A 72,089-nucleotide genomic window follows, 5' to 3' on the forward strand; every position below is an offset into this window, starting at 1 on the left:
ACATTACAAGCCGAATTCGATAGTGTCTTCCCCGAGGACTTACCCAATGAGTTACCCCCTATGTGACAAATCCAACACGCCATTGATTTCGTTCCCGGATCCTCCTTGCCAAATCTTCCCCACTACCGTATGGATCCCATGCAGTACAAGGAACTCCAACGCCAAGTCCAAGAACTCTTGGACAAAGGATTCATTCAGGAGAGCCTCAGCCCATGCGCCGTCCCAACACTACTAGCTCCCAAAAAGGATGGGAGTTGCCGCATGTGCATTGATAGTAGAGCCATCAATAAGATTACCGTCAAGTATAGATTTCCTATTCCTCGTATCGACGACATGTTTGATATGATGGCAGGTTCCCAAATTTTCTCCAAAATTGATCTTAAAAGTGGTTATCACCAGGTTCGTATCCGCCCTGGAGATGAGTGGAAAACCGCCTTTAAAATCAAGGATGGACTGTATGAGTGGAAGGTCATGCCTTTTGGTTTATCAAACGCACCTAGCACATTCCAGCGATTGATGAATCATATTCTTAGGCCATTCATAGGAAAAAATTTCGTAGTTTATTTTGACGATATTCTTATCTACAGTAAATCCTGAATCGACCATATCCATCACTTACGTTCAGTGTGTGAGGTCCTGAAAAATGAACAGTTATATGCACACCCCAAAAAGTGTTCATTTCTTGTCGATCATGTCTCCTTCCTAGGTTTCATTTTATCAGCACGAGGAGTTTCTGTCAATCCGGGCAAAATAAACGCTATTACACAATGCCCTACGCCCAAAAATGTCCACGATGTTCGTAGCTTTCACGGATTAGCAACTTTCTATAGACGATTCATATCCAACTTTAGTACCGTCATGGCGCCCCTGACTGAGTGTCTTAAAGGAAATCATTTTGAATGGACAACAGCTGTGCAAAATTCCTTTGATGAGATCAAACTTAGAATGACTCAAGCCCCTATTCTCCGTTTACCTGATTTCGATAAAGTATTTGAGGTTGCCTGTGATGCGTCGGGATTAGGAATTGGTGGAGTCCTGAGTCAGGAGAATCACCCCATAACTTTCTTTAGTGAGAAGTTGAATGACGCTAAACTTAAATATTCCACCTATGACAAAGAGTTCTACGCTATTGTCCAATCCTTACGTCATTGGCATCATTACTTGCTCTCTAAGGAATTTGTCCTCTATTCCGATCATGAAGCTTTGAAGTATCTCCATTCTTAGCAGAAATTAAATGCTAGACATGTTAAGTGGGTTGAGTTCATCCAATCCTATACCTTCGTCCTCAAACACAAGAGAGGTGTCGAAAATAGGGTCGCCGATGCTTTGAGTAGACGAGTCCATTTACTGAATGTTATGAAGGTCAAGGTTATTGGTTTTGAATAGATGAAGGACCTATATCCTGATTGCCCAGACTTTGCTCCCATTCTACAGACTTTAGGCAATCATCCGAATCCTAAATACAAAGATTATATTTTAGAAAATGGATTCTTATTTTATGAACGACACTATGCATTCCCCAATCCTCTCTTAGGGATTTCCTTGTATGGGAGACGCATGCCGGAGGCCTTAGTGGTCATTTTGGACGGGATAAAACCATAGCTATGGTCGAGCATCAGTTCTTTTGGCCCTCCCTAAACCGAGACATAGCAAATATAGTTTCCCAATGTCGTGTATGTGCTCTCGCTAAGCAGGTCAAACAGAACATTGGCCTTTACACCCCACTACCGGTCCCTCAGAAACCTTGGGAGGATGTGAGCATCGACTTTGTGTTAGGGCTTCCGAGGACGAACAAACGCCATGATTCCATCATGGTGGTTGTGGATCGTTTCTCGAAGATGGCTCATTTCATCCCTTGCTTTAAAACTTCTGATGCGTCTCATGTCGCTCAATTATTTTTCAGTGAAATAGTGTGTCTCCATGGACTTCCAAAAAGCATAGTGTCGGACAGAGATGCCCGATTTTTTTTTTTTTGCAGCAAAAACACAGTGCCGGGTACGGCCAACCCTAGGGTTGTGCCCGTAGACCGATCCATCCGTGCCCTGGACGCCACCCAGGAGGTTTTTATTTATTAAGTGAAGTGTTTTTCAATGTTTTTAGGCATGGAGCGAGTATATATATCCCAATTACACTCGGAACCCACTCTTCCACGCCCATAGTTTAGGAAAAGAAAAGATACATAACTAATACCTTGTAGGCGCTCGGGGAAGTGTGGTCATCATCGTCCCTCTAGAGCCGCCCGGCGGTATCGATGTAGGTCGGGAGATATCCTTGCCTTCATGTCATCAAGCGGGGGCTGAAGTGCGTGGGGGGCGCTAGTCGGGGCGGGTGCAATCCGCTCCTCAAACTCCACCGTTCCACGCGATTCTCCAATCCCCCAGGCCTGCCTTCGCGTGGGTTCGCCATGTGCGGAGGGTTGGTAGGCCGAGACGATCGACTCGGTAACATCCCCGAGTTATAGAAGGAAGCGCCTACCAAGAGAGAAAGACGGCCGAGGGGGTCCGTGTGTGTACCGCGTGATTGGTGAGGGCGTCAGCGGTCTGGTTGCCCTCTTGTAGCTGATGGCGAAAGTACTTGATTCGATGATGACACCGCATTCACTAGCTACTTTTGGAAGACCCTTTGGCATCTTTTGGGGACAAAGCTCAAGTTTTCCACAGCTTTTCACCCCCAAACTGATGGACAGACCGAGGTCGTGAATAGGAGCCTCGGCAACCTATTATGATCGTTGGTGGGAGACAACCTCAAGTCTTGGGATTCTGTCATTCCGCGTGCCGAATTTGCTTACAACGCGTCAGTTAACCGTACTACCGATATGAGTCCATTTGAGATTGTGCATGGTCATCTTCCTCGTACCCCTACCGATCTTATACCTATGTTACCACATACTAGAGTCTCAGATGACGGTCATGAATTTGCGCAACATATTAGAAGTCTGCATGAGGAAATCCATACACGTATTATAAATAGTAATGCCTCATATAAACAGTCCGCAGATTTGCACCGTCGTTTTCGTGAATTTAAAGAAGGTGAAATGGTGATGGTGCGGATTAGGCCGGAAAGATTTTCCTCCAAACGGGCTACTAAGCTTCATGCTCGTAGTGCCGGGCCGTTTCTGATCCTCAAACGAGTTGGAGAAAATGCCTATGTCGTTGACATATCTCGGATTTAGTCGTGTTTAAAGCCCCACCTCCTTCGTCTAATAGCCACGTTCTACCCTTGAACTTTCTGGTGAGCGAGTTTGACTTGTCCACTCCCCCATCGCTACCCTCTGACGGGCATGAAATCATCGAGGAAATATTGGACGAAGTAATCACCTTCACCAAAGGTGGAATGGTGCGGAAGTTTCTTGTTCGTTGGCAAGGCAAGGCATCGATGGACGACACGTGGATCACGGAGGAAGACCTGGCTCGCCTGCGCCCCGACCTGGTGAACCCACTAGAGCTTTCAGACGTCTACTCAGCGGAGTCGAGTTCTCCACACCTCGGGGGAATTGATGGCGAGGATGCCATCATCTCATCGACAAACGCGTCACCACGGTTAACTCACCACGCGTCAGTTAACCGGAGTCAACCTTCTCGTCAATTTCTCTTTCCTCCAAGGCCTATATAAAGGCCATTGTTTTCAAGAAACTTTCAGGCAGTCATTAATTTAAGAATTGAGTTTTGTTAACTCTTCATGGAGGACTGCCCAGCCTCCCCTATCCTTCTTAACCCTAGCCGTCGTCGCCGCCGCCGCAGCCTCGCGACGTCGGCCTCACATCTCTCTCTCTCTCTCTCTCTCTCTCTCTCTCTCTCTCTCTCTCTCTCTCTCTCTCTCTCTCTCTCTCCCTCTCTCCCTCTCCCTCTCTTGCCCGCCAACCTTGGCCGCCCAAGCAGCCCCGTCAAGGCCGCTCAGGCAGCCCCGACCAGGCCGCCAGGCAGCCCCAACCAGGCCGCTTGGGAAGCCCCAACCAGGACGCCCAGGCCACCCAGCCAGAGCCGCCCAGGCCGCCCAGCCAGAGCCGCCCAGCCAGAGCCGCCCAGGCAGCCCCGACCAGGCTGCCCAGGCAGCCCCGACCAGGCCGCCTAGGCAGCCCCGACCAGGCCGCCCAGGCAGCCCCGACTAGGCCGCCCAGGCCGCCCAACCAGAGCCGCCCAGGCCGCCCAGCCAGAGCCGCCCAAGCAACCCCGACCAGACCACCCAGGCAGCCCCGACCAGGCCGCCCAGGCTTCCTAGCCAGAGCCGCCCAGGCTTCCCAGCCAGAGCCGCCCAGGCCGCCTAGCCAGAGCCGCCAAGGCAGCCCCGACCAGGCCGCCCAGGCAGCCTCGACCAGGCCGCCCTAGGCAACCCTCACTAGGGCTGCCCAAGAGCGCCCAAGACTGCCCAAACCGGGCCGCCCGAGGCCGCGCACGCGAAGCTCGCGCGGGTGTTCGCCCACGCTTTACTCTGCGCCCACGACAACTGCCACTCAACAAGGGCCGTTCAACGCCCGGAACGTCCAGCCTCGTCCTCGTCCAGTGGGCCGCTCACGATCAGAATTGTCCGCGACCTCTTCACGCACTACGGTGCTGAGGTACGCCCGACTCTTTGGTGTCGAAGTGTTCCTCGTTCAGTGTTTTCTCGAGAAGTTTCCACCGCCGTCAGAAATAGATTTGGTTTGGATTTTCACATTCTTCACCCTCTTTCTCGAGTGTTTCCTCGCGACACGACTTCGGGTATTGATTTTGGTGCTTAGGCATCGTCGCGGTGGGGGAAGACAGTACTCCCGCCCTCGAAAGGGTCGGAGCTGCACCACCAGATTTTCATCGGTTTTTAAACCCGAATCCGACCGTGAATTTCTGTGGATTGTTTTATCCCTCACACACCCATCCTACCCTTAGCCGGTATATCTTGTCGTCCCGCCCTTCCTCGCCTACCCCGTAGTCGTCCTACGTCACTTTCTCTCCCTCTCGCTACCCGGGGTTTCTCTTTCCATCGCTCTTTATTATTTCTCTCCCTCTCCCTTTGTACCTCGGTCTCTTCATCTCCCTCTCTTCTTGGTCTCTTTACCGCTCTCTCTCTCTCTCTACCCGGGGGTCTCTCTTTCTCTCCCTCTCTCTCCCCCGAGGTCTGTCTCTCTCTCTCTCTCCCTCTCTCTACCCCGGGTCTCTCTTTCTACCCCGGGGTCTCTCTCTTTCTCCCCTTCGATCTCCCTCTGTCCCTCCGTCCCTCCCCTTATTTCCGACAGGCCTCAAGCCCTCAACCCTTCTCTCTCTCTCTCTCTCTCTCTCTCTCTCTCTCTCTCTCTCTCTCTCTCTCTCTCTCTCTCTCTCTCGCTACCCGGGGTTTCTCGTTCGATCGCTCTTTTTTTCGCTCTCCCTCTCCCTCTCTTTCTCGGTCTCTTCATCTCCCTCTCTTCTTCGTCTCTTTACCGCTCTTTCTCTCTCTCTACACCGGGGTCTCTCATTTTTCTCCCTCGCTCTCCCCCGAGGTCTGTCTCTCTCTCTCTACCCGGGATCTCTCTTTCTCTCCCGCTCTCTACCCCGGGGTCTCTCTCTCCCTTTCTCCCTTTCGGTCTCCCTCTCTTCCTCTGTCCCTTCATCTCCATCTCTTCTTGGTCTCTTTACGGCTCTCTCTCTCTACCCCGGGGTCTCTCTTTCTCTCCCTCGCTCTACCCCGAGGTCTGTCTCTCTCTCTCTCTACCATGGGGTCCCTCTTTCTCTCCCTCTCTCTACCTCGGGTCTCTGTTTCTACCCCGGGGTCTCTCTCTCTCCCTTTCTCCCTTTCGGTCTCCCTCTCTTCCTCTGTCCCATCCCTTACTTCCGACAGAGCTCAACCCTTCTCGCGCCTGTGTTTCTTTTGTAATGTCATTTTGTCTCTGTCCCTTCCTCTTCTCTCTCAATCTCACGTTCTTTCTCTCTCCCTTTTAATCTCGTTTGCCCTCTTTTGGTCGCAATTCTTCTCTGGAGAGAGAGAGAGAACAAAGGAGAAAGAGGGAGAGAGAGAGAGAACGAAGGAGAAAGAGGTTGCAGGCCATGACTGTGTTCCAGGAGGCCATGGCTTTTTGGGGCATTTCGTGGAACAGTCTGCGTGCAGAGGCGGCGACGCCGGCCAAAGAAAAGGTGGAGATGGGGGCGTTGCAAGTGACCGAGTCATGGGTCCAAGCCGCCGAGAAGGCCAGCCGGGCCGAGCCCAGATCGCCGTTCCGGGAATTTAACCTGGTCAGCGCGCAGAGTACGAAGCTGTTGGCTCTAGACGAGGGGGTGGGGCAGACCAAGACACCGGTGGTGGACGAGGGGGTGACGGCACTGGTGGTTGCGCCAAAAGGTTTGAGCCTTGACGTCGTGGCGCCGGGGGTGGGGGAGCAGCGCTAGAGCCGGTCGGCGACCACGTGGAATGCATCCAGTCGGATTCAAACATTCGAACCGATTCAATTCGAATGACGCATTCGAATCGGATCAAATTCGAACATTCGATCCGAACAGCAGGTTATGTCGAGCAATCTGATCCAAACCTGTTGCGCAGATCGGGTGCAGATCAAATATGAAATTGACTGAGCGGTGTCCGATCGCTCGAATGCTCGATCCGATCGAACATTCGAATGACCTGATCCGAACCGATAGCAGTCGGGTTTGGATCAAATCTGAAATTTGATAGATCGGTGTACGATCAAATCTGAAATCGGATTCGATCGTTCGAATGCCCGACCCGATCGAACATTTGAACGACCTGTCCAAATCCCCGATCCCGAAAAAAGAGAAATAGAGAGAGAGAGAGAGAGATCGAGAGAGAGCGTCAGAGAGAGAGGGAGAGAGTGAGCCAGGGTGAAACGTACCGTCGTTGCTCCCTCGGTCGCTTCCTCGCCTCCCCTCCGAGTGGCCGCTGTGTGCGCCAGAAATGTCCAGAGAGAAAGAGAGATGGCAGTCCGCCGTCAGGCAAGGGTAATATATGTATATATAGGGTACCAGTCTAGAGTAGATCCGTTGTGGTTTGAATAGATCCAATGGGGACAGAATAGATCCGTCGTGGTTGAAATAGATCCGTCGCGGTTAGAATAGATCCGTTGGGGTTGTTTGGTTAACCAGGGTTGGGGTTTAGGGGTGTTGGGATTTCAATTCTAACCGTTTAGGTGTCCCCATTTTGAACCATCCTTGGTCTCAATCCCATTGAAACCTATTTTTGAATTACATGTTCCATTTGCCTTGAGACCATCGATTTCTTTCTGGCGGAGGGGAGCTTCGATCAGACTAACGCCGGCATACAACAGTATTCGATGAAAGCTGGGAAGGATTCGGCAAGTTGCTTATTTTGTTTTTTCGAAAGGTATGTTTACTGACGGAATCTAGAATCATCTTCTAGTGCCATCGCTTCTATTCTTGAAGTAGAAGCATGATGTGGGTCGTTTTCTTTTTATCTGAAATAAAAGAGGGAAGACCGCCCGAACTCGGTGGTCAACCCAAGCATGATGTGGGTCTTGATATTATCTCTAATTTCTAAGTAGAATAACGAATTAAAGCTTGTCACTGGAGATGAACTTGAGGTTAACATATTCTGGTGATGCTCATCCTTCGTGGCAATCTGTTGGACATGTGGTAAGAATTCGCCAAGTTGATCCTTGTGTGTGCCCACATACTTAATTGTGTTTAATGTCTGTACTCTGTATTTAGCTTAAGTTGCCTGCTCATGAGAAGGTCGCCCTGGAGCTGCGAGTAAATCAGGTAAGGCTTAATTCACTTCTCAATCATCAATGATTTTGCTAGGGGATTGTTACACAACATGTGGGCCGCACATGATGTGCATCTTTTATGTCTATTCTACCTGTTGTTAAATTGACAGTTGTAATCGATCATGCATATAAAATGTGCAAAAAGTGTGCTATATCTTTTTTCTTTCTTGTTTCACTCTGTCACGTCAACTTCACGGATTTTTTCATCTTTTTTCTGTCGAGTTTGGTTTCAGGGCGTTCGTATCGAATTGAACCATGGTTTCTGTGTAAATTTTATGTGGAAGAGTACAAGTTTTATAGGATGCCCTAAAACCAAGTGTTACAAAGACATGTTCTGTTGATGAGCCAAGTGTTAGCAGGTGAGTGTTGAATGTGCATATATTCTGAATGACGCAGTGGCAGAATGTACATTTGTTCCACCTTTAATTGATCTTACTTCCTCCGAAGTTATCTTCTGTTCAAAACTTTTGATAGATTCTCCACTCGTAGAGCATTCCATATTTTTGTAGAACTTTAATATCATTCTATGCGTGCTTTTTTCAGGCACATTTACCATCATCTATTAATTCGTGCAGTTGAATCACACTTAGTGTTTAACTCATTGCCTTGTTGGTTTGATGCCCCAGGCCTTCCAGAGCTCAATGCAGCACTGGTTGGTTCAACCTAGCTTCTGTAAAATCTCACAAAATTTTGATTTTCACAGGTAGGCTCTTAAAGTGCTCCTTTCTCAAGGACCACCCATGAACTTCCTCAGAATTTATGCAATCAGGAAATAGACATTTTGGTGTGAGGCACATGTGTTCCATGTGTATAAGATTTCATCTTTATGTAACTTTGATACACTTCGTATCAATGACAAAACATATCCAAGGATTATCAATGTCCAAATATGAAATGTAGATCATGACAACGCAGTAGATGGAATTATGGAAAGACTGGAGATGATCTCGACAGCTCCCTCTTGGTGAGCACCTTCTTGATTGTGGTGGTCCTCCTCTGTGGGCCAGACTCCTCCCCCTAGGTCGTATGGCAGGGCAGCGAGATCGCAGCTCCTTCCCTGGACAGCTGTAACAACTTCTTGCACAAGAAAAATAATGTCCTGTCCCAGCTGGGTGTACCCCTTTATTTATAGATCTCGTTGGGGTCACTTATGCTGGTCAACTGTCCGTTGACCAGATCTGAACTTCCTTCTTCATTATGTCTTCAAATAGCGTCTATTAAACTTATATTAGGGTTGCGCAGTAATGGGACCATATGAGAACATTTTTCTTTACCAGATTTGTTTTTACTGGTATTCAAACCAGACCAGTCACCTCGATTAGTTAAGGCATTATTTACCAAATCCTGAATCATGTCTTTTGGCAGCTGGAAACTCTGCCTCTGCAGAGCATGGCATTTGGTGCCGTGTGCTTGGACATGGTTTGCTGGTCCCCCTCCCGACATTTGTCTTTGTTTCGCTTTCTGTTCATTTCGTGGGAACAGGCTTGTGCTGTCAAACGTGCTATTCAAAAACCTGTTAGCCTTATACAAGGGCTTCCTGACATAAGAAAAACCGTCAGGTCTGCAACAATCGTTTGTCATATGGCAAAGCAAGGCCAAGGTCAGGTTGCACTATTTCACTTGACTTTAATATGTTCCTTATTCAAATCATGCAACTTATTTTGCTTGTGTTTTATTTCTATGTGCTTGTTTATGCTTCTTGCAATTTAGCTCTTGATCAACTATCATAGATAATTAGTTTTCCTAAAATTCCTTTCTTTGATATTCAATGATTCTGGTTATTTTGTCCTTCCATTGATGATGGGCCCTCCTGGAGATAGAGAGTTTGTACAGAATCGATGTGTTCCTAAATCACTTATAAAGGTGCATATTGAGTTGGAAGATGCCTTGTTGAGACTTAACAAGAATCAAGCAAGAAAGAGAGAAGAAGACCTAGATAAGAAGGTAAAATGACCTTAGCCTCAATAATTTCCGAATATGGAAACCTTTGCTCCTTCAACTGATGCATGAAACGTCTTTACAGGGGGTATTTTTAACCCCGTACGTCTATTCCAGAATCTATTTTTTTTGGGATAAAGCTTTCGTTGACTGGGTCTTCTATTGATGTAGTCTCTGTTAGAGTTTTACACTCCTCATTTTAGTCATGACTCCCTGATTCATTCATGATTAGTAGGTTTTCAGTGAGCCATTTTAAGATGTTTCATCGTTCCCAAACAACTCTGTTTCTGTTCCTCTTTGAATTCTAGGTTTCTTCACAAATACTGCATTACCTTGAGTTGCATTAGCTTGTTGCTGCCTTGTCTCCAGCAATTCTTCTAATGGTCATGCCCTAGAGGTTTGCAATTCAAGATTTGTTCAAGGTTGTTAGACTACGATACACTGTGTGTATCACTCTCCTCGACCAATCCTGTTCTCCTCGTCTCGAGAACTTTCTTTGTAGTCAAATTACAATGGATATGATACATCCCGAATGCGATTGTATCAGAGTCATGACACTCATACCCTTCTTCCCTTGCGACTAACCCAGAAAACTACATTTAACTGCTCTTAGGGTAAAATTGTCAACCGGGCAATGTATATGATAACAAGCTGTACATCCAAACATTCTAGGCTTTAATTGTGTCCTTAATTTAATTCTAAGAAAGTATTGGTAGATGATTTCTACCAGACTCTCATAATTAGTATCTTAGTCGACTGATCAAATGAGCTGTAGTCAGTATGGCCTCTTCCCCTGAATTCTCGGTTTCGAATAAAGGAACAACAAGTCTTTATCAACATCCGTGAAACAATTATAGATAACAAGTTTAGAGGCGGAGAGTCAGAGAGAGGAGGATAGAGAGAGAGAGAGAGAAAAGGAGACGGATATACATATATTCTCTCTCAATCCTCCTGCCAATATCTGTCTCTCTTTTCTTCTCTCTCTTGCATACCTATCGTTGCATTTCTCTTCACCTATATAATTCATATTTTGTAATTCTCTCCCCTGTAGTTCTTTTTCTCACTTTCTTTGTATATATGGCTATCTATTACTGTCCATCTGTCTCTCTTTTCTTCTCTCTCGTGCATATCTCTATCTGCTTTTATCTTTCTGTATTTAACACTTTTTCGGCTTTTCCCCTCTGCATTTTTCGCTCTTTCTGTCTCTTCCTCTCTCTTTCACTCTCTCTCTTTCTCTGTCTCTTTCTCCCTCGCTCTGTTTCTCACTCTCTCTCTCCCCCCCTATCTCCCTCTCTCTTCTCTCTTTCTTTTCTCACTCTCTCTTCCTCTCTCTTCTCTCTTTCTTTTCTCACTCTCTCTTCCTCTCTCTTCTCTCTTTCTTTTATCTCTCCCTCTCTCTATCTCTCTTTCTCTCCCTCTCCCTCTCTCTCTATTCCTCTCTCGTTGGATACGAGTCTCTGTCTCCGTGCATATCGTTCTCTTTTTGTTTCTAGATATACACATCTTATTATCCCTCTATCTTCTCTCTTTCTTATTCCCTCTCTGGATCTCTCTCACTGCCTATCTCTGCTTCTCACCATCTCTCTATTTCCTTTTTGGTCTCGCTATATCTCTCTCTTGATATCTCTTGCCAAAACAATCTCTTTTCCTGTATCTCTCTCATTGTGTTTCTCTCCTTGTTTTCCTATCTTTCTTCCCCTATCCAACCACCTCCCTAAATCTTCTTTTCCCTCTCCATTTGTCTCGCATCATCTCTCTCTTTCTCTATTACTCTCTGTCTCTCTATCTCTCACTCCCACCCTCCCTTTGTTGCTTGCTCTACCTCTATTACTCTCTCTGCCTATTTCTCTCTTTGCATCCCTCACTCCTTCTCTATACATTTATCTCTCTATCACTACATCTCTATCTTTCTTTCTCTCTCTTTCTGCTTATATATCTCTCTCTGCACTTCTCTTTCTTTTTCTCCTCTTTGTCAGTTTCTCTCCATCTCACTCTCTGTCTCTTTCTCCCTTTTGTCTCCTCGGTGTCTCTCTCTGTGTCTTTCTTTCAATTTGCATTGTTGTGTCTCCTCCAGATCTCTTCCGGCATCTCTCTTTTCCTGCTTATCTCTCTCTCATCTCTCTACAACTCCTACTTTTCTGCATATCTCGGTGTCTTTGTGTTTTTATGACTCTCTTTTTTTTGTGTTCCTTGACCTCTCTCTGTCACGGCTATTTTGTAACCACTCATTTAACCTGGCATCGTACTAGAGACTCCGAGAATCTATATATATTTGTGCGTGACACACTGTCTCTTGCCCTTTCCTGCTGAAGCCAATAGCTACATAGGGAAGGGCAAATCAGCACCGGGAGCGACGACCTCGGCCGTGCGCTGGTATGTTCTTTTTTTTCTGGCTGACGCTCTCCTACTCTCTCTCTCCATATGTCAGACTCTTGCAGTTGATATAACGATTGTCGTACTAGAGACTCCGGCAATCTATATATGTTTTTGCCTAACACTGTCTTTCGCCCTTTCCCGTTACTGATGACGGCCAGCTGGAAGCAACGGCAATGGCCATTCATTGGTACGCTTTTTCTTCTTCAATCTCTGTTGCTCTTTATCTCTCTGTCAGTCTCTTTCAGTTTCTCAGACACAGCCGTTTTCTGTTTTCTCTCTTCTTTGTCACTCTATCCCTTTGACAAACTCTCTCCTGGCTCTCCCATTCTCACCCTCCACTTTTTACCCTGGATCTCTGCTTTTCAGTTTTGGTCTCGCTCTCTTTCTGCTTATATATCTCTCTCTGCATATTTTTTCTACGCTTCTCTTTCTTTTTTCCTCTTTGTAAGTTTCTCTCCATCTCACACTGTCTCTTTCTCCCTTTTTGTCTCCTCGGTGTCTCTCTCTGTACCATCTTACTTTCAATCTGCATTGTTGCATCTCCTGCAGATCTCTTCTGGCATCTCTCTTTTCCTGCATGTTTCTCTCTCATCTCTCTGCAACTCCTTTTCTGCATATCTCGGTGTCTTTCTGTGTCTCTACGACTCTCTCTCCCTCTCTGCATCTTTTGGTTGTTTGAGACGTCCGAATCGACGGTTTTTAAAGTTCCAGTACAAAAACCGCCCTGACCAAGAGTGTGGACGAAAGACACGGGAAAAATTTGTCCTGCGACAATGGGATAGGCTGATTTTTGTCCTATGGGGCAAAAAACCGTCCATTTGGAGCTCTTGGACGATGGACAGATGAATAGTAGACAAAAAAGGCTATGCTTAAACTAATTGCGTGAAATTAATTCCCATGATTGTATTAATTGCAGGAAATGATTTTTTACAGATAATTTGGGTAAAATCCGTTTTTTATATCTCATTTACCCTTTGATTAAATTCCCATAAATGTAGTTAAATTATGGCGTCATTGTTCACTTTCTTTCTGTCTGAGCTTGTTCCTCTGTCCACCTTCATTCTGGAGGTGCAAGGAGTATTCTGGGAGTGTCCTGGATCTGAAAGCCAGTTGGTAGGCAGCTGGAGAAACAACCTTGGGCCCTTTAGGTGTGACAAAAAGGTTACGTGCTTCTTCTCATCCTATCTCCTCCTAGTATTTTCCTAGGCTTTTTTTGGTTTTCCTTGAGCAGATAGCCAACGTCTCAAGCTTTCCAACGCCTACTCATATGTGTCAAACCGATATCTGGAACTCCAGATATCGTTGTTTTGGTCCACCGCACACGAGAGGACCTCCGCGCGCGCGACCAGCGGCGGAGCGCTGAAGCCCAGCGTACAAACAGCACGTCCGCCCGCACATTCAGTGGCGGAAGCGTCCTAATTTATGCCCTATCTCTCTCTCTCCCCTTCTCCTTTTCTCACATAATTTGTCGGGAATCGTTCCCGAACTGAATTACCTCAGTTCGGTAACGACTCGGGCGACTCTCTTCATCCGGTTCAACGACTTTGAACCGGATAAGGGGATTACATACCAAATTAAATTCAGAATTTTTTAACTCTCCCTAGAGACAATAAAAAAATTCTGAAAAAATTCTCAAAAATTACTCTCGGTCTAAACTTTCTACGGAAATTTTTTTGAACTTGGTAAAAATCATATCCATCTTTATTGATTGAACATGAACCTGCTTAATCACTAAAAGCATTACAAAAGAGGTTTATACACATCTTGAACTTGAAATTCTAATTGAAATTCATCCTAACTAGTTACCTAGCTCCCCGAGGGATTGACCCTTACTAAATACTACTAGTAAGGAAATAAAATTATTGATTGGTACCTAACTATCCTTACAAACGACTTAATATCTACTTTTAACCCTTAGTTTGGGCCAATCAGTTATCTTGGTCCGGGGAGAGTTATTTTTCGTATCCATTCAACCCTACCTTTGTGTTGGAAGTGGTCAATCCGACTGAGGAGACCCGCAACGTCGGTGTTTCTCGTTGATTTATCGGGCCCTTGGAAGTCAAATCGTACGTGGAACATACGGATCACTTCCAGGGTGTTTGTCTTACTTCAGTTGCCATCATGTGCTTCTCGTTCTTACGAATTGCATCAGATCGTCATCCATTGACTCGTTCTATTTGGTAAGTTACTTTACCCTATGTTGCAATGCAAGCCGTCGATCCCCACCCGGACATGTTACATCAGGTGGTGATGACGACGTATCCACAATAGTGGCCTTGACTTTGGATGACGGTAATGGCGCTTCCAGTATCAATGCGTTGATGTTGTGGCCACCAGACAGAGATAGAGATAAATATCGCGAGGTAAAGAAAGAGATAATGATAGAGATACAGACAAAGATAGAGATAGAGATAGAGATAGACATAGAGATAGAGATAGAGACAGAGATAGAGATATAGATAAACACATAGATATATATGGAGATAGACATAAAGATAGAGATAGAGCTAGAATGGATATAGAGATAGAGGTAGAGATTGGGATAGAGATCAAGATAGAGATACATATAAGATATAGCTAGAGATACAGCTACAGATAAAGATAGAGATAGATATAGAGACAGGGATAGATGTAGAGATCAAAATAATAATATACATAATAATAAAGATAAAGATCATGTTAGAGATAGAGATAGAGACAATGATTGAGATCTAGATAGAGATAGGAATTAAAATTGAGATAGAGACAGAGATAGAAAGAGAGATAGAGACAGAGGTAAGGATCAAGAGAGCAATTGATAATCCCTAATTTTGGTGTTTTAAGTAATGATTTTTAGGACTTTATCTAGTTCATCAATATGTGAGGTTGAGAGATTATTCAACAATTAATTTACCTCACTAACCTAGGGTGAGTAAGGATCGAACCACAAGGAGCAGGTTTATTCAATTTAATTTGAATTCAATCTTCTCTGTTTTATTTTAAAAATTATTTCAAGATTTAATAGATTTCAATTACTAATTTTGGTTTAATGGGTTTATCTTTTAAGATCTTAAATTTAAATTTTAATTTCAAATATCAGACAGATCTAGACTAAGTCTCAGATCTGTCCGTTATTTGAGCAGGCTATGTGCGGTGGCTACCCATGGTTGTGAACAGCTTGTGCGGAGGTGGTTAGCCGTCATGCAATGCGTGCGTGGCGGTGTTTAGCCGTTGTGCGCAGTGCGCACGACAGCGCACTACTGCACAACTGTGTGCGGTAGTGGCTGCAGCTGTGGCTGCACACAGCTTGTGGGGCCGCTGTGTGTTGTGTGTGCGATGGCGCACAACTGTGCACAGCGTATGCAGCGGCTGTGCGCTGTGTGTGCGATGGCGCACGACTGCGCACAGCGTGTGCAGCAGTGGTTGTGGCTACGGCTATGGCTGAGCACAGCTTGTGCAGCGGCTATGCGTTGTGCTTGCAATGGCGCACAACTAATATATATATATATATATATATAAAATAAATCGACTACTTAAATGCAGAATGAGAGGAAGCAAACTAGCCATCTCGAACCTATAAAACACTACTGTAAACCTTACAATGATAAATATTCTGATGTAAGATAACATATGGATATGAATTTTGGACACCAATCTGAAAGCCAACATTTGACTGTCTCTGATCAGATTATTTATTCTCATAAGATCTAGATTAGTCATTTTTAGGTTCAAGATGATCAGTTTCCTTTCTTTCTTTCTGTATTTAACTAAACGATTTATTCTAATGAGGAAATTTCATTGTGTCTACATATAATGATTATATAGTAGAGTATCTGTCATTGGCATGCCCATATACTGTTTTTGTTACTTAACCTTCAGTTTTGAAAGATACATTATTTCTTGCTGACGTAAGGCCAGTAAAATGATTTCATTTCTCAGACAACTAGAAAAGTTCATGGTCTAGTCATTATAAAATTCCCTTAAATCTGATACCACAACCTACTATGGCCATCATTTTCACTGAAATGCTCATCTTCACATGGAGACAAAGTACACTAGACTTGGGTTCCCTTGTGAACCCTCCATGTGATATATTATGATTTATAATCAATTTGGCTCTTTATCTCCATTTCTTCACCAAAAGTCACATTTTAATTTGTTCCAAGATAAAGATAAAAGATAATAGGAAACTATTAGGGTAAAAGTCACACTGTAATAATGCAAGCATCCGGATGAGTTGAAGAGACGTTCTTCAATGGTAGCATGTCAAAAATAAAACTATATTTTGAAGTATTCCACTGTAAATGAGGACCACACAGTCTCTCTATATGACTGGATTTTAGTTTATCATAGCTAAACATCAGTTATATACTTGGCATTATAAGCCAGCTATTGTGTACTCCTATGATCCACTGCAAGCTGTCACAAGGGGAAAAGACTCTTCATCTCTACTTGCAGATAATTATTGAGTTTTTGCACTTGGTGGAAAACTCAACAGCACAAATATTTTCAGACTCATTCACAATGTTGGTTCCAGTGAACATCCAAAGGCAAACAAAAAGCTATTTGTATTAGATGATAACCAATAACCTTGTATAAATCCAAAATAAGCAAATCAATCTTACTTTTCCAATTAAGATTAATAGATTTTGGAATTTCATCCCCTGAACAAAGAGACATGAAGGTCGGGCAATAGGAGCCCGTTGTCCCAGGGCTAAGAGAATAACATCGTAAAGTCTCAGCTGTCATCACAGTAAAGAATGTATTGATCGAATAGTCAGGGATGGAAGTAAGATCATCACCAGGATTCACCACTAAGTAACCAGCCGCATAAAAGACATGAATTTCATCTAACCATAACAGTCTCTTTATCGGCAACAATGAAAGGCCTACATTTCTGTATAGATTTGGCTTTAAGTGCGTTTATCTCATATAATATACAACACTTTTTATACTTAAGTGATTTAACATCTGGTAGATTAGCATTTCTAATATCAGAATACATAACTTTGATAATATCTGCAACCATTTCTGTTTATATCATCAATCTGCCTGATAAAGGGAGATGATTATAAATTTGCATAAAACAATCCCTTATAAAGGAGATTCTATGTGGCACCTTCATTGACATAGAATCTCCTTGAACTGGTCTGGCTGAAGATGTGGTGGTGCCCCCAGATGTTGCTGTGTCCTCTTAAGTGTCACCACCGCTCTAGCCGCCCTGAGACGTTGTACCAGTAATGATTTGGCATCTCCTGCTGAATTATCCCTCTTCTGTGCACTGATTTACAGCTGATTTTTCACGTCTGGCATTGATGTTTTATCCACGAGGTGTTACGCTGGTGCTCAAGTGGCGCTTCTCTAGCACTAATGTGGTGCTTCTTTGTTGCTCAAGTGGTGTTCCTGAACTTAATGACAGGGTCAATGATATTGTCAACGATATCGTCAATGCTTCATTCAATGTCATAATCAATGCTGCCATCCAGCCACAGTCCATGCCCATTTCCTTATCACTGCCCAATCCAGTGCATCCACAGTTAAAAGTACACTCCAGCTGCAGCAATTTGTGGCGAATCAGTGGTCCACACTGCAGTTAAAAATCTTCAATGTGACTGCTTCAGAAGTGCTTGTTGTTGTGTTGCCACCTTAAGGTCTTTATTGTGACTACCCCAAGATGTGTGCCGCTGCAATGAGGTGTTTAATGCGGCCATCTTAGTTCGGTTCCACTGACTTGAAGTCAGGAGCAAGACCAACTTGATATAAACATGCCACATTTGTCGCTGCAATGGCATTTCAAACATCAGAATGCCACAGCGATGGGTGACGTGACGAATTTCCAGGATGACGACAATGTGACCAAGGGATCTGGACTAATGAAGTGACATCTCAGTGATGGTGATAACAACTTTTTAAAGTGTAAGTTAAACTCTCTTTTATTTCCCTTCCCATGCAGCATCGAGGGAAGGGCAGCTCTGGCGGCGGTGGGAAGGACAGGGGTGGCCTTTGAGAGAGAAAGAAAGAGGGAGAGAGATAAATCACGGGGATTTGTTGAGAGAGAGAGAGAGAATTTGTCTCTCACGACCAATTGCACGAACTTAGGTCTCAAAAAACCTAACTTAAACCCATATGTCACAGTCAGTGACGCTGTCCAGATGATGATGATGATGTGACATGACATGACAGCTTCATTGCTGATATGACATGATGGATTTGGTGGCGATGACATACTGTGACAGTTTTTCTAAAATTCAGGGATGTGTGATGGGATGAAGGACGGACATGACTAATTGCCCATCACACTTCGTCCCATCACGTGCCCTCATGTTTAGGAGTTGCCAAACTCTAGTGCCCCCACCCAGGTATGGTGGGGGCATTATTCAGTTTCTTGTGGCCCAAGTCGACATTCAGAGGTCGAAGTGGAGCGGCAGAGGATCAGCTGCCGATCCGTGAGGGAGGAGCTTTGCCTGAGGAGAGGAGGAGCCGCTTTGGATCGTGAAGGAGCTTCTACATCTGGGGAAGTCGTCAAGATCCATTTTCATCTTTTTCAAAATTTGCAGCTACATTTCATATTCTTGGACAATTCTTGCGAATTCGATATTCAATTGGTTCCAATTGTAATACGATACCAAGGGAGTATCACACACCCACTCCACTGTGGTGTACTAAGGTCTCGCTGTGGCACGGATGCTCTACGAGAGGGCATCTGCAGTCCTTCCATAGTGCACACACCCTCTATCGATGGTTTGTGCAGTAAAAAACTGAATTTCTGGGTCTGCCACCATCTTCTTCTTTTGTTCCTCTCTTCTCCTTCCTGTTTCAACCAACTTTCTCTAATACCATGTTGGATTTTGGAATGCTGAAAGAGAGGTGGAGGCAGGGTGATAGGGAGGATCCTCTGCCCTGGAAGCTAAGAGAATAACAGTAAAAGTTATCAGGCTTCATAACATCAGATCTGCTCCAAATCAGCTGATAGATGATAATAGATTTGCAAAAAACAATCTCTTAAGGTCAACATAAGCATTCTCACAGAGCAATTTAACAATAAGTCATCAATAATTCACATGCCACTTGTACTTCATAAAAATATCAAAAGGCTACGACTGAAACTTATGTTGTGCATCATGACGTCGAAGAATAAAAGAAAATTCCCAACTGCTGTAGTAATTCTATTTAAGTAGTTTATAAACACATTATGTGTTGAACATATCCAAATGCTTGCTCGAGTGCCATCATAAAAGAAATATATATATATATATTTGCCTTCTGCCGTGGTTAACTTTTCATGTTTTCATACCACAGAGGTTCTATCTTCACTTGCTGCCAAGAACGTAATCAAAATGAAAGACTGGATCAAAGATAGAGCCAACAAGTATGCATTTGATTTACGGTGAATATAGTTGAATATCAGACGGAAACACAATTGAGAGCATGTAAAATAAGGACTATCTCCAACAGTAGATCACACAGAGATGAAGAAAACTAATGTTCTCTCCAATCCGAATTATATATTTATAAATATGCCACAAGTAAATCCATGGCGACGAGGATCCAATAACTGCAGGGTTTGCTCATTTTTACGAGTCTCCCAGAAATCTTCAGCTCTCAGGGGAGGTATTTCCGAAGGTGAGCATGTACCAGGACAATATAGCCACAAAAAGGATAAGAAAAGGGAGGAGATAGTCTACAAAAGTGAAAGAATCTGGAGGCTGATTCCCCCTACCTCTTGAATCTTCTTTTCTCCTCTCGGCTGCCACTTTTTCTTTCAGAGCTGCTCGAAAATCAGCATCATAGCCTTCTACGTTTCCAATCAAGTATCTGTTCATCATACTTTTGGCGGATGAGCTATGGCCAACATCCTCAAAAGACTGCGTCGCATCTCCAGTTCCTTAAACAGCCAATTTCAGAGGTTACAGATAAGGGGGAAAAAATGATTTTCACAAAACAATAATCTGGACATTTTGAAGATAATGGGAGTAGCAAGACTGTCCCAAACGATTATTTTGAAGATAAAGAGGAGATTTTTTCAATAAAATAATTTATTATTTTTCTCATTCATTGATGCAAACTTTATTCACACATTTTCACGAAATCCAAGGAAACATAATTTTCACAAAACACTAGTGTAGACACTCTGTAGATAATGGGTGTAGCCAGTCCCGAAAGCTATTTCAGAAGAGAAAATAAATTGGGTTTATAAATCAAAACGCCAAAATATTTTTAATGTTTTCTCTTTTTCTTTCATCGATTGCAAGCTATATACAGCCATTTTCAGAGCTTAGGGATAAGAGAAAAATTCAAAGAAACATGGCTTTCACGATAAAATCATGTGGCCATCCTGCAGATATTGAGTATAGGAAGCCCTTGAAAGTATTGAGGAGAGGCTTATAATTCGGCAAAATTATTTTTTAAATGTTTACCCTTTTTCCTTCATAGATTATCGACTTTTTACAGCAATTTTCAGTGCGCACAGATAACAAAACACAGATAAGGAAACATGGTTTTCACACAATAATAATGACAACATTCTGCAGCGAATGGGAGTAGAAACTCCCAGAAAGTAATTCCAAATACTTTGTAATACGTATTTGGTTATGTAATTCATAAGGCAATTATTTTCTAATTGCCTAAAGTTACTCTTTTTTCTTTCCGTCCAAACCAATACTGCATTTCCCTTCATTGATTCCAATTTTTTAAGCCCGTTTCTTGCATCTGTGATCTTGTCCCACGGTTTCTATCCTTCTGTCCAACCCAATACTGCATTTCGCATTGATTTCTTCCTCTCAAACAGGATATTACGAGTTTCTACGAAGCCTCAGTTGAAACAAGATTTCCTAGCAGTAAATCAGGATGTCCTCACAAACAAACGTTCTTGAATATTAACCATGCTGGGAAAGGAACAGAGTATAAATATGAATTCTTACCAAAGAACTAAGAAAAATAGAAGTATCAGCGGTAATCGACGTGATCACGCGACATGGATGAAACACAGAAGAAAGGGATCAGGGAACTGAGATAAATAAAGCTGACTTCTGAGCAAAAGAATCGCAAAATTTTTAAGTTTCCGCCGTGATCAACATAAACCGTGGGACAAACTTAGATGGATAAATTCCTTTCAAAAGAAAATTCGGATAGCTTAATATGAATTCATAGCAAAGACTTAAAAAAATAGAAGCCTCAGGAGTAATCGACATGATCACGCTACATGATTGAAACCCAGAAACGAGTGATCAAGGAACTGACATAGATAAATCTGAATTCCGAGCAAAAGACCATCAAAATTTTGAAGTTTCCACAGTAATCAACAATACACTTAGATGAATAAATTCCCTTAAAAAGACTTAGATTAATATGAATTCTTAGCAAAGACATATAAAAGATTGAAGTTCAGCAGTAATTGACATTATCACCCGACACGGATGAAAATCAGAAGAGAGTGAGATATATAGATCTGAATTCTTAGCGAGACCAATAAAAAATTAGAAGTTTCAGCAGTGATCGGCACGATCAAAGAAGAACCGACAAGAAAAAAGGGGAAAAAAAATCAAACATGGTAGTATGCACGAGATCTACGGCATACGATTCCAATTTCTTAATAGTTCTCTCGAGTAAACTTTTGCAAGCGCCGATTCAAAACTGAAACGCAAATGTACTTCAACAACAAAGAACTCAAGACAACTTCTCTACCTGAGGCGTATAAGAGGACTTCTTCGCCTCCGGGATGATCTTCAAGGAACCCAGTCACGTCGTAGACCTGTTTCAAATCGTCAGAGAGACAGATGAACAAACAAAATGAAGAATTCATCTCCTTCGAATGCGACAGAGAGATTGAAAAAAGAAGAACGAGAGAGTGAAGGAAAGAAGACCTTGCCATCTACAACCAGCCAGCAATCCTTCTTCGAGGAATGCAAGGCGATCTCCGACGCAGAGAAGTTCTTCAGCTCCGCCATGGAATTGGAGAAAATGGGTGGGTCAGATTGAGGAAGATCAGCGATTTTTTATCTCTCCAGAGATCAATTTATTGACCGAAAGATGCAAAACCATGTTCGTATTTTTTAGTTTCTCTTCCCGAAAATTAGAAAAAAAGATTTTTACTATGAGATTGAGGAAGATCTGTGATTTTGTCTCTGCAGAGATCAATTTATTGACCGAAAAATGCAAACCCATGTTCGCGTTTTTTCGTTTCTCTTCCCAAAACTTAGAAAAAAAAAAGATTTTTACTCTCAGACTGAGGAAGATCTGTGTTTTCGGCTTTGCAAGATTAATTTTCTGTCCGAAAAATGCAAACCCATGTTCATATTTTTAGTTTCTGTCCGAAAAAATAAAAATAAAAATAAAAAAGAATCTTGAGTATCAGACAGAAAATCAGTGATTTCATCTTTGCTTAGATAAATTTATTTGTCCCAAACAGCCTTTATAAATTGATTATGTAGACATAAGATGTTTGAACATGGGTTAATATCACGTGACAGTCCAAACTACGTCAAAACTCTGGGATCTAACCTTAGCTTTTTTTTTGGTACGGTATATCCCAAACTCACTATGTCGTCTGCGATATATCCTGGTGATGACGTGGAGTCCATCGTGGCTGCCAGGTGGATCGTCGACCAGTTTTTGACCTGGCAGAACCCACCTGGCAGCCACGCTGGACTCCACGTCATCACCGGGATATGTCGACCTGCCAAGGGTTTTCCGGTAAGAGAGAGAGGGGCATTCTAGAGAGAGAGAGAGAGAGGCGGGCTAGAGAGAGAGTACGGGCTAGAGAGAGGCGCCCGCCTCGCCGCCCTCCGGCTCCTCCCTCCACGCCTTCTCGATCCGCCGTTCGACCCCTCCCGGCCTCTTCCTTACCAACTCCCTGATCGACCTCTACGCCAAGTGTGGCGCGATCGACAAGGCCCGGGCGCTGTTCGACTGCTGTCCGACCCGCGACGCTGCCACGTGGACGGCTCTGATCTTCGGCTGCGCCATCAACGGCCGCGCCGGCGAGGCGCTGGCGCTGTTCGGGGAGATGACGTGGCCGAATCTGGTCACCTTCCTGGCGGCGCTGATGGCCTGCAGCCACGCCGGGCGCGTGGACGAGGCGCTGCGGCTGCTGCAGAGGATGCGGTCGGAGCACCGCCTCGAGCCGGGCGCGGCGCACTACGGCTGCATGGTCGACGCGCTCTGCCGCGCCGGCGACGCGCCGGCGGCAGCGGAGGTGGCCGCCGGCTCGCGCCGACTGCCGTCCTGTGGAGGATGCTGATGAGGGGGGAGGTTGGCGGCGCTCGGGCGGCGCGGCGGCAGTTACGGGATCTCGGGGCGGAGGCGGCGGAGATGACGCGGCGATGGGGAATGTGTATGCCGCCGCGGGGATGTGGGAGGAGAAGGAGGAGGCGAGGTCGGGGATCCAACTGCGGGATCATGGCCGGAGCGCGATCGAGATCAACAGCCGGATGTATGAGTTCGCCGCCGGGGATCGCCATCGGCATCGCCGGCGGAAGGAGCTTCTGGAGATTCTCCATCGCATTTCTCTGATCTCTTCCTCTTCGTTGTAGATTTGTGATTGGGACGACGATCATCACTGCCACATTGCTCGGATCAATCCTCCTCTTTGTTGTAGATTAGTGATGAGGACGACGATCTTCGCTAACGCATTCCTCGGATCAATCTTCCTCTTCGTTGTAGATTTGCGATGAGGACGACGATCTTCGCAGCATTATTGCTCAGATCAATCTTCCACTTTGTTGTAAATTTGCGATGAGGACAACGATCTTCGCTGACGCATTGCTCGAATCAATCTTCCACTTCGGTGTTAATTTGCGATGAGCACGACGATCTTCGCTGCTGCATTTCTGAGATCACTTTTCTTCTTCGGTGTTAAATTGCGATGAGCACGATGATATTCGCGGCCGCATTTCTCAGATCACTCTTCCAATTCGGAGTAGATTTGCGATGAGGAGGATGATGATTTCTTGGATCACTCTTCCACTTCGGAGTAGATTTGAGATGAAGACGACGATCGGTGCGGCCGCATTGCTCAGGTCTCTTCGTTTTCGTTGTATATTCGTGATGAGGATGACGACCTTCGCTGCAGCATTGCTCAGGTCTCTTCGGCTTCATCGTAGATTTCTGAGGAGAACGACGATCTCTACCTCAGAGTAACTCAGAAATCTTCTGCTCCGTTGTAGATTGGCGAGAAGAACATCACTCTTTGCCACCGGAGCTAAGATCTCTTCCACCTCGTTACAGAAATACAAGAAGAACGACGATCTTCGCAGCCAGCTTTCTCAGATTTCTTCCTCTTCCTTCTAGATTTTACGAGAAGAACAGCAATCTTCGGAGACGAGATTTCTCCAATTGCTTCGACTTCGTTGCAGATTTACGAGGATAATGACGATTTTCGGAGACGAGATTTCTACGATCTCTTCGACTTCGTTGCAGATTTACGAGGAGAACGACGATTTTTGGAGACGAGATCTCTACGATCTCTTCGACTTTGTTGCAGATTTACGAGGAGAACGACGATCTTCGCAGATGAGACTTCCATGTTCTTTCAAGGAATTTCTTTTTGGTACTTCTTCCACGAACTTATACCAAGACGCCGATCTCTGGAACGTCGTCTCGTGTTGCATTCTGGCAAGAATGCATTCTTAGAATGAGAAACGTACCCCGGGAGACGTTCTTTCCCGGACTGCATTCTCGCTCTCTTTCTCTCTCCCCCCCCCACTCTTCGTTCATAAATTTCCCGCACTCTCCCGCGCGGGTTTGGTCGGGTCTCCCTTTCTCTCTCTAAAAAATGCCTCTCTCTCTCTAGAACACCTCTCTTTATCTCCCTAGAACCTCTCTCCTTCTCTCTCTCTCTCTAGATCGCCTCTCTCTCTCTAGAATGCCCCTCTCTCTCTCTTACCGGAAAACCCTTGGCAGGTCGACATATTTCGGTGATGACATGGAGTCCAGCATGGCTGCCAGGTGGGTTCCGCCAGGTCAAAAACTGGTCGACCATCCACCTGGTAGCCACAATGGACTCCACGTCATCACCAGGATATATCGCAGACGACTTAGTGAGTTTGGGATATACCGTACCAAAAAAAGCTAAGGTTAGATCTCAGACTTTCAACCTGGTTTGGACTGTCACGTGATATTAACCCTTTGAACATAGGTTAATAGAGTGGGAAAATCATTTATTGATCTCATTATAATTATGAATATCACATAAGACTGATCACATATGAATATAAGGGTTAATATCACGGTACAGCCCAAACCAGGTTGAAAGTCTGCGATCTAACCTTAGCTTTTTTTTTGGTATGGTATATCCCAAACTCACTAAGTCGTCTGCGATATATCCTGGTGATGACATGGAGTCCATCGTGGCTGCCAGGTGGATCGTCGACCAGTTTTTGACTGCGTAACCCACCGCAGCCACGCTGACTCACGTCATCACCGGGATATGTCGACCTGCCAAGGGTTTTCCGATAAGAGAGAGAGAGAGAGAGGCTTTCTAGAGAGAGAGAAGGAGAGAGAGGTTTTAGAGAGAGAAAGAGAGGTGTTCTAGAGAGAGAGGCATTTTGTACAGAGAGAAAGGGAGAGAGACCCGACTGAAGTCTGGCAGAATGCCTCTCTCTCTAGAACACCTCTCTTTCTAGAGAGAGAGAGAGGTCGGGTCTCTCTAGAGCGCCTCTCTCTCCCTTTCTCTCTCTATAAAATGCCTCTCTCTCTAGAACACCTCTCTTTCTAGAGAGAGAGAGAGGTCGGGTCTCTCTAGAGCGCCTCTCTCTCCCTTTCTCTCTCTAAAAAATGCCTCTCTCTCTCTAGAACACCTCTCTTTATCTCTCTAGAACCTCTCTCCTTCTCTCTCTCTCTAGATCGCCTCTCTCTCTCTAGAATGCCCCTCTCTCTCTCTCTTACCGGAAAACCCTTGGCAGGTCGACATATTTCGGTGATGACATGGAGTCCAGCATGGCTGCCAGGTGGGTTCCGCCAGGTCAAAAACTGGTCGACCATCCACCTGGCAACCACAATGGACTCCACGTCATCACCAGGATATATCGCAGACGACTTAGTGAGTTTGGGATATACCGTACCAAAAAAAAAGCTAAGGTTAGATCGCAGACTTTCGACTTGGTTTGGGTTGTACCGTGATATTAACCCTTAATATAATTATTTTCCTCACGTGAGAGGAAAATAACTTACTTCATAAAATCATATAGGGTTAATAGCACGAAATGTTCCAAACTTTTTCAAAAATCTGAGATATATCCCAAACTATTTTTTTGTCACGGTATATCCCAAACTCTCTAAGTGGACTCCGACATATCCCGGTTATGACGTGGAATCCACCGTGGCTGCCAGGTGGATTTCTGGCCAGATTTTAACCTGGGCAGAATCCACCTGGCAGCCACGGTGGATTCCACGTCATAACCGGGAGAGAGAGAGAGAGAGAGAAAATATTCTAGAGAGACCCGACCAAATCGAATCGCCCGAGAGAGAGAGGAGGCACAGAACAGAGACATAGACAAAGAGAGAAGGGAAGGTGGAGAGAGAGGAAGAGAGTGAGAGGTGGGGGGGGGGGAGAGAGGAAGGGCGTCAGATTTTACGCGTTGTTTGCGGTGAAATTCTTGGCGGTTTCTTCTTCGATGTGGGAGTTCCACGATCTAGGGTTCGTTATGTTCGTCAGGGGCTTCCTTTTGTGTTTGTCTTTGTTAGACCTAATAGCCGGCTTTGCTCAGTGAGAAACAGTCTGTATTGAATGTTGGATCTTGTTTATTAGAGAGGCTTGCTCGTCTAGGGCATCTGATTATGTCGTAGTGGATTCCTTTTGGCTTGGACTTGGTTAGATCTAAATTTTTCTTTTTCTCTCCCAACTCTCTTTCTCTCTTTCCCTCTAAATCTTCTTATTCTGCACCTCGATTTTGTTTTATTCTATTTCTTTTTGTTTTAATTCTTTAAAATGTAATTCTGTTTTTCTTCTTTTACATTCTAATTGAGACTTAGATTATGAGAGGAGGGGAGAGACAAAGAGAAAGCGAGGGCCGAAGACAGAGACACAGAGAGAACGATAGAGGAAGAAAGACAGAGAGTGAGAGTGGAAGAGAGAGAAATAGAAAGAAGGAGAGGGGAAGAGAGACAAAGATAGAGCGAGAGGGGAAGACAGAGACAGAGAGAGAGCGAGAGAAGAAGAAAGACAGAGAGTGAGAGTGGAAGAGAGAGACAGAGAAAGAAGGATAGGGGAAGAGAGACAAAGAGAGAGCGAGAGGGGAAGATAGAGACAGGGAGAGAACGAGAGTGGAAGAAAGACAGAGCGTGAGAGTGGAAGAGAGAGACAGAGAAAGAAGGAGAGGGGAAGAGAGACAAAGAGAGAGCGAGATGGGAAGACAGAGATAGAGAGAGAGCGAGAGAGGAAGAAAGAGAGAGAGTGAGAGTGGAAGAGAGAGACAAAGAGAATGAGAGGGGAAGAGAGACAAAGAGAGAGCGAGAGGGGAAGATAGAGACAGAGAGAGAGCGAGAGAGGAAGAAAGACAGAGCGTGAGAGTGGAATAGAGAGACATAGAAAGGAGAGGGGAAGAGAGACAAAGAGAGAGCGAGAGGGGAAGACAGAGACCTTCTCCAATATCTTCACTACCCTAGCCAAGGATTTACTGCATCATCTTCCTTGACTCAATCTCCTGTGCCGGATGATCCTGTCTTGAACACTCAACCATCTCCGTCAGCTTCTACTTACACCTAACCCATGACTTGTTTAAATCGCGTGGTTAGATACTCGTAAGTTGTAGTCAAAACTCAACCGTCCATCCACGAGATGTCTTTGGTGTCTCAGGTCAGTTGATGACTTATACTACTGCGACATAATCAACCTAATTTACGTTTCGGTATAACTTCATTTAGAAATTCTTTGGATCAATTCAATGAACTCTTTCTCCAAAGAACACTCCCTATTTGTCCTTAGTGTCGCCACATTACAAGCCACATGATCATCTATACTTATCGTATAAGTCATTTACTACTATTTTATCTAGATTATTTGTTGTCCATCTCGATTATCCATCAAATAAGAATATTTAGAATACCTTTTTAAAGACTAGCAATCATTGTATTATGATCTCATCATAATTCACTAGGTCATTATTGGAAATCATTGCATGTATGCATGGACTTCATTATAAACTTCACACTAGAATAATAATAAACATAATATTTTATTCAATAAAATTAAATAAAAATACGATGGTGTGATTTGGCTTGACGGCTACATAATTTCCAATAGTATCAAGACATCATGTTTTCTCATTGGGTTTGTTAATGTGATCCCATAGTAAATTCCATGAGTTAATCAATAGCTATAGTGCACACATGTTAAGCATATGACTCAAAACCTTATCTAAGTTAACTCTCATTCTAGATTCATAGAGGTCGGTACACATTATATATTAATCAACCTCTTGAGACTGGATCACTACTTGCAACATAAGAATGATATGATGGATAATATGTGGCTGTCAAGCCAAATCACACCACAATATTTTTATTTGAGTTCATTGAATAAAATATCACATTCTATATTCTTCTAATGTGATGTTTATAATGAAGTCCATGAATATGAGCAACGAGCGAATGAATTATCATGACATCATAATAGAATGATTTCTAGCCATTAAACAAGTATTATAAAGATTACTATTTGATGGATAGTCGAGATGGATATTGAATTATCAAGATAGAACAACACTATATAATCGTACTTATACAATAAGTATAACACTTCATGTCCTTAATGTGGTGACACAAAGAACATATAGTGGGTGCTCTTTCAAGAAAAAATTCACTAAATTGATCCAAAGAATCCCATAATGGTATTATATCTAGACGTCAATCAAGTTTATTCATATTACGGTTGTATAAGTGATCCTGTGACCTGAGACACCAAGGACATCTTGCGGATGGACAACTATACGTTGACTACAACTTACGAGTCTTTAAATAAGTCTGGATCTTGTCCCTTCAGATATCGACTACAATGATGATGACATTGTCCCTTCAGGGATCGACAACATGGGGTAGGATGATGATATTGGATATCAATTGCTACAATGCATGTTAGTTTAGGTGGCCAAGGAATAACCTAAAAGGGGGAGGTGAATTAGGTTCTCTATTTATATTATATTTTATTTTAATTATACTATGAAGTTTTTTCTCATGAAATGAGGTAAGGGAAATGGGAGACTGATAAACTCAAATAAGGGTAGTCATTTCCATGCATTATTCATTTAAATCTCCTAAAAGTAAGTACAACATTGCCAAAAATGCTTATTTTGCATAGTAATGAGATCATGCCTTTTCACTTTCCCAAAGATTAAAAAGCTTACATTTTGTACTTAATTAATGTTTCCATCAATGCTTTGACATGCATTTCACAAGTTACACAGTTTTGGATTTACTTATAAGAGGATTTGAGGGATATTTCTAACCCCCACTTGACTCATTGAGTCAAGTGGGACATGAATCTAACGAATTCCCTAGTGTGTTGACTCTTCAGGTCAAGGTTGACTTTTGATGGTCATAAAATTACGAAATTTTATGGAGAAGACAAGACAGAAGTCTTGAGGCTTGGGACAAAATTTCAAGTCAAAAGGAGCAATCAAGAAAAAGATGCATGCTAACCAGCGGAGTTGACTCAATCGATAGGCTTGGTATAAAGGAGCTTGAAGGAGACCTTCTAGAATGTCCTTGGAGGCTTCCAGGTTGATCAAGGCACATGAGGGTGACTCCAGCTGGCAGATCCTGGTTGGAGGAGAGCCCAGGGTCGAGATCCAGCCCAGGATCCATGAGGTGGAATGCATCCACCCATCCATTCCAGCCCAAATCCAAGGGCTAGAGATGACTTGTAACTAACTCTAACCAACTTGTTCTTTTCCCTCCAAATTCGACCTGGAGGGAAAGAATCTGGTTGGTTGGGGTCTAATCACCTGGATTGATACCTCAAGAACTCAATCCTAGACGTTTATCCATAATCCAACCACCAAGAATGGCTAAAACTAACACATGTACCCCTATAAAAGGGACCCCCTCACCCTCCTTGAGGGCATCCAAGAATTCAGTATTGCTTTGTTCACTTTCTTTATTTTCTGAGCTTGTTCCTGGGTCCACCTTCATTCTGGAGGTGCAAGGAGTCTTCTAGGAGCGTCCTGGATCTCAAGCTAGTTGGTAGGGAGCTGGAGAGACAACCTTGGGCCCTTTGGGGTATGACAAAAAAGGTTACGTGCTTCTTCTCATCCTATCTCCTCCTGGAATTTTCCAAAGTACCTTAGACAGATAGCCAACGTCTCAAGCTTTCCAACGCCTACTCACACGTGTCAAACCGATATCTGGAACTGCAGATATCATCGTTTTGGTCCACCCCACGTGAGAGGACCCCCGCCCGCGAGACCAGCGGCGAAGCGCTGAAGCATCATCGCACAAGAGACCCTTCCGCCGGCCCATTCAGTGGCAGAAGCGCCCACATTGTGCGCTATCTCTCTCTTACTCTCCTTTTCTCACTCAATTAAATTCAGAATTTTTTATCTCTCCCTAGAGATGATAAAAAATTCTCAAAAATCATTCTCAATCTAAACTTTCTACGAAAATTTTTTCACACTTGGTAAAATTCATATCATCCTTATTAATTGAATATTAACCTTCCTAATCACTAAAAACATTACAAAAAAGGTTTATATGAATCTTGAACTTGCAATACTAATTGAAATTCATCCTAACTAGCTACCTAGCTCCCTGAGGGATCGACCCTTACTAAAATACTACTAGTAAGGAAATAAAATTGTTGATTGGTACTTAACTATCCTTACAAACGACTTAAGATCAAATTTTACCCCTTAGTTTGGACCAATCAGAGACACAGTTATTTTTTTTAGACAGTTTAGGCTAATCCTTAATGTTGTCTGGGTTATCCGTCCCGAGGTGATGGTGTGCCCTAACCGAGTGATGTAGCCCAGAAGCCCATTTTCTGAGGCCCATTAGCAAGTTGTGGCTCAAGAAGGAGATTCTTCTAGAACTGACAGGATTTGCAGAAATATACCTAGAGCCCCTCAAAATCTTCTGACAGGATTTTCCCTAACAAGATCTTCTTACAAGATTATCGCTGACAGGATTTTCCCTGACAAGATATTCTGACAAAATTATCTCTAACATGATTTTCTCTGACAAGATCTTCTGACAGAATCCTCTGTAAGATTCTTCTTCTACCAGGGTATCTCCTCTAACTTGTCAGATCTGCATATCTTCTTTTTTGTCCCATCAGGATCTTCTTGAGCCACACAAATATCTCTTGACAACTTCCATAGGCCACAGAATCTATAAGATATCTCTGCTCAGGCCTGGCAGGCTGCTTATCCTCTATTTTAGCTTGACATAATTATTTTTTTCAATGTTTTGACTTGTCTTGTCTTGGGTACAATCATTATGGATGACCCTACACTTCTTGTGTCCTATACAAGGCCCCCATGTATCCCTCAATGAGCATTATTTAAATTTATTATCTTGTTGAAACTGTTGTTTCTCCCCTCTGAGTGTTCTCTTTGTTAGAGAGTACTTATGTGCTTATAGATTCAAGTACAACCCCTTGTAGATTCAAGGGTTGGAGAGGCTAGTTCTGTGGATTCTGGACTTAGCTACTTCAAGTAGAGCAAGGCTTGTGGACTCAAGTCGTGTTCCTACATCTTTCGTGTACTAAGGCTGCGTCACCGAGTTTGTGTGAATGCCCCCTAAGCAAATCACTTGGAAATAGGGTTGAACAAGGATACCAAGAAAAAAGAAAAAGTTGATGAAGCTTTGTCGTCCTCAACCCTCAAAGGCTTCCACAGAATGATGTTGCTCAATCTTCTTCAACTTAGCCCCCAAAGCCTTCTTCTTACGGCCCCCAAAGCCTTAACCTGAGTGATCACAAAGATGTAGCAATAACAATATATCTCTGAATAATATATTATCCTCAACAGCACTTAGTATTGATGGCTACTCAAAATAGTATTCAAGACAATGATCAATTTTAAGTATTTCAACAATAAAACTTTTAGGTCAAAATCTTATTAATTTAGAGACAAAGAGTCATAAATAACTATGACTTCCCTTCAGTAATAACTCATTGTTTGTGGTCGTTATTTCTTCAGTCCTCTTCTCCTCCACGTTTTTCTTCGCATAAAATTTTCGATTCGCGTTTGACCTTTGATGCTTAAAATTCTAATATCTTTTTAATCCTGCACCAAATTAAACGATTTCACCTAGAACGGTTTCGTAACACAATTTCGCACAACTTTTATCTCACACAAAGTAATAAAAAAAAGAGAGAAATATCCAGATACCAATTTTTCAAAGTACTTTGTTTACCACTCAATTCCTCCGTGTCCAACTTTAAACCTGTGTAACTCTTTCCAAAATCAACCAAATGATGTGATTCAAATTTCTTTAGTTTTGTATGGATGTTAGCAACAATTCATATGTTGAACAAAAACTCAAAATCAATACTTACGGAGTTTCAAATCTCTCTCGAAGCTGATAAAATTTTTATGTGTTCGGGTCAATCAGAGGTTCGGCTTGCTTCTCCCCCACCCTTTTTAGCGTTCTGGGGTAATAAGTACCCATCCAGATGGAGGGGGGTGAAATAAGTGTCGAAGGTTTATCCAGTTTTCATACCAATAAAATAAGCTCGGTTTTCATCTTCATTTACTTCGTAACCCTCTCGTAAACTCGCCCCTTCTACTCCTAAAGTTGCGTCCGCTCGTAAACTCGCGCCTTCTTCTAATTCAGGTATTTTGCCCTCAATAACAGGCATAAACTACGCTATAACAATGTAAATCCAAGTTCATTTACATATCAAGATAGGGAACCATACATACCTGCCCCTATCAGTAGAGAGTAGAGACTTTCAATTACCCTACACCTTCCAAACAAATCATTATGATGATGATGATGGCAAAATTGTCCTTTTAGATACCGATGACCTCTGCTCGGATGATGATATCAGATATTAATTACGCTAGTACAGCTATCAGATACCCACGGCGATATCAGATATCAGATATCCGAATAGGAACACAAGGTTTTTTGCATCCAATTACATGCATTATCCAAAGTATAACAACGTAAATCCAAACTCAATCACATATAAAGAGTGGGAACCCTAAATACAAAATGACACACATGCCCCTATCAGCAGAGAAGAGACCTTCGGAACAGCTATAGTGCAGGGACACGGACAAGACAATTTTTTTGTCTCGCGACAAAAAAATCATCCCGTTCGAGGATACCAGACAAATTTTGGGACAAAAATTCCTCCCAGGGACCACCGGACCGGACGGTTTTCGTCCCGTGGGACGAAAAAATCATACGTTTGGAGGTCTCCGGACGATGGACAGACGAATCTGGATGGAAAACTGCCGGATTCATATCCGACGGTTGAAATGTTGCCACGTGGCCTCGCTATGACAATTTGCATCAAAGTCCCTGTATTTTAAGCTATATTAATATATTAAAAATATAAAATGTATTTTTTCATCCGGGACGAATTTCGAGACGAAAATTTGTTGTGGGAGGACTGGACGGGACGAAAAACCGTCCCGAGACTATTGAACAGGACAGTTTTTTTGCTGGTGGACGAAAAACAGTCCCGTCCTTCGTCCCTGCGCAAACGTCGGACGTAGGACGGGTCGAAATTCGTCCCGTCCCGTCCTTCGTCCACGATCCGGAACTATGTGAACAGCTCCTTCCCTTATTATTAATTATTATTTCTTCCAAAGTTAAATTCAAAACGTTGCGTTTTCTTGACTTCTTGCGTTCCTCACGCTACGTTTGTGGTTTGCGTCCGCGCCACCTGTTTCCACATCCATCGTCGATTTCTAGTCGAAAGGTTGGATTTTGATTCGTATTTCTTGTTGGGCCGATCCTCCTACCCTCTTCCTCTCGTGGGTTTCGCTCTTTTTTAATCAGAACTCTCGGAGATCTCCGGAACCCTAGAGCAACCACGCGCCATGGCGACGTTCAACGAGGCTCCGCCCGGCGATTTGAAGGCCGGGGAGAAGATCTTCAAGACGAAATGTGCGCAGTGCCATTCCGTGGAGAAGGGAGGGGGCCATAAACAGGGTATTTTTCTCGACTTTCTTCGACCCACTTTTTGATTCCGCCGTTTTGATCGGTGTAAGTCGTTTCTTCTACGGTTAAATGATCTGGCTTTTCTTGGAGTTTATTATCTGATCTTCTGTTTAGTTTCTTAAATTTCGTGATGACGGTATTCTGGTGTTGAATTGCCCAAACCCTGGAAGGTATTGTGCGGCCCAGTGTCATTTTTTTGGGTTCACCGAATCCTTTGCTTAGATCAAGGGTTGGGTTTCATTAGTTCTATTTCTTGCAGATCTTCCGTTTATTTCCTTCAGATTTGATTCTGATGTTATCTCGCTCACGCGTATACCATCAACATATATTTAAGATTTACTAAATAACGAGGAAAGATAATGTTTACCTAGTTATCATTTTTATGGCATCATAAAGTGTAGATTTTCTGATTAACCTCTCGCTTAGGTCATAGTATTTGTTGGATCAGGGGTTATATCTCATTAATTTTTTGGCATAATATTTGTTGGATCAGGGGTTCTATCTTTTTAAGTTATGGTCATAATATTTGTTGGATTAGGGGTTCTAACTCATTAATTTTCTTTTCTTGGAGGCTATTAAAACTCATTCTTGAGCTAATTTGCGTATGATCTTCGATTTTCTTCTTTTTTCACTTATCAGGACGGTTTTCCTTTAACCCTTGTTACTTAATATTGAATCAAATTGCCACAACGGTAGTAAGTATCTAATTGGGGAAAATATTCCTTATTCATCACATCCGTTGCTTATTCCATGAAATACTTAGTTGGATCAGGTTTTTCCTCTCTTGGAGGTATTTGATTATTATTCTTGAAGAAGTTATCTCGGTCTAACTTTTTTCTTCATGTAAATTCCGTTCAGTAGGTACCTTCTTTCACTGTGACACTTATATATGGTACTAAATAAAAATAACAGTAAAAATATAATGAATGTCTTATCATCTCTCTGCTTCTGAGGGAAATAGTCCTCATTTACACATATGAAGTTTTTTGAATCGAGGTTTGGAGTAAATTAGTTCTCTCTGGTAAATATATTGTCAAATCGTCACTATTAGTCTTTTGTTTTTCTCAAGCTTTTGGTCCCAGATTTCGAGCAACTCTTTCAATTATTATTGCTTGGAATGATTATAAATTCATTTCTTTATTGTTTATCTGCAGGGCCAAATTTGAATGGTCTCTTTGGCAGACAATCTGGAACAGGTGCTGGATATTCATATTCTGCTGCGAACAAGAACAAGGGAGTGCTGTGGGAAGAAACAACGCTGTACGACTATCTTCTTAATCCGAAGAAGGTACTGCACAAATTTTACTTAAATTAACGAAAAATGGATTTTACTCGGTTTACGAATTGATTTTTTAGTTATCATCAATTAGAGAGTTCTAAAATTTTCCTTTCTCTTATGCTAATAATCTTCCGTTGGTGATTTTATATTTTAGTATATCCCTGGGACGAAGATGGTCTTCCCCGGATTGAAGAAGCCGCAGGAAAGAGCTGATCTTATCGCATATCTCAAGGAGTCAACAGCGTGAGTGAATTTGCGCTCATGATAATCTGACATGGTGGCACATTCATTTTCGTCAATAAGACTCTTCAACCGCCCGCAATTCCGTCGGCTAAACTGATTTTTCTAAAACTCTACTTCAATCGTTTTGTTTTACTCATTTTGCCGAAATAAAACCGGCAGGCTTCAAGGCAGTGCATCAGTAGTTTCTTCTTAATTTTTCCTTGTTTGCCTGAATTTTTGCTAAAAGCATGAGTTGCTCAGGTTGGCGCTTTTCCTTGAATTTTGATGAGAATTCTTAGTGAGTTTATGTTTTTGGAATTATGGTCACAAATAATAGTTCAAATATAACCGCTTGCATATGAAAGCCATGCAACTTGTTTATTTTCTCTGGGAGGGTCACCGACTTTGTGTGATCTCCCCTATCCCTTTTTCAAAAAAAAACTTGTTGATTTTCTCCAGGACCAGTTTATTTTGTTAGAAATGAAGAAAATCTGGTTTCCAATCTGCGAATCAAAGTTCTTTCAAATCTGGGAATTATGAATTGGCAAGTTGATGGAGACAATATGAAATGAAGCCTGTAGCTTCATCCCATTCTTACCGAAGATAAATCCTTTCAAACAAAATGTAGAAAGATAAAAGAAGAATTAACTTTTCAGTGGAGTATGAAAATGAAACGAAATCTAAGGTGTCACAATTTCGCAGATTAATGTTGACATCTTTCTAGATATATCCTAATGCTGGTAGTGCAGTGAGATGACTTGCTCAGTTTAAAGGACTTCTAAAATACCAACGATGTGACTACGGTTGCTCTTTTTTATATGACCTCTATCAAACAAGACGAATGATAATAATAACTTCTCTTGATATGGTGACTGGATTAATGAAAAATTCCCAACTGCAGTGACTTCTCTTGAGTCTTCAATAATTGAAGCACATTAATTAGAATTTTTGACATTGTGAACTCCAGCATTCAAGAATTTTATATTAATCTTCATCTTAAATTTTTGACCAAAAATTCTAATGTGGTTCTTTAATATTCACAGACCAGTTAGGGCCTTGAATCGAAAGACCAATTTACCAGATCCTAACTTTTTGTGATAAAAAAGTCCAATTTACTGCTACCGGACAATAATAGAGGGGGGTCTAAAAGCTTATTTCACTGCTACTTAATCACCATGGTGAAGTAAATAATTTGAAGTTAATACTATCTCAAATTTCAATGTTTATTTGAGTGAATATTGTGATGTAACACGAGAAATGCGGGGATTGAATGGCTCACGTTACACACATGGAGGGTGAGGGCAGTCATGTTATATAGTGGAGACGACTAATGTGGACTTAATGCAAGTGATGATGCAATGATGAAATCATTGAGAAGTATAAATCCGGCGTCGACGGACACCAATGACCACTAGCCTACGGTAAGTGTGACCTTGGAATGCCACTAGGCTCCTGATGACCTGGACGATGGGTTGAGGGTGGACAGTGCGAGTACGACTTTGCCGCTCGTGCGCCAACCAAGATCGTACTGATAGAAACTTATTCCCACTGATGTATTCCTATTTATCACTAACCTAACCCCGGTAGTGGAGAAAACATTTCGGAGTCACTATATGAAATAATATAACTCTAAGTGGGAGTTTAGAACATACCAGTAGTGGTAGATGCAAGCAACGCTTGATTCGGCGGCAGTAGAAGGCGAGCTGCATGTAGTCCCGATGACAGTGCAGGTAGGTGTGGTGGCGCAATAAGGCGCGGCGACGGGCGTGACTGCGGTCGCAACGATGGGAGCGGCAAGGGGGGCACAACGACTAGCACAGCAGGGCTCGTCGCCGGCAAAGTAAAACAACAGCAGGACGCAGTGACGATAGAGCGCAGGCGGCGAGGCTGAACGGTAGCAACACGGCGCGGTGGTGGCACGGTGACAGCGCGACAACGATAGGGTTTTGCAGTGCGGCGTTGGCAGAGTGGGGCAGTGTAGCGGAACAGTAGCGGCAGGGCGCGGCAACAAGGAGTGGTGGTGCGGCAACATGGTGTGGCGGCGTGGCAGCGCGACGGTGGCCAGGCACGGCGGCAGCAGGGTGCGGCTGCGCGATGGTGCGACATCATGGCGTTGGCGAGGCACGACGTTAACAAGGCATGGTGGCGCAGCGGCGGCCAGGCACGGGGGCACGATGGCATGACGGCGGCGAGGCACGTAGCCGCTGCTGGCGGTTGCGGCTATGACTACGGTCACGGGCGTGACGGCGGCTGGCGGCTACAGCTGTACCGGAGTGGCTTCAACAGATGGTGTTGTTCACAAAGTGGAGGGTTTTGTTTTGTGGTGGTTTAGAAGGGTGTGTAAATGGTTTTTGTGGGGGGAGACAATCATATCCTTATAACTACGAGGCTAATTATTGATTTTAAATAATAATCCTTTTACATTTGAAAATGGTTTAGTCCTATGAATAATGGTAGAATGTGAATTCACAGAATTCACATAGATCTTGCCTTGAAACTTAGAGCTTCTAGTCTTTAGAGTTGAACTTAGGCCTCAAAGCTGGGTAAGAATACAATGTGTCATCTCCTAGAAGGTCCACTCCAATAGATTCTACTGGTTATTATCCTTGATGCTACATCCTTAACCACTTATTTCTAAGTTTTAAAAAGTCCTAGTCAGTGAGTCACTTGTCCTCTGCTTCAGTCCTATTCACTCAATATAAATCTCTCATCAAATTGTTGTAATTTGTTAAATTTAATTATAATTCAGTTTTGCGATATTTTTCTCAAATCAACTCAAAATCCAAATTAATAATGTTCACATCATACCCTTACTTTCAACTCTCCGCTTTGTTATAATACATGGGTTAGAAATATATGTAGTCGGCAAGCCAATAGCACATTCAATATCTCGTTCCATGTTCATTGATAAAACATATTCATTATAGTGCACATATGATGCATATAATGAAATCCATGAATACATCATCGGACTTAATGAATCATGATAAGATCGTAATACGGAGATCATTAGTCTTCAAACATATATTCTAAATATTCATATACGAAGGATACTCAAAAAGGATATCGAAGTACCTAGATAGAATTGCACTATCTAGCCTCACTCATATTATGAGTATGGCTCGTCCCTTAGCCATTAGTGTGAAGACACTAAGGATATATAGTGGATGGTCTTATTGGAAAGAGATAACTGAATTGATCAATATGAATCCCTAAATGGTATTATACTGAACTATCAATTAGTTTTACTCACATCACGGTCGTGTAAGTGATCCCTAGATCTGAGACACCAAAGACGTCTTGTAGATGGACATATATCCTTAATGTCCCTAATCATTGAATTCTAAATAGTCTTAGTCCGGTTGCATTTAGAAGTTTACGAGTATGATTGAGTTGTTAAGATGGGATCGTCCACCTTCGGAATAAGAGGTGACAGCTCAAGGAAGATGATGTGATGAAGTCCTTGGCCAACACAGTGAAATATTAGAGAAGAGTTCTCCGGCGATTTTCGAATACATCAGTACTAACTCAAATGACCGATTAGGATTTTCGAATATACCCTAAGTCATCCTAGGAGCGTAAAATGGAGGAGTGATTATACATACACGATAACCGATGACGAACATGTTCCATGTGTAAGTTGATACCCACTCCATTGTATCTTCTAGAGCACAAGGTGTAGCTTGGCACCCTTTGTGTTAGAGATTCAACCTATCCGATTAGGCTAAATCGATCCAACATTAATTAATCTATACGATGATATAGTTAATTAATTTGGAAGGCCAATTAAGGTTATTGGGCTGCTCGATTTGTTAACTAGACTGATACATGGGCCTAGAGGGTCACACGTAAATGTTCTTTTGGATGTCAGAAGATATACTTAAGTTTTGGGGGTTTTTATGAAAAATACCCACTTAGTATAAATAGGAAAAGGCCCTGAATGAAATTCACCCATGCCATAATTTTTTAGGGGCCTCCCCATTCTTCTTCCTTCTCCCCATGACTCCTCTCCATTCCCGTAACGACATTGACGGAGATTGAATGGGGATCATCAACGAGAAGGAGGAGATTCGACGTGCCGAAGATCGCATAGATATCTCCAAAGACTACACACTTGAGCAACTCAACTCGTCTCGCTCTAGGGCATAAGAAATCAAGGATGTGATCCGTGCCGAGATAATTCATGTAATCATTTTAATGATACTATTACGATTCTGTTATGAGTTTTCCGCTGCATGGAACCCTCATCTCCATCTAGATCAATGCCTTTAGAACCCACCAACATGAAGTCCTCATCCTAAACCAAAGCTTTTTTTCAAAAACACTTTATCTCAATCCTCATATCAGATGTGAATTCACCCTTTTTACATATACATGACAAGCTGTAGATTCCAAATATTTTCCTCTGTTTCTCTATAAAAAATCCAAATAAAATTACCCGTCATCATTCATGAACAAAATATTACTCAAGTCAAATTCTAACGTGAATTTCTCAAATTTCAGACTTTCAATAAAATGTTTAGGTCATTTTCCCCTAATTTAAGTATCTACTTGAGTTAGTTCAAACTCATTATGGTACTTTCATTATCACAAATAATATATTACTTTCCTTCTAATTTTATGTATTTTACATGTTTATTACCATTCAAATGATCATATATGCTTGTAATGTAATTTGAAATGATTTACCATATTATTGAATGAAACACTGATTTCCCCAATTTATGGTACTTTGACTGTATTTCTTCTCATTAAATTCATAAATAAACTAATTTTACATGTCGGAATATATTATTTTTCTTATCTAGATAGTTTTAGGCAGTAATGATATTTTTTGAATGGTGTTATGATGTTTTCCAATTTTACTATGCTTGAGTGGTTTAATAAGTCAAAAAATATATTTCTAATTGAAAGCACCCTTTTATTTGGTTTAATCCAGATTTCCAGATGTGTCAATTAGATTCATCTAGGTTTCTGATGAACTCAACTTTAGGACACTAATTTGTCATTGATATTTCAGCAAAGGCCATCCAGGGAAATAAATAATAATTTATAAACATTTAGTTATTAAATAATTTGAATATTTAGTAATGAGCAAAGTCTGTACAGGGAAATAAATAATAATTTAAAAGCATTTATTTATAAAATAATTTGATTAGTTAGTAATGAGCAAAGGCCGTCTCCATAGGTTACAGATAATAGGGTCTAAATAGCTTTCTCTATAGGGTGAATTTGAGAGCATAATAGGGTCTAAATGCAAATAAGAGGTAGCGCGAAGATGAAGATGGTGATCAGAGATTGGGAGAGTAAGTATTTAATAAGAGTAAGATGAGTCTTGCCACAAGTGGTAAAAAGTGGTTCGTGAACGAAAAGATTCAAAACAAGAGAGTAGGATATTGAAGATGTAAGGAGGTGACGATAAGACAGGATGAGAACCAAAGGGAAATATCTGATTCATGGTTTAATAGTAAAATTAGGTTTTATATAAGATAGGAGGTTTTGAAGGTTAAACATGATAGAGATAATGGGATGAGATGTAGTGGTGAAGATAGTGTAAGTAGAGGCTGACTGAGGAACACATAATGACATTGTGATGATGCAGATGATACGCGACGTGGATGCGAGATGATGATAGATGATGAATGATGGATCATGGTGAATAATGATGATGGAAATGATCTACCTCCTTGAACATGTTGAAGAACGATTAATCTAAGACAAGAGACAGAGCTTAGATCCCTATGTTCTCTTGGGATCAATTCATCTTCTAGATGCAATTCATCCTCCCCACTTCTCCAAGAACTAAATAAACCAAGAGCACTCTTGATGGACCTTGAAAACTTCATATTCTTTCATTCTGCCGCCCAAGGAGAAGTAAGCTAAAAGAGGTTTTTTACAAAGATCACACACTCAATTATAGATCCAAATATATTGGATGGATTGAGGACATAAAGACAAAGATAACCCAAAAAATTTAGCTCAATTGGAGTTTTGGATCGTCAGACATTAGGCCCTAAATTTGGATAATTCCTATTTGTTGATTTAATCCAAAGAGCTCTCTCTTCATTATCGTTAGTGATGTCATGTCATTTTTAGAGTTCTGTCTCAACATGGTATTAAATGGAATCATTGGTTCAGATTACCATGTGTCATCCTCAATTAACAGCTCCTGTCACACGTGTCACATCTTGGAAAATAAAAAACTAGATCATTATAATATTAGTATAATAATATGCATTATAACATATAGTAAAGTCAATGCACGTGTGCCTTGGCGGTGTTCCAGAGTGCATCACATCAACATGTGTTAAAAAAAAAGAGGACATGTGCATGTGACTTTTCTCGTGATACATCAGCCACGCCACTATTATTGACGGATCAAAGAAAGATTTTTTTAAAATTTTACTTTCCTTGGTGTCCGCATTGTATTTATTCCAGAGAAATAACTTTTTTTTGGGCCACACCAACACCTTGATATTCAAAAATAAGAAATAGAACTTTCAATATTAAATTCCATTATGACACTGCTAATAGCAATGCCATAACGGTTTGCTTTTAATGATTTGCTGATGCCAATCATCACTAAGGTTTAGTGATTGGCTGTCGCCAATCATTAACAAGTTGTAATGATTGGTTGTCGCTAATCATTCAGCGTAATCAGTGTTGGTTTTCATTTGAAAAATCAAGTAGTGACAGGTGGCACGGTAAAACTAAATCCAAAATTGCATTAATAATTCATAGAAATTTAAATATAAAACCCAAAGATAAATTTACACATATTCTAACTTTTAAAAAATCATATTTTTATGTATGAAATGTCAAATGATTCAGTAAAAACAATATTATGACTCAAAAGTTTATTTTATTTCAGAATACATTGTCAGAAAAATCCTTTAATGTGAATAAATATGTAAATATTATCATATTACCCTATTAACTACTTTTATTTTTCTGACCAATTATTGGAATTAGCAAACCATTGGTTGTGGCAAATGATTGGCGTTAAGCAACCATTAGATGTAGCCAATCGTTAATGTGTGTTATTCGATGAATTAATTTATTATTTATTTTACATTGAACAGTGCACAGCTAAAAGAAAAAAATATCTAAATTTTTTTCATAACAAATGTCCACTAACTCTTACAACATGTGGCATCACTTGATTTGATGAAGGAAAATAAAGAATGATTGTGTGGCAATTGTCTTATGTTTTATCCTTCATACGTACACGTGGAAGAGTGAAATAGGACGCATGGATCTTAACACCTAATGACTGATAGCTTTATGGAAAAATCAATTACACATATCTACGTATGTTTGAGTAGACATAATTTTATGCTAAAGGTTTACAGTTTATGTCAAAATCAAGGGACATGTTGTTGGATTTTCTCAGGCTTGATCCATCTTTGAAGCATAAAAATAAAGAGGAAATAATTTTATCAATATTTACATCACCTTATGTGGAACATGTTCTACCCTTACTTTCTCCTCGGGAGAATCTCTTTAAGCCATTCACTTGGCTGGCCTCGAGACGTATCCACACGATCAATGAGATGATGGATCTCGTCTTTTTATAAAATTCTTATTGAAGATCTGGTTGATCTACTCACAATCAAGTCTTGATAAATGAAATGAGTTTAGTGGGTTGAAAGGAATAAATGGGGAGGGGAACCTATGTTTGGCTAGCATGAGTACCTAAAATGGGTGCCCCCCTACATGTATACTTATTTAAGGCAAAATTCATAAAAATACTCACAACTTTAAGTCAATCAACCCTTTTAAATCTTGTGTGTGACCCTCTAGACCCATGTATCATTGTGCAGTTAATAACTTTAATGCCCCAATAACATTTATTGATCGACCTTACTAATTAACTATATCGGCTTACTAATTTGTTGATTAACATTATTAATCAAGGATCATTTTAACATAATTAATACATTAATTTTCCAACCTTTTGGGTGCCAAGATACACCTCATACTCTCTTATGGAATTGAACTCTCTTATGGAACCTTCACCGACGTTGGTTACCATTTGTGCATTATATTTTGTCTACGTGAGATTACCAAATGAAATAAGGCATGGTTAATTGTTAAAACCGTATACGTTATTCAGATATTACCCATGCATAATGGTGATCATTGAATAATATCTCCCCCAGTATCTCCACTAACCCAACTAAATATTTCATGCATCTTTTGTCTTGAGTCAATCTTCTCCAATACCGAGGGTATATTATCCCATCTTGACCACTTAATCACCTTTGCACACTTCTTTCTATTTTCAAAGGTAAAATATCTTTGAATCTCATTATTAAAGATTGGTACATGTTAGTCAAAATGTTGTCATCTGTGCACAATATGTCCTTGGTGTCTCATGTTAATTGATCACTCAATAGATTGTGACAGGAATAATCATGATTGACATTTAGGTATAATACCATTTAGGGATTAACACAAGTTAACTCCATAAACTCTTTCTCTAAAGAACACCCACCATATGGCCTAAGTGTATCCATGCTAATGGCCACAAAGATCAAGAACACTTTTTGTATAAATAGGATGACATAGAATTATTCTATCTACATAATTTGATGTTTGTATTGAGTATCCATCGAATATGAAAATTAAAATACACACTAAAAGATAAGTAATCACTGATAATATGATTGTATCATAATCCCTCTTGTTATTGCATGTATTGAGCGACTTCATTTAAATGAACCTAAACATAAAATGATAGTGTGATTGGCTTGACGACCATAGAATATCTCAAAAATGGTAGAATATTAATGGATTATCTTTCTGAACATGAATTAAAGAGGAGAGAGAATAAATTAACGATACAAATTATCTAACTTCAAATTGTAATAATTAATGATCTTGAAGGAGTTTTGGGTCGAAATTTTAATGGTAGTTTTGTCTTTACATCCTATACATCCATGGTCTAATATAAATAGACCTCCCATCAAACATAAAAAGGCAATATTGGAGTTTACTACTAACTATGAATAGTGGAATTACTTGCTCATTCAAAATTTCTCTTGAGTCCATTCTTGATTTTCAAGAGCAAAGGACTTAACACTGGAAATGTGATCAACACTCATGAGAATGCACAACTCAGCCCATTGGGCATGTGACGATGTGGTTAGTATAATATTTATCTTTTCTAGATTCATGTCTTCATTTGTTTTCCTAGGTTATTATCATTGAGGATAGCGTTTGTTTTACCATCCCACGTTCTACCATCAAGTTTACTACTTGTTGGCACATATCTGTTGCAATCTCCACCGCAACCCATGATAATAAGATGTTATCAATTGCCTCGTTATGCCATTTGTCAGTGTGCATGAATTGCAATATATGTTGAAATCAATGGCCCTATTTCCTTCATCCACTCTACTCCATTCATACTAACCACCATCAATCATTATGTGACACTATTGAATCACGCGTAATGGTATTTAATTAGAATCAACGATTACTTTTTACACTTTTAAATAAATTAGTTACAGATGAAAATTATTTTTCATTGACTTAGAATTATTTCGAGTACATTTTGGCTAGTTTGGCTTTATTAAAGTAAATTTAATTCCTTAAAAATATAATAACCTACAAATATAAATTAACTTAAAATTCACTTTTAATATTTTCCTTTTCTAGGTTTGACTTTTGCACAATTTTTTACTTTTAAAGAAAATATAAAAATTTTAAGATCATAACTCATAATATAGATTTTTAACTGTCATTTATGGTGTTTCATGTTGGGTTGTGGGGCTATAGTTTTGATGAATGAAAATTTATTTTCATCAGAAAAAAGCATTAGACCATTTCATAAATTATCATTAAAAGATGTAATGCAATGAATACCCTTTGGGGAAGTTTTTTCACCCATGGCTTTCTTCTAGGGAGAGTTTCTTCAAGGCAATCAATTGCTCGGCATCTAGTGGTATCCACACGACTAGAAGGTCGCTGGATCTCCTCTCCTTGTTCACCACTCGTTGAAGATCTTGTGACTATTCTGACCATCAAAGAGAAAGAAGACAATGGAGAATATAAAGAAAGAAGACAATGGGTGGCACCCAGATCTGGCTTGGTTGGGCAGCTAAAATAGGTCTCCCTTTACTTATACTTATTTAAGATTTTTTCTACAAAGCCATAAGATAAAGTATATCTTCCAACATCGTTTTAGTCTTATGCTTGTGAGCCTCTAGGCCCATATATAGTTCTAGTTAATAAGTTTAAGGCCTAATAAAATTTATTTTGCAACCTAATTGATTAATTATATCAACATATAGATTAATTAACAGATGATTGATTTAACCGAATTGATGGGTTAGGTTTATAGTTCGTGGGGTGCTAAGCTACACTCATGCCCAAAAAGATATTGAGAAGTCTTTTCACTATATTATGTAACCTTGTCTGTCATCGGTTATCATACATGTATAATCCTTCATCTGTGCGAGACTCTCGAATGACTTAGGGTATGTCTTAACTACTACCTTCGAGTATTAAAGGCTGAATTTATTGATGATTTAATAGAAATTAATCGCATGAAGATATTATTATCCGATGGTGATATCTTTTTTAAATGATGCGGTAAATATATCTAAAAGTTTAGTATTATTTTAAGTCTCAAGTCCTTGGCATAACAGCTAGTTTTTTCTCTTAATTCTTGAAAAGAAATTTTGAATTGATGGAAAAATTTAAAATATAAAAAATTAAAATTAAAATGATTATTATTTTATATTACTTATTCATAATCAATGAATATGACTCTTGGACTTTTGAAATATTAACATTATGCCCTTTCAGATTTCAAAGTTCATATATGCAGTTTTGAACCCTAATTTTAAAGCCCCCCTTTCTCCTTGCCCTTTGAAAATCGCAGTCCAAAAGTTGGAGAGATCTCTCAATTCCTAGAGCAATTTTCAAGAAATTTTTTAGCATTCTTTGAAGAGATCATTTGTTGGTAACATCAATCCAAGTCCATAGAACTTGGAATCATGGTTTTTGGTGTAGGGTATTTCAAGATTCAAAGAAAGGAAGGCTGGGATCTGAACTTCGCACATCCTTGATCCTGTGATAAGTTTATAATTTTTAGTATATGATATCGTCAGCTGACATCTGACATTTGATATTTGAATTGAAGATTAAGCTTTGAGGGCATTTTTAGCACAGTGCTTTAATGTGTGTTTTGATGAATGTTCAAAGTGATGCGTGCCTCAATATGGGTTTTGATCAAAGCACAATAGGCCCTCAGTCAAGTGGTTGACTGATTGTATGTGAAGATAAAATAAGAGCCTTAGATATATTAAAGGGCTACTTAGTTTGACCATAAACTAAAAAAGTCAAATCATGTATTTAGGACTTGTATTTTTATGAAATGAAGATAAACATAGTTTTTACCACTGTTCAGTTATTTGTGTGAATTTGTCTTCATCTTAATTTGATTTGTTGAATAACTTATTCAAAGTCTTGATAACTACCTTCGAGTATTTAAGGCTGAATTTATTGATGATTTAATAAAAATTAATTACATGAAGATTTTATTATCCAATGGTGATATCTTTATTTAAATGATGTGGTTAACATATCTAAAACTTTAATAGTATTTTAAATCTCACGTTCTTGGCATAACGGCTAGTTTTTGCTCTTAACTCTTGAAAGGTATTTTGAATTGATGGCAAAAGTGTAAATATAAAAAATAAAATAAAAATGATTATTATTTGATATTGCTTAATCATAATCAATGAATATGACTGTTAGACTTTTGAAAGATTACCATTATGCCCCTTTGGATTTTCAGATTTGTATATGCAGTTTTGAGCCCTAATTTCAAACCCCCTTCTCCTTGCCCTTTGAAAATCGAAGTCCAAAAGCTGGAGAGATCTCTCAATTCCTGGAGCAATTGTCAACCTTTTTTTGAGCATTTTTTTAAGAGATCATTTTTTTCTAAGATCAATCCAAGTCCATAGAACTTGGAATCGTGGTTTTTGGTGCAGGGTATTTCAAGATTCAAAGAAAAGAAGGCTGGGATCCGAACTTCGCACATCCTTGACCCTGTGATAAGTTTATAATTTTTATCAGATTTTTTATACTGATTTGAGCTTTTTTTCAACATTTGAATGGTTTATAAAATTCATAAAAAAACCAAAGAAATTTAAATTGCATCATTTGGTTGAGTTTGGAAAGAGTTATAGGAGTTTAAAGTTGGACATGGAGGAATCGAGCAATAAACAAAGGACGTTGAAAGATTGATCTCTCGACATTTCTCTGATTTGTTTTTTTAATATTTTGTGTCAAATAAAAGTTGTGTGAAATCATGTTATGAAACTATTCCAGGTGGAATCATTGTATTTGGTACAGGATTTAAAAAGATATTGAAATTTTAAGCATCAAAGGTCAAACACGAATCGAGAATTTTATCCAAAGAAAAACATGGAGGAGAAGAGGACTGAAGAAATAATGACCACAAACAATGAGGTATTACTGAAGGGAAGCCATAGTTATATTTATGACTCTTTATCTCAGAATTAATAAAATTTTGACATAAAAGTTTTATTGTTGAAATACTTAAAATTGATCATTGTCTTGAATACTATTTTGAGTAGCCATCAATACTAAGTGCTGTTGAGGAGAATACATTATTCAGAGATATACTGTTATTGCTAGATCTTTGTGATCACTCAGATTAAGGCTTTGGGGGCTAAGTTGAAGAAGATTAAGCAACATCATTCTGTGGAAGCCTTTGAGGGTTGAGGACGAAAAAACTTCATCGACTTTTTCTTTTTTCTTGGTATCCTTGTTCAGCCCTATTTCCAAGTGATTTGCTTGGGGGGCGTTCACACAAACTCAGTTAGGGCACATCATCACCTTGGGACGGATACCCCCGGACAGCATTAAGGATTAGCCTAAACTGTCCAAAAAAAATAACTGTGTCTCCCATTTCACCCCTCCCCCCCTTCTTAGGTTATTCCATGGCCACCTAAACTAACATGCATTGTAGCAATTGATATCCAATATCATCATCGTACCCCAGGTTGTCGATCCCTGAAGGGACAATGTCATCATCATCGTAGTCAATATGTGAAGGGACAAGATCCAGGCTTATTTTGTCACACTAATATCTGATCTCAGTAATGTCGCCAATCTTGTGCTTTTTGGACGCCAATATGGGATATCATGTGAGACAATCGGATAATCAGATGTTGGGTTTTTAAAAATTATATGAACTTTTGAAGCTGTAGGCCAATTGAAAGTCTATAATATCTTCTGGAAAGGGTGCGCGTCATTTCCATTTAGGGTTTTCTCTCTTTATATGTAACTGAGTTAGGATTTACATTATTATACTTTGGTTTATGCTTCTAATTGGGCAAAATAACAGATCTATAAATTCTCATATTGTAGCAATTGATATCCAATATCATCATCCGAACTGAAGGGAGAATGTCATCATCATCAGAATTGACAAGATCTAGGCTGATATCATCACACTAATATCTGATATCATTAACGTATCTAGTGCCTTGCTTTTTGGATGATGATATCTGATATCATGTATGACTATCAGTTCATCCAATTTGGGGTTTTGAAAACTTACATGTAATTCTGAAATATGAGGAAATAAAATTTTAGAATATTTACAAACTGTGTGACTTAGGACCTAGTCAATGAATCTCATAATGGAGTATAAGATTTATCCTTGCTCCTTGTGGACTGTCAATTTGGCTCTATCAAATCAGATATCATATTATATATCTGATTAAGAGTTAGTAGATAAATGAAAAAACCAGCATACCTTTGATCATAATATACATCTCAGTTATAAATAAAGATCAGATGCAAGATTGATGGATCTATCCGCATGGTTCTTATAGTCATCAAAATATGATGCAGATCATAATATTATGATCAGAATCTGATCACAGTCAGATCCAGATTAACTCTCAAAGGCAAGCTGATGGGCCCTTCAAATTGCTTATGATTGGTGATCTGAATATGACCAGTCACCAGATTCTGATCAAAGATATTCCAATAATGATTAGAATCTGATCAGCATTAGATCCTAATGAGAATATGATTTTGATATGGATAAGCATATGATTAGAGTCATGAATATGATCAGTATCAGATTTTGTTCTAACTTCAAAATTTAATCACAATAATATTTTGATCAAATATATGTGATCATAGTTAGATTATCTCTATATTATTAGCACAAAAATGACACTTGGAGATTCAGTATAAATTTGATTTTTTGGATGGTAACGATGCTAACGCATATCTTTCATCATCTCTTGCAATCAGCTCATATATAAGATCAATTAGAAGATGAATCCTTACTTTGTTTAATGTACTTTAAAATTAATCCTTATGTGTTTTTCATTCTTGGCTTCATGAGACCAACTTCTCCATGCTCCATACCTTCTCTCAATCCAAAGTTCTGGAGGCACCACTAGGACCTTAATGACACCATGATATGAGACCACATAAGCGTGCCGTGTAAACGATACCCTTATGTGGTGTCACCTTTGCGATGCCACCTCAATAGCATCTCCTTATCAATGTCAAAGCAGTATGTCATTTAGGTACATCACTTTAGTACCCCCACCATAGTGGCACCCCTTTAGTGATGCCAAGTCAATAACTCCCCTTAGCTACACCTCCTTAGTGTGCCATCTTAGTGGCACAACATCGAGGTGCACTAAAGGGGCCACATCAATATTGCCATCTAAGGATAGTACATCATTGATGCCAAATTAGGGATGATGTTGGCTTCTAGATGAAAACTTAAAATCATTTACAACGGAAGACTGGTAACGGAATAAATACGTTATCAATTAAACCATGAATCAAATAACTTGGGCATGATTGCATCTGTGATTTCTTAATCCTAGAGTGAGTCATGTCGAGCTGCTCACGTGTACATTATCTGGATGTATCCACACAGTCCATGGCATCTCAAATCTCTTCCTTCACCATGCCAAGCTCTGTTCACACTCTTTCATCATTTCTATGTTCTTATGAACACATTGGGAATGGATAGGAGATAAGGGGGAGAAGAGGGGGTAAGGAGAAGATTTGTGAACAATTCTGGCCTGGGTGAATTATGTACAGGGTCTCACCCTATTTATACTAGTATGGGTATTTTTAATAAACCCCCCACTCTGTAAGTATATCTTCTGGTATCCAAAACACCATCTGCATGTGACCCTCTATGCCCATGTATCAGTCTAGTTACTGATTCCAATGTTCCTATAAAATTTACTAGACATCCAAATTAATTAAATATATTATCATATAGATTAACTAATGACACATTGATTTAACCCAATCCATTACTCAATTCTCTAGCACACAAGGTGCCAAGCTACAAATGAGTGTGTATTGACTGACTCATGGAACCTGTTTGTCAGCAGTTATTGTGTATGGATAATCCATCAACCACTTGAGCTCCTAAGATGACTTAGGGTATGGTCAGCTGTGAAATCCTAGTCATTCATCCCAGTTAATACTGATGTGTTCTAAAAACATCGGAGAAGACGTCTTTGATATATTTCAATACCATGGCCAAGGACTTCATCACATTGTCTACCTTGATATGTCTCCTCTTATATTTCAGGTGGACAGTCCCATCTTGATCACTCAATTGTGTTTGTGAACTTCTTGATGCACCTGAACTAAGATTGTTTAGAATTCTATGATTAGGAACTCATAGGTCACTTTTCGAAGTAAAAGCATCCATCCAGAAGACGTTTGTGGTGTCTCAAATCTAACGACCACTTACACAACGTTGACATGAATCAACCTGATTGACAAATTTCATAATGTAATTAAGATATTTATACATATAAATTCAGTGTAATCTTTATGCTCAAAGAGCACCCATTATATATCCTACTATATTTTTACTGGTGGCTATGTGAGCGGCCAAACTGGTCCAATATCAGTGAAGCTAGATAGTGATATTCTATCTAGATACTTCGATGTCCTTATCAATTATACTTTGAATAATAATATTTAGATCACATGCTTAAAGACTACTGATATATGTATTATGATCTCATCATAATTCACTAATTCTGATTATTATACTCATGGACTTCATCTTAAGCATCAAGATTGCACTATAACAAATACATCGTCTTCCGTTGACCACACATCTTTTTCCTTGGGAAATAATTGTATTACTATCAAAGTTAACTTAATAATTCAAACGATGTTATAAATAAATAATAGTACAACTATCTGTAATTTAGATTCTGCTTACACATGGTAGTAGCCCCTTCCTTATCTCAAAGCCAACCTTTCATTTTCTTTAATAGGCAAAGACCCTAATGAGCCAATCCATTTTTTAATCCACTTTTAAACAAATTCACTTGATAAGACATTTCAATTTATCCAATATAGATTCAACATGTGACCAATAATTTCTAGATGCAAGTCCAATAAGAGTTTAAAGGAGAGTCCACTAAAATATACCTTGAATCAAATCCACTAGGGTATTTGAAATCAGGAAATAATATACATTAAAATTTCTCAGTAATCACTTAAATAGAAGCTCACTTAAGATCACTTGATGGAAGTTCCACAAAGAGATGATGAATTATAAGCCTTATAAGTTACCTTTGGTAATCGTCGCCGAAAAATTATCTTCAAAGACCACTAATTAAGATATCCTCTAAGATATTCCCAATAATCACTCTAAGAATCAAATCCCCTTCTGTGATCTCTCTCTCTAAACTTCCTTGTTCTCAATCTGTGTTCTCTCTATCCTTCTCCCTCGAACCAATATTTCCTCTCCCTTTATTTCTCTTCAAATCAACAATTTTCTCTCCTTTATACTTCACTTTTTACTCAAAAAATTTCCTAGATGTATATAAATTTAATCGTCTATTTCTTTGCTTCCTTTCTCTTCACTTTTTCCCTCTATTTATCCCACTTTTATTGGTTCCCCTCTCAAATCCTTGATTATATTACTCTATTTCTAATCATTGTTTCTTCATCACTCTTTTTCTATGTATTTAAATGCATGAACTTTGTTCTCTATTTCTTCCTCACTCTTTTTCTATGCATTTCAATGCATGAACTTTCTCTATTATCTATTCTATATTTCTTCCTCACTCTTTCTCTATGTGTTTCAATGCATGAACTTTATCTATTATTTATTCTCTATTTCTTCCTCACTCTTTCTCTGTGTGTTTGAATCCATGAACATTCTCTATTATATATTCTCTATTTCTTCCTCACTCTTTCTCTATGTGTTTCAATGCAAAAGCTTTCTCTATTCTTTCTATATTTTAATTATCAACCTATATTTCTCCTCCATGACTCTCTTGGTTTAAAATCTTTGGCATGTATCTCTTGCTAGCCTATGGTTTTCAGAATGAATAAATAAATGTGTGCACTTGTGTTTGGAGATGATTTCATGAGGGGACTATTCCTCTTTCTTCTCTTCCTCCTTCATGATCTCTCTCTTCAAGTAGGTCACCTGTAATAAATAATAATAATACCAAGAAAAAAGGTGTACCAGAAAGAGGACTGGATCTTGGAAGATGATCCTTGTACATCCTTCTCCACTTTAAGAAATGCTTGAATGATAGATTGATGGAGAAGCATTTGATGCACAAAATGGATTTTTTAATTATGTCAGATCAAGGCACCTTCGCCCTCAATGTTCATAACCATTGGGATACCCTAGGACGTCTAAAGAAGCCCCTTAAATGTGGGATTTAATGTGGCTGAGAGAGATGGAGATGAATGCATTATTAGGGATGTTAAAAGATTAAATATAATCAAAACATCATTTACGAAGGATGCTGATGAACCATAGTCCCAGAGTAAATTAATGTAAGGGTGATGGGGGGTTAAAATTTTTTCTTGAGTTTCAACCACTCATCACTCCATAATTTACATCAATCAAGATTTTCCATTTTAACTTCACAGCTAATCTAAAGGTGACCGCTCTCACAAACAAGAAAAACCCTCTTCCCCATCCTCAAATACCAAAATACATAGCGGAAGAGAATGAAGGTAAGAGTGCAAAGCAAAGTATCAGTATTTACACTAATAGAAACATGTTTCATGGAAAAAGTAGGAACAAAGCAATTTATGTTAAGGGGTAAGTATGAAGTAGGATTAGGCATACATTTTCCAGGGAAATACATGCATAACAGTTTGCAATGGCAATATAGGGTAAGTGAGTTAAGAGGGTGGGTGTAGTTTCCAAATGGGTGGATGCCCCAAATTCAACATGCTAAGAAATTGGATTGGAGGCAATAAAGTGATAATACCTGGGATGGAGGTGGAGGCATGCATTATTGAGTACTCCAAATGTATTTTTCAACTTGAAATTCCTACCAATGATCACATTCTTCCCGAGTCATAGTCACAATAAGAGATATGATCATAGAAGCACAATCTGCTTTAGTGGCACAAAAAAATTCAATGAGAGGAAATGGATCATCTCATGACCAATAAAAACATGACCACCACCTTTCCATACATGCTCACACATGCGATCTTGACTACTACTCCAACTACGACCACTCTTGATCTAGCAGATTGTGCTATAGTGGCACTAAAAAGACAATGAAGTGGTGGTAGGTGTGGTTGTTATCATGGAAACCTGTAAAACAAGGTAAGAATTATGATGGAGCATTGGTTAGAATGCCTCACAAAAGATCCCCCTGAATCTAAGTGAAGACGGATCCAGTCCTGCCAATAAAATGTCAACAATGAGTTCTTCCCAATGGCATCATTACAGAGGAATTCCAGTGAATATATACACAAGGCTCCAAATTAAGGATAAATACACACATATCTGCATAATACCCTTAAAGAGTCCAGGTGCCCTGATTGAGATGGAAGAAAAAACACGCGTCAATAGACCACAGGATGTTAGACTTGAGGGCACTCATTTGGGCATATTCATCTCACCTAATCTTAGCAAGACAAGTAAGCTTCGTTGGTGCATCAATAGATGGTGAAAATGTGTTCAACATTTAGTATGATGCTATGGATACTTTCGTGATGATAGCATATCAATGATGACAACAATGACAAATGAATATGAATAAATTTCCAAGAAAATCGCAGTTCAAGTGACATAGTTGAAACCATTGAACTTGGTTAACACACTCTAAATTTGAACATGTTCTGGGGAAGATAATTGGGGGGTTTGTGATTATATGATAAATGTGATTATAAGGTAATGTATTTATTATAATTTTAGATGTCTAAATCATGACTATATGCATATCATAGACCCTCCAAATTATTTGGCTTATCTGAATATTTCTGAATTTAATTTGAACACCATCTTATGCATATCACAGACAATTTTGACTAGCATTACTTGGCTTGTATGAAGTCTGGATTTTTTTACTAGTGATGACTAGTTTACATGCTCCAAGTGTGTCGAAGTTTAAAGGAATTAAATGGGATGAATATTAATGGGATTTTAAGCTAATTTTGTGTGATATCCAAAATGGAGCATTTTGGTTTGAACTTCAAAGAATCAGTTAGAGGGCTTGGGCAATGTTCTGAATCTATTTAATATCCCCTCTAACTTCCTCCAAGAAAGAGCATAAAATTCAAGTGAAGAAGCCCTGAACTAATGATCTATTAGGAAAAATGACAACAAAAATGTTTAGGGAACAGAAGGGGAAATTTGGTAATCATGCTTTTTTGCAAATTGTCTTTTTCCCTCTCTAGATTATCCTTTACTGTGTTTCCTTCTTGTTCACCCTCCTCTTGCAATAAAAAGGCTTATACTGGATAAATATGATGATTCCAAGATTAGTGAGTTGGCAGTGAGAGATCAAAAGATGAACCTCCCCCCCCCCCAAGGAATTAGATCTGATCAACTTCCATTATTCCCCATCCATTTTCTCATTTTCCCTTCACTTTTTCTCTCTATTCCCTAGATTTGGCATTTTATCTCAATTTTATCCCTAAAATTTCAGTAAAAATTCCACTATTTTCCCTTTGAAACTCTATCTATGTTATTCATTCGATGTTTCCCCTAATTTTTTTTATAGCTGTACGCATGCCACTGCACACTATCAGACTACATGGCTGAAGGCTCATGTGAGAGCAGCCCCTTCGTTGATGCTCAGCAGAGAGTACTCACTCTGAACCTGGCAAAATATCTGGATATTTTGGCTAAGTTCGAAACATAGTAGAGGGATTAGTCTTCCACTTTCCACTGTAGACCTAACGCCCAATTTTGTGCTCAGACAATAACCACCAATTAGGCATTATTGAATATATTTTACATTAAAATTATTAAAATAAAAAATAATATAAATTTATTTTATTGAATTCTTCCACAGGCACCAAGGCTTCTAAAAAAATTAATCAAAATCCATAAAATATTAGAAATGCCAAAAAATACATTTCTCATTTCTCTCAATTTGAAGCTCATAAAAATGAGAAATTTAATTTCTGCCTCATTTTGGATCAACCCCTTTCCCTATATCTACTGTAGAGTAATTTAATGGAATAGTTTCATAAACATCCTTAGTCAATTCTAAATCAAAATGAACAAACACTCTGAAATTTTGACTTATTAGTTCTTTAGGAGTGGAGGAACCAATTAAGTGGTACCAAGGGTTGTGATGATCAGGTAGTGGATAATTTATGGCCAGCCATAGTAAAAGGTGAACTGTAGGATATGAAAATCGCGCAGGATATGATAATAGTATATGTACAAAATTGTAGGATATGTCAAGAGTAAGGGCACAAATTGTGCAGGGCCGGGACACTGGAATCAAGAAGTCAGGGTAAAATAGAGTACGTGTGTAGACATCAAGCGGTCACAGACAACAATGATCAACTTGATCAATCCATTTACACCCATGTGAGAAAACTAATATTTTATGAGGTTCTACATCAATTATTGTTCCCTCCAGTTATCATTGACCTTACTCTTGTTTTCCAACAGAAAAGTGAGAATGTTTTCATGAAAGGCCATAAGGAAAATCAATATTTTAACCATAAGCATTTTATTTGAACATAGGATACATGGTAAAATAATAATAAAACCTGATTTTCAGTCTTAAGCATCTTGTTGAACTTAATCTCATTATCAGTGAAGAAGAAAATCCAATTGACAAGCAACATAATGATAAAATATATTATATTAGTAGCATATATAAATACTACACTAAGTGTCTTTGTTAGATCACACCAGAAAAAACATTAAAAAATAAGTATGTGATGAATGTGAAGCTTGATACTCATCATGATTACTCTTCATCATCAACATAACTGGACTAATACAAAGGATTTTTATCAATGACCATATTTCTTTATAGCTACAAATCTTATGTTGTTTTACCTCTCATGTTGGTTGACAAGTCTGCAGTTGATTTAGAAGCATAACGAATACAGGTTTTAATATGTAGTATGAGTACATATCAGGACTCCTCTCGGGACATGAATAAAAGTTAATGGCTATTTGGTGTGAGTACATTTGCAAAAGTAATTTGATGATCAAATATGTTCCTTGAAGGAGGCTTTGAAGAATCACACCTATTAATTTATATTCAAGGCTATAAGATAAGAATTTTAATCCTGAAACTTGAATATTAAGCTGATTAATCCGATTAAGGCAATTTAAAACCAATATTGCGAGATTATAAAGATAGACAACATGATTAATTGATTTCTCAATTTAAGAGAATAGTGATCTGATGACCAACCCACCTGGAACTGTAAACTTCCAAGAGAGAAAGAAGTGGATTCAGATAGGTAGATGGAGAGAGCAGCGGGATAGAAAGAGATAGAGAGAGAAATAGAGGAAAAATGGAGAGAGATATACAGATAAATAGTAAGAGAGGAAGACAGAAATTGAGAAAGATGGAGAGAGAACTAGATATAGAGAATGATCACTAGAGATACGGATCGAGATAATGAAGGTTGCTGAATGAGAGAATGAGATAAAGAGAGGTTCAAAGACAGATAGAGAGAGAGAGAGAGAGGAACAGAGGTAGGAGAGTGATTGAGGAGTGAGAGAATGAGACAAAGAGAGAGAAGAAGGAGAGGAAGAGAAAGAAATCGTGAGATAACTAGATTGAGAGAGATAGAGAGCAAAAGAGAAGAGAAAGAGAGGAAGAGAAAGAAATCGTGAGAGAAATAGATTGAGAGAGATAGAGAGAAAAAGATGGGAGTGGGAGAGGAAGAGAAAGAAATCGTGAGATAACTAGATTGAGAGAGATAGAGAGAAAAAGATGGGAAGAGAGGGAGAGAGAGAGAGAGAGAGAGAGAGAGAGATGGGAGAGGGAGAGGAAGAGAAAGAAATCGTGAGATAACTAGATTGAGAGAGATAGAGAGAAAAAGATGGGAAGAGAGGGAGAGAGAGAGAGAGAGAAAAATATGGGGAGGGGGAGAGAGAGAGAGAGAAACTAAGAGTATCCAGTGACAAACCCTCCATTCCTCTTCAACATTCCTGATAACCAAGATCTGGATGACAGACGTACCCAGCATCTCTCATATGATCAGACAACCGGCCCAGCCACTGATAAACCTCCTCCCAACCCCCACTGTCTCTATCTTCCACTACAAAAGCATGGACACCATCTGGCAAGCTTAGCCAAGCACATCCAGGTGTCTTCCTCAGCCCCAGTTCCCTCATCTTCATCCTCACCCCTGCAAGCTCCTCCCACTGCCCAGTGCTGGCAAACATATTGGCTGCCAAGACATAGTGCCCAGGGTTCTCACTCTTCACTTTCATCAGCTCCTCTGCCGCCCTCGCACCCACTTCGGCATCCCGCCACGCCTGGCTCGCCGCCAACAACGCCGCCCACATCGCCGCCGTCGGCGCCATCGGCATGCCCTGCATCAGCTCTTCAGCCCTCTCCAGCTGCCCTGCCCTTCCATAGAGATCCACCATACATGAATAATGCTCCAACTTGGGATCCACCCTCAGGTCAGTACCCATGGCAGCAAAGATCTCCTCAGCCTCAGCCACTAGCCCGCCATGGCTGCAGGCAGCGAGCACCGCCACCATGGCAATCCCATCAGGTTTCGCCCCGTCGGCGGCGACCATCTCCCAGAACAACTCCACAGCTGCCACACCATCTCCCTTCATGCCAAACCCGGCAATCATCGACGTGTAGGAGACTTCGTCCCGGTCCCAAGCTAATAATTCAAACACTTTCTTGGCTTCCTCGACGCGGCCGCACTTGCAGTACATGTCAATGAGGGAGTTCCCAAGCTGGCGGCGGATTCCGGTCAGATGCCTGGCGACAAAGCCGTGGACCTCCTTCCCGCAGCGGAGGTCGGCCATGCGGCCGCAAAGCGAGAGAATTGCCATGGCTGTGACTGAATTTGGCTCAGGCCCAGGCCACTGGGCCATCTCCCGGACCAGCCGAGCCACGTCCTCGGCCTGGTTCATCGCCGCATACCCAGAGACCATGCAATTCCAGGCCACCACCGGCGACGTTATTCCAGCCGCTTTCGCCTCTCGGCCTGCCGAGGCAAACAGAGCTTCTGCCGCCTCCGGGCGACGGCATCTCATGTACATGGACATGAGGGAATTCCTCACAGTCTCGGCCTGGTGGAGGCGGCGCCGAAGCGCGACCCCGTGGAGCTCCATCCCTGGCCCGAGGAGCCCGAGCTGAGCGCAGGCCGTGACGGCAATCACCGCAGTCACCGAATCCGCCGCCAGGCTCCGGCGGTGCAGCATCACCGCCAATTCCAGCGCCGCCATCGGCCTGCCCTCCCGCAGATGCCCCCCGGCGATCGCGTTCCACGCAACCACCCCGGGCTCCCTTTCCTCAATCCTCATCCTCTCGAACAGCGCAAATGCCTCCGCCCACGCCCCGGCAGCGGCGCAAGCCAAGATGATGCTGTTCCAGGAGACGGAGTCCCTCTGCGGCATTTCATCGAACACCTTCCGGGCACTGCGGAAGTCCCCGCACTTGCCATACATGGCGACAAGAGCGTTAGAGACGAGAAGGTCCAGGCCATGGAGTTGGAGAGCTCTGGAGTGGATCTCTCGCCCCCGGCGCAAATCCATGGCGTCGCCGCAGGCCTTGAGGGCGGAGGGGAAGGTGAAGCGATCTGGGTCGGCGCCTCTGGAGGCCATGGCGGCCAAGGAAGAGAGAGCGAGGTTGGGGAGGGAGGCTTGGGCGCAGGCGGAGATGAGGATGTTCCAGGGTAAGGGGGAGATGGCGGGGGAGGCGTCGGCTATGGAGCGGGCGAGGGAGAGAGCGCCGCAGCGGGAGTAGACGGAGACGAGGCGAGAGGTAGAAGAAGGGTGGCCATGGAGGCCGAGGCGGAGGAGATGGGCGTGGAGCTGGGTGGCAGGGGAGAGGGCGAGGAGGGAGGAGGAGCAGGAGAGGAGAGAGGAGATGGGTCGGAGGAGGAGAGGAGAGGGAGGGGAGAGGAGGAGGAGGGAGGAGTAAGCGGCGAAGGACTCCCCGAGGAGGGATTTCTCGGCGAGGTTGGAGATGGATTGCAGGAGATGGGCGAGCGTTTGGCTGCGCAGCAACGCTGGAGACTGCATGCATGGATACCGTGCATGGAGTCGCTTTGTGGTTGTGGGGTTGCACTTGTTTCTCTCTCTGTATGTGATATTGCATAAGATAGGATGGGTTGTGACTTGTGAGTGGAGTCGTGCCGGTTTTTTAGCAGAGGCCTAAACCTCTTGAAGTGGGTCTCTCTCTCTCTCTCTCTCTCTCTCTCTCTCTCTCTCTCTCTCTCTCTCTCTCTCTCTCTCTCTCTCTCTCTCTCTCTCTCTCTCTCTCTCTCTCTCTCTCTCTCTCTCTCTCTCTCTCTCTCTCTCTCTCTCTCTCTCTCTCTCTCTCTCTCTCTCTCTCTCTCTCTCTCTCTCTCTCTCTCTCTCTCTCTCTCTCTCTCTCTCTCTCTCTCTCTCTCTCTCTCTCTCTCTCTCTCTCTCTCTCTCTCTCTCTCTCCTCTCTCTCTCTCTCTCTCTCTCTCTCTCTCTCTCTTCTCTCTCACATATTATATATCTTTCTCTCTCTGTGTCTATGTCTCTATCTCTCTCTCTGTCTCTCTGTCTCTGTCTCTACATATATATCTTTCTCTCTCTGTCTATGTCTCACATATATATATATATATATATATATATATATATATATATATATATATATATATATATTTCTCTCTCTGTTTCTCTCTCTATCTCTCTCTGTCTCTCTGTCTCTATCTCGCTCTCTGTTTCTCTCGCTCTCTATTTCTCTCTGTCTCTATCTCGCTCTCTGTTTCTCTCGCTCTCTATTTCTCTCTGTCCCTCTATATCTCCCTCTCTTTATCTATCTATCTATCTCTCTCTGTCTCTCTCTATCTCTATCTGTCTCTCTCTATCTCTATCTGTCTCTCTATCTCTCCATCTCTCTTTTTCTCTATATCTATCTGTCTCTTTATCTCTCTATCTCTCTTTATCTCTATAGGTCTCTCTGTCTCTCTATCTATCCATCTGTCTGTCTCTCTCTCTATCTCTATCTGTCTCACTATCTCTCTATCTCTCTTTGTCTCTCTATCTCTCTCTATCTCTCTCTATCTCTCTCTATCTCTCTTTCTCTCTCCCTCTCTGTGTCTATGTCTCTATCTCTCTCTGTCTCTCTCGCTATCTCTATCTGTCTCTCTATCTCTCTATCTCCCTCTATCTCTCTCTGTCTCAATCTCTCTCTCTCTCTGTCTCAATCTCTCTCTCTCTCCTGCATGAGATAGGATTGGATTGTATCGACAGGTGCCATTTTAGCAAATATCTAAACATCTTCTAAAGTGGCAGTCCAGTTCCAGCCCGTCCTTGGCTAGATCCAGCCTAGACAGGTTGACTGGTTGATGTCAAAATAAAGGTAGAAAAGTCATGTTGATGGATATGTTCACCATCAATAACCAGCTTCAGAACTGCTGGTGACAAAATTACCTTGCCTTCCCTTCTGGTTCGCTATCTATCTCTTTGGGTTTTTTCTCTATACACCTCTCTTTCTTCATGGAGAACCGTCCGATAAAGCATGAAGAAACATCCAGTAGAGGAAGAGCTTGTGATGGGTTCTAGAAGCTGAGCATTTAATGAAAGCTGCAGACCAAGCATGTCATTTCATTGGAGACATCATGCATGGATAGCATGCCTCAAATCAAGAGATCAAGACTTAAGGTTGACTGACTACGTGCAGTGAGTTGCACTTTCTATATTAATGCATATGATAAATATTTGCAACTCGTAAATGCACAAATAGTGGAATCTCTCTCTCTCTCCATCTTTGGGATGACTAGAACTTGAATGATAATTAGTCAAATGCTATACCTTTCCGCTCAGATGTCACACAGTCAAATCTTGAGCTAGGATTCTGGCTCGAATCTGGCGTGTGCCGGCCTCAATGTTCAGGGCAAAACACTGAGCAGCCTTGATCTCTTGCAGCGAAAGCTTTGCAAATGCTTAAGATCGCATAGAAGGGGTTAGAGGAAATGGTGGGGGCGCAGCCCCGTCAGGGAATAGGGTCATTGCATTAATATCATCAAAGAATACATCATCATTGGGATCATTACATGGGGGAAGACGAGGGGTGATACAAGGAACGAGACGAGGCTCTTTGCACCGAGGTAATGTCGCCACACCGCCTCAAGGCCGCCGCTCCGCGCGCGCGTGCCCACTCTACCGCTACACAAGTGTGCCAGGCCGGGCGCCACGCGCCCGCGGGCGTGGCGATCACACACACCACCCCTGCCTTGATGATCACGCACGCCACTGTCACCCGTGTCTACACTCCCGCGCGCAGTATGTGCGACGCCTCCGCATCCGACGCCCCCCAGCTGGGCGCTGCATGCCCAACACTACCTGCAGGTGCGCTACGCGCCCTCTGTGCCGTCTTGGCGCTCTCAATGCGCCACATGCCTTAGTCTCCTGGAAGGATGTCTCCCAGCCCCGCGCCTCGCACACGCTATGCGCGCGCTGCCCGCGCGGCCGCTGCGCGGCACCCCGCACAACTCTGCGCACTGCACCCGCGGCATGCCGCCTGGCTTGCGCGTCCCGCACAAGCGCAGCGCTTCTCGCTCCCGCGCAGCACTTGGCGAAGGCGCTTGCACGTAGCGTTGGCGCCCGCACGTGGCGCTTGCCGTTGGCGCACGGCGCTTGCGCGCGTGAGCACACACACCTATCAGCCCGCGCGCCCAGCACACGCGGATCATACCTGATCCGTCCTGCCTTGGGCGTGGATGGGCGCGTGCACCGTCTGCAGTGTATCACCACGTACAGAGGCAATGGCCTGAAAGATCAGGTATTTGGGCATCGCTACCCATGATGACTTAGTCCTTTAATGTCGTGAGCCGAAAACACGGACACGCCCTCCCAATAAGCACACAGGCCTCTGGGCAGGGAATGTCACCTAGTTCGGGGCCTAACATCAGATGATACTATGCATACTCGTGTCACATTAAATAAGGGAGATTAATGACATGCATGATAAAATATAGTTAATGTGGAAATAATGTTCTCTCTCTCTCTCCACCAATAGCACGAGATAGTTAATGAATTGATCACAAGTTGATTAAAGTCAAACTGTGATCACAACTTGACTTTAATCATGGATCCAAAGTGATAAGATTCAAACTGTGATCACAACTCTACTTTAATCATGGAGCCCAACTGATTAGAGTCAAATACTGATCATATTTTGACTCGTATCAGAGTCTAACTCTGATCACGTAGACTTGATCAGTTTAAATGAAATTTTATTTGAGATGACCTAATCAAAGTGCATTTGATAAGGTCAAATTTTGATTAGTATCAAACTCTGATCAATTCAACTTGGACAGTTTATGTTAAATATGTTCAGAAATTTCTTGATCATGGTGTCCCTGATCAGGTTGAATTCAGCTTGGAGTGAAATTTTGAACAGGTTGACCTGATCAGGTTGTGTGAACTCTGATAACAGAATTCCTTGTTCTGAGTGTACATATTCAAAGCTGTACTGATCAGAATAAAACTATGATCACAATGTGACTCTAACAAATATCCATATCTATTTAGATTTGAGTTATGATCAATTTTTGACTCTGATTAGAGTCCATTCTTGATCAAGTTGAGTTAAGGCTATGTGAATGATGACCTGAAACGCCTTGATTAAGGTAAACTTGATACAATGTGATTCAGATTATAGTAAAAAAAAATATTATAATTCGACCTTAATGAGGTCTCAACAAATGGATATTATCTAGCTCATATTTGTGATCTATGCGATTGTCCTCAGTGGTCACTCTCTTCATTGATCTACAATCATTATTTTTCTGAGAACTTTCTCCGATTTCTCTGTGGTAATCACTTCCTTCATTGATCTCAAAAAATACAGATCCATATTTCATTTCTGATGCATTTTTCTAGTTTAAACATAAAAAAATATGTTTAAAAGAGTCATCAATCAGCAATTTGATTGTGATATATTACCTGAATTTTTTTGGAAATATCTTTAGGTTTATTATAACTAAAAAATCTAATGTCTTGAAAATCTAAATTATTTTTAAAAATTCTACATTATCAAATAGAAGTTTCATCTGAAAATTTATGCATCTTTAATAAACAAAATCTCTCTCTGAATAGCTACCGACAGTATCAAATAAGATTTACCTAGATATTTCTAAAGATTTAATAGTTTGAATTTCTCTCTGTGAAAAAATGGCATCAAGTAAAATTTATGTGAAAATTTATCCTGCTAGAGAAAATTGAATCTCTCTCCCTCTCTCAAACTGTATATAATATCAAAAAACGTTTATCATCAAATTTATACAGCTTTAATACATGAATCTCTATCTAAAAAAATTTGAAATGAGAAATAGAAATTTTATATGCATATTTATATGACTCAACTAAAGTGAATTCTTCTCCCCAAAATTTTCTTTTGTATCAAATGCAATATTATCTTCAGATTTATAGAGGTTTAATAAATTGAATCTATCTCAGCAGAACTGTTTATAATATCATATAAATTTATAGCTGGAGAGAAGTGGTAGAAATAGCCACGACCACTCCCCTTGTTAGAGGCCCTATCATAGAAAATCAGGTTGTGGGATTCTGACGTGGAGTTGGTCAGAGAAGGGTGAATGCAGGAGAGGAGCTGTCCAATACTCACACAGATCAATGTGAATTTCTCCAGAGAGGCTCTTGGCCAAATGCTCTGATGATTGGGTATGTGTTTCCAATGTCTTTATCCTCGATGGCATTTTATGGGTCTGGATTTCCGATGCTATCTTCAACAGATTCAGAATCTGAGCTGATTAGGATAAGACCAGAATCTTGGGGTTTTGCGGTCAGGTGCTGAAGGTGGAGTCACACACATTGGTGACATATGTGGGTATTGCATCAAAGTTGGGCTTCTACTTCCTCAGGTGGCACTATGATTGCATCAATGCACTGGCACTATGTTTGATGATGTTATGCATTAGGGGGGCTATCTCCAGAAGGTTTCATGCTACCTTCAAAATTCTCGTCCCAAATGAGACGTGATATTAAAAAAATCCTTAGTGAAATACACGGGAATAAGAGACATTAGAAAAAACTAGACCCTTCCTTCGCCTCTTGGTTGTCGTCTACTAACATGTGACATGGAGGTTTATTATCCACCAATTAATTCTTCTTCTACTTGGGATGAAAAATATTTCCATAGGGATTGATTAAGATTTATTAAAAATTAAGATAAGTCATAAATAATTAGACAAATATCTCAAGACTTATACCTAATATATTTTTTTACCATTGCTGCATAGAAAAGGCTTTGATGCAACGCAGTGAACATGAGATAATGTCAAAAGGCTAAAAAAGTGGAAAAAAAGAAGTAGAAATGATGATGTATCTTTGAATCGAGGTTCCAAGTGCTGGTGAGGATGTATCCTTCCTCGATTAGCTGCTCAGTGAGGGCCACAGTGCAAAAATAATGGTAATATGGAAAGTATCACATTGATGAGCCTTTAATAATTGATGAGCCGAAAATAAGGCATCAAATTCTACATGTTTTACTATTATTCTGGCATTATTTTACTCAATTTTAATGGTCATTTGGTTGAAAACATGAATTTTAATGTAATTTTTGCATTATTTACTGTCCCATTACTTCTCATTAGAAATATTTTTAAAAGGGGATTAATTTTAATGGGTTTAACTCTTCGCTTAAGAATGTTATTTATACTTTGTAGGTTTTAAGTCTGATAAAAAATAAAAATGAAGAAAAAAGGGAAAAAATAAAAAAGGGGTTTGTAGTGAAACACCTAGACTGAGTCAACCATGGCAGCACTCAAGCCAACCACACCTTAATGAATGTAAGGTGCTCAAGCCTGCCCACAGCTGGCAAGTTTCAGTGCCCGGTTCAACCACTATCCAGCCAGCACAACACATGGAGCCACAAGCCGAGCCACATAAGCCCAAACATACAGAGGCTAAAAAGATAGAGACCAATGCCCTCACATGCACTAGAGAAAAGGGGTAATTAATTCATATATGAAAAACAGATGGAATTTCTAAAGACATACATGTTTTAAATTGCTTTCATATGGGATTAGTTTTTGTTTCCTTTGCAAACCACAGGCAACCCGGGCCAACAAAAGATAATAGAAATATTGTGGCCCAATGGGCCTCAATCATAAGAAAAATAACAAGACAGTATGTATGGGATTTGAGAAGACCCAACTGGAAGCCCGCATCATAACATGCCTCTTTAAATATTTGGATATAACCTCGACCATCCAATTTTCTAAACTAAGATCAGCCAAAGAGATCTTATTGTTATTGGTTGTTCTTGCTTTTTCTTGTGTAGGATTCTCAATGGATGCATCCACTGACAAGGACAACTTGACCCAATGTTGGGCAGATCACGAGGAAGGATGGCTGATTAGGCACACTGAAAGTTCCTCTTGTTGTGGACCAAACAAGAGAGGGGCATGATAGTTCTCTGAAAGCTCCAACCACTTAGGACAGTGCCAAAGAAAGACCAGAGAAACCGAGACTTGTGCCAGCATGGAAGAGAAGAGACATGGAAAGCACACATCGATCTTAGGTGGCAATAATTGGATCCCCCACCATTTGCTCTTTGAATTAAGGAAACTATGGTATGGTCTTGACTTGATCTGATAGAAAAATGGTTTTTTAACATCTTTAGTTACATAGAATTTGATTTAAGTCAAAGTGGAACTTGATTTCATTTTACTTTCATGGATCGGCCTCGTTGAAGTATTATATCAAACACGGTTTACGCATTGAGCATTTTCCACTATTTCTTTGTGGTATTTTATGAATTAAAACTATCAAATATTACTTATTAAAAAAATAGACTTATACAAGTCATATTCAATTATTATAAGCTATCCCTAATCATATAATAAGATAAATATTAAAATATTAATTACTTTTATTCTCCCATCATCTTCTCTTACCTTCCTCTTGTCTACCTAACTATTTGAACGCTTCTAAAAGTAAATAAAACCTATTCTCTCATCTTAAACTCTTATCATATATATACATATATATATACCTCTCTCTACCTCCTTAATTTATATGTAATTAAATTATAGGTATTGTCTATTTATCCTCATTCGTATCTCCCTTCCTATTTTTATTATTTATCTTATATATCATTTGAATAAAAGTCCTTAATTGATACACTACCTACTTAAACCATAGTATCATTTGTTAATACACCTATCTTCTATCTTACATTAAATATAATTAATAGTTAATTAAATAATAACACTAGAACATCTTATACAAATAATAGTATCATTATTAATCTATGTACCCTATTAGCACTACCTTATACGTCAAATCTAAAAACAGCTCTTCAATGACCTATATTAATGGGCACCATTAAAATTATAAATCCATTTCGTTCTCTTACTTGCTATGTCGACTATCCGTAAAATGATTAATCATGTTTCGAAACTCCTCTAATCACTCACATAACATCCAATCTTATAACTATTTTACTTTTTGCTTTCACTACTTCTCTCTATATCTAATTATTTTTTATTGTCACATATAATCCTAATTTCTCCACTTACCTACCTACTTATCTTCACATTTTTGCCATCTTTATGATTATTATCACTTCTCCTACCCAGCCTATAACTAATCTCTTTAATTTAACCTTTTTATCTTCCTAAATTCTCCATTACCTTAAGTACTAATTCACCTCTCAAGGCCACTCCATGTGGAGTCGACCTCACTCCTAGTACACATATTTGAGTGAGTTTTCTCAAATTACACATTTTATTTTATTTGGGAAAATTAAACCACAACGACAGTAACAATGTAGTTTCTTTACATTATTACTCCACAATTTTTGCATAGTTTCCTCTGCCCTTTCATTACAACTTAGGACCTTGTTGAATTACTCACATCAAGAGGGTGATTTAATTCTGTTATTGGTTTTTTCCATAATGGCTTGACTGGCCTAGGCCCTAAATGATGCTTACAAATGAGGCATATTTGATTCATGTTTTTCATGTATGTCTTGTGGTGTAGTTGACAATATTTGAGTCTGGATGCTCATCAAACATTATTTCCTTGTTGAATGGATCTGCAATCATGGAAGCTATGATGGTGTCATTCTTCCACACTAGCTTATCCTAGACATTAAAATTTGACTGTGTTGCGATGCATGCAGCCCTTAAGGATGTCCACTCATTTTAATGCAGCCTCCTCTCAATGAGCAACATTGATTTTGGGATTCAAGTCATGATCTTATTCATGTGTTGCATTATTTCCCCCACAAGGATGTGGGCATCTTCAACACTTGATTCTATTGACCAAATCATATGGTCGATTGCGTACGTGAATGGACCCATGGAGAAGGCAAATGTTTTTAGCATATCACACTCTTCATAAGATATATTCTGCTACCTTCATCCCATGTCAAGAAGGAAGCCCCTACATTGATCACATCCCACTTTCCAAGAGCTCCCTCAAGAATCTCATGAGTGATACTCCATCCATCTGGTAGTCAAGTTGAATTTAGGTCAACTTGAATTTGCAGTCCTACATAGATTGGTTTAGTGCAAATGTCATTTTCTTGATTGATGATGGCCTGAATAAATGGTATAACTTTGGTAACTTCCTAGACAAGAGAATTATGTGGCACTATCATGACTTGTCATTATTATCACTATTCTCTAGGTCAAAATCTCTGTGATAAAGGTTCACAGGCTTCTCAAAATATTCTCTTCCTTCACTACAGCCTCTGTAAAAGGGATGACAAAATATTTTGTGCAAGCTAAATGGTAATGTTCATCATGTGTGCAATTCATATAATGTATCGTCTTGCATTGGACCTCTCTCTCCCCCTTCTCTCTCCCTCTCTCTCTCTCTATCTCTCTCTCTCTCCCTCTCCCTCTCCCTCTCCCTCTTTATCTCCCCCCTCTCTTCCCCCCCCTCTCTTTTCCCCTCCCCCTTCTCTCTCCCTCTCTCTTTCTCTTTCTCTCTCTCCATCCCTCTCCCTCTTTCTCTCCCCCCTCTCTCTCCCTCTCTCTCTCTCTCCATCTAGAGACTGCACAGTGCCGCTGGAGACCGCATGCATGGATAGCATGCACAGAGTGACTTATGAGTAAGCGGGTTGCACTTATTTCTCTATATGTGTTATTGCATAAGACAGGATGAGTTGTGACATCTAAGTACTGGGTCACAACTCATCCTTGTCAAAAGTTTTTTCTATTTAATGTCAAATTCTAAGTAGAAATATCGTGCATGGAGTGACTAGGTATAGTGGGTTGCACTATATATTTATATATGTGAATGTGTGTTTGCATAAGATAGGATGAGTTGTGACATGTAAATACTGATGGAAATATGTGTGGCCAACAACCCAATCGCACATCTTATATCTCGTTCCATGTTCATTTATAGAATGTATTCATTATAATGCATTTGTAATGCTTATAATGAAGTCCATGAATACATTATCGGACTTAGTGAATTATGATGAAATCATAATACGGAGATCACTAAGTGGCGACTGTTCTTCCAGTGGCGGTATGGTCTTCATGGCGGTGAACTGGCGGTGGTGGATAGTCTGACAATGTCATCCTCAAAGCTACCCTAGAAAGCGGTAAGATAATTCTCCATGAAGGAGAAGGGCGAGAACCCTTGAGAGACGAAAAAAAAATTTTCCTTCCATATGGGATTACAAGATTTGAAGTTTAACATTAAACTCTGAATTCTTCTATCCCATATGGAAGAAATTATAAATTTTGAACTCTATTTATTGAACGAGTAATCTATATGTTTAAATATATGAAATTAATAAAATATCTTACGCATTTATGGACTAATAATGTAGTAATTATTTTTTAAAATATTATTATCACATTTAATAGATTTCCTACCTCGTTTAATATATAGAGTTCAAAATTTTTATTTTCTTCCATATGGGATAATAGGATTCGGAGTAAATGTTAAACTCCAAATCCTGTTATCCCATATGGAAAAAAATCAAAATTTTAAGCTCTATATATTAAACAAGGTAGAAGACGTGTTAAAAATATATGGCGTTGTTAACATAGAGTACCTAAGATGATGATAAATATCGATTTTGTTGTTGATATCAGATATCGATATCCGGATACCGGTTCCGATATCCGGATATCAAATTTGAATATCCAATATCTGATATCCGTCTCGTCCCCACTCAGTCGATATCAATCTCCAATATCCGTATTCACATGATGGATGGATATTGTCTGATATCCAATATCCGATATCCGATATCAGACACCGTCCCATTTTTTTCTGGATATCGGATATCGAATGTCCGATACCAGATATTGGACGGATATCGGACAGACAATCACTAGTTAAGACTAGCTCCAGAAAGCTTCATGCTACCTTCAATATAATCGTCCCATAAATGGGAAGTGATATTCAAAATATCTTTTGTAAAATACAGGTTAATAGGAAACATAACCAAAATCTGAAGCCTACCCTCATCTTTGGTTGCTGTCTACTAGCATGTGACATGAAGGTTTATCCTCCAGAACTTAGTATTTGTACTTGGGATGAAAAAAAATTAGATAGAGATTTCTTAAATTTTATTAAAAATTATGGTATAAGTCATAAATAATAACACAAATATCAGAAGATTTGTTGCCATTGCTGCATAAAAAATTGTTTGATTCAAGGGAGTGAACAAAACATAATGTCAAAAGGCTGAAATAAGTGAGAATAATAGGAAGTAGAAATGAAGATGCGTCTTTTTATCACTGTTCCAAGTGCTGATCAGGATGTATCACTCCTATCTTACCTGCCCAGTGAGGAGTCACAGTGCAAAAAAGTAGTGTTAATATGGAAAGTATCACATTATATATACTAAACTCACATATGATAGTTAACGAAGAAAACCACCAATCAATTCTGGTTGAATGTAGACATTGCCTTTGACACTGATAAGATACGGCTTTGTGTTGTCTCATCAAGAATTACACTTTACACACACAAGCACCTCGATACTTGGTGTCTCTACTTGGGATTTGCTATTGGTAAACAAAACTAACCAGATTGAAAACATTGTGCAATCTTTGCCATCGTCATGTAGATGAAAATGCCTTCGCTACACCATTTTATCATAGTTTCCTTCTCTCCTTTTGCTTAAACTTATTGATGTGTCAAATTCCTCAAATCAAGCTGGTGGTTCAATTCTATTAATTGGTTTAAGCATCAGGATTTGACTGGTGTAGGCCCTAAATGATGCTTGCAAAGAGGCACATTTGTGTTATGTTTATCCTGTATGTAGTGGTGTAGTTGGAATTAAACCATGAAACTAGGACACAATATTTGAGTAGGAATGATCATCAAGTAGTACGTCTTTATAGAATAGGTCCATAATCATGGAAGCTTGGATGGTGGCATTCTTCCGTACAGGATTCTCCAAGTCATCAAAATGTGACTACATGACAATGTGTTCGGTTGTTAAGGATGTCCACTCATCTTGATGCAGCCTCCTCTCTATGAACAGCATCAATTTTGTAATCCAGGTCATGGCCGCATCCTTTTGTTGCATTATTTCCCCCGCACTGAGGTGGGCATATTCAACAATTGACTCAATTGACCAACTCACATGGTTTATTGTGTACATGAATGGAACCAAAAGAAGACAAATTATTTTTGCTCCTCCCACTCTCCATAAGAGATATATGGCGACTTTCCTCCCTGTTTCAAGGAGGAAATCCCTACATTCATCCCTCAAGCATCTCATGAATGATAAGGCCAGCTTCACTCCCACTTCACATCCCATTCTACCTCATCAGGTAGTCAAGCTGAAATAAGGCCAGCTTTACTCTATCAATTGATGATGACCTGAATAAGTGGCACAGTTTTGGTAACTGCCTTTCCCAAACAACTAATGAGGCACTGTAATGACTAATCTTCATTAGCACTATTCTCTTGGTCAAAATCATTTTAATAAAGGTTGACAGTCTTCTCAAAATTGTTCTCTTCCTCCACAATAACTGTTCTAAAAGGGATGACAAAAATATTTTGTGACACCTGAA

The 72,089-nt window shown here is 40.5% G+C and overlaps 4 protein-coding genes across 10 annotated transcripts; 2 read left to right on the forward strand and 2 right to left on the reverse strand.

Moving 5' to 3' along the window:
- The first annotated feature begins 5,996 nt into the window (after positions 1-5,996).
- Positions 5,997-13,058, forward strand: LOC144716043 (regulator of nonsense transcripts 1 homolog). Of its 5 annotated transcripts, XR_013584811.1 has the most exons (6): positions 5,997-7,284; positions 7,463-7,553; positions 7,629-7,679; positions 7,921-8,046; positions 9,053-9,292; positions 11,938-12,120. XR_013584811.1 is itself a non-coding variant. In XM_078591056.1 (5 exons), exons 2-5 carry the CDS (start codon positions 7,491-7,493, stop codon positions 12,147-12,149), a joined length of 561 nt encoding a protein of 186 aa, XP_078447182.1. In that variant the 5' UTR covers positions 6,176-7,284; positions 7,460-7,490; the 3' UTR covers positions 12,150-13,058. The 5 variants fall into 5 exon arrangements, 3 of the variants coding, with proteins under 3 accessions (XP_078447182.1, XP_078447181.1, XP_078447183.1); XR_013584812.1 differs by lacking the exon at positions 9,053-9,292 and having other exon boundaries at positions 6,176-7,284; XM_078591056.1 differs by lacking the exon at positions 7,921-8,046 and having other exon boundaries at positions 6,176-7,284; positions 7,460-7,553; positions 9,053-9,287; positions 11,938-13,058.
- A 5,600-nt stretch (positions 13,059-18,658) lies between these two features.
- Positions 18,659-22,060, reverse strand: LOC144716245 (uncharacterized). Of its 3 annotated transcripts, none has more exons than XM_078591349.1 (4): positions 21,844-22,060; positions 21,665-21,731; positions 19,701-19,865; positions 18,659-18,887 (listed from the first exon to the last, which is right to left on the reverse strand). In XM_078591349.1, exons 1-4 carry the CDS (start codon positions 21,925-21,927, stop codon positions 18,811-18,813), a joined length of 393 nt encoding a protein of 130 aa, XP_078447475.1. In that variant the 5' UTR covers positions 21,928-22,060; the 3' UTR covers positions 18,659-18,810. The 3 variants fall into 3 exon arrangements, with proteins under 3 accessions (XP_078447475.1, XP_078447474.1, XP_078447473.1); XM_078591348.1 differs by lacking the exon at positions 18,659-18,887 and adding an exon at positions 19,340-19,573; XM_078591347.1 differs by lacking the exon at positions 18,659-18,887 and having other exon boundaries at positions 19,340-19,865; positions 21,844-22,048.
- An 11,829-nt stretch (positions 22,061-33,889) lies between these two features.
- On the forward strand, positions 33,890-35,871 carry LOC144716166 (cytochrome c). The gene is made up of 3 exons (XM_078591239.1): positions 33,890-34,081; positions 35,245-35,378; positions 35,524-35,871. Exons 1-3 carry the CDS (start codon positions 33,970-33,972, stop codon positions 35,614-35,616), a joined length of 339 nt encoding a protein of 112 aa, XP_078447365.1. The 5' UTR covers positions 33,890-33,969; the 3' UTR covers positions 35,617-35,871.
- Positions 35,872-57,254: 21,383 nt separating this feature from the next.
- On the reverse strand, positions 57,255-60,188 carry LOC144716293 (pentatricopeptide repeat-containing protein At1g71490-like). The gene has a single exon (XM_078591410.1). The coding sequence runs from the start codon at positions 60,106-60,108 to the stop codon at positions 58,039-58,041; it is 2,070 nt and encodes a 689-aa protein (XP_078447536.1). The 5' UTR covers positions 60,109-60,188; the 3' UTR covers positions 57,255-58,038.
- Between the last annotated feature and the right edge of the window lie 11,901 nt (positions 60,189-72,089).

The sequence above is a fragment of the Wolffia australiana genome, chromosome 20 (genome assembly GCF_029677425.1).
Source record: "Wolffia australiana isolate 7733 chromosome 20, ASM2967742v1".
Taxonomy (NCBI): Eukaryota; Viridiplantae; Streptophyta; class Magnoliopsida; order Alismatales; family Araceae; genus Wolffia; species Wolffia australiana.

Excerpts from the sequence above, each read along its gene's own strand:
- LOC144716245 (XM_078591347.1), bottom strand. The coding sequence starts at position 21,927 with ATGGCGGAGCTGAAGAACTTCTCTGCGTCGGAGATCGCCTTGCATTCC. Across the intron at positions 21,732-21,843 it reads GGCTGGTTGTAGATGGCAAG|GTCTACGACGTGACTGGGTT; the intron begins GTCTTCTTTCCT and ends GATTTGAAACAG. Across the intron at positions 19,866-21,664 it reads AGTCCTCTTATACGCCTCAG|GAACTGGAGATGCGACGCAG; the intron begins GTAGAGAAGTTG and ends TGGCTGTTTAAG.
- LOC144716293 (XM_078591410.1), bottom strand. The coding sequence starts at position 60,108 with ATGCAGTCTCCAGCGTTGCTGCGCAGCCAAACGCTCGCCCATCTCCTG.
- LOC144716043 (XM_078591056.1), top strand. The coding sequence starts at position 7,491 with ATGAACTTGAGGTTAACATATTCTGGTGATGCTCATCCTTCGTGGCAA. Across the intron at positions 7,554-7,628 it reads GGCAATCTGTTGGACATGTG|CTTAAGTTGCCTGCTCATGA; the intron begins GTAAGAATTCGC and ends CTCTGTATTTAG. Across the intron at positions 7,680-9,052 it reads TGGAGCTGCGAGTAAATCAG|CTGGAAACTCTGCCTCTGCA; the intron begins GTAAGGCTTAAT and ends GTCTTTTGGCAG.
- LOC144716166 (XM_078591239.1), top strand. The coding sequence starts at position 33,970 with ATGGCGACGTTCAACGAGGCTCCGCCCGGCGATTTGAAGGCCGGGGAG. Across the intron at positions 34,082-35,244 it reads GGGAGGGGGCCATAAACAGG|GGCCAAATTTGAATGGTCTC; the intron begins GTATTTTTCTCG and ends GTTTATCTGCAG. Across the intron at positions 35,379-35,523 it reads ATCTTCTTAATCCGAAGAAG|TATATCCCTGGGACGAAGAT; the intron begins GTACTGCACAAA and ends TTTATATTTTAG.